This window comes from Microcaecilia unicolor, chromosome 12 (genome assembly GCF_901765095.1).
Source record: "Microcaecilia unicolor chromosome 12, aMicUni1.1, whole genome shotgun sequence".
NCBI classification, from domain to species: domain Eukaryota; kingdom Metazoa; phylum Chordata; class Amphibia; order Gymnophiona; family Siphonopidae; genus Microcaecilia; species Microcaecilia unicolor.
The window spans coordinates 65,300,656-65,361,603 of NC_044042.1; the positions used below are offsets into that span (position 1 = coordinate 65,300,656).

General features: G+C 43.1%; 3 protein-coding genes across 8 annotated transcripts; 2 read left to right on the plus strand and 1 right to left on the minus strand.

Annotated features, from left to right (window-relative positions):
- The first annotated feature begins 9,595 nt into the window (after window positions 1-9,595).
- SCRN2 (secernin 2) lies at window positions 9,596-33,803 on the plus strand. 3 transcript variants are annotated; one of them, XR_003944024.1, is made up of 9 exons: window positions 9,596-9,756; window positions 12,146-12,320; window positions 12,611-12,792; window positions 12,869-13,068; window positions 13,594-13,809; window positions 13,937-14,102; window positions 21,479-21,659; window positions 31,968-32,293; window positions 32,459-32,470. XR_003944024.1 is itself a non-coding variant. In XM_030221551.1 (8 exons), the coding sequence occupies exons 1-8, from the start codon at window positions 9,734-9,736 to the stop codon at window positions 32,124-32,126; spliced, it is 1,302 nt and encodes a 433-aa protein (XP_030077411.1). In that variant the 5' UTR covers window positions 9,596-9,733; the 3' UTR covers window positions 32,127-33,803. The 3 variants fall into 3 exon arrangements, 2 of the variants coding, with proteins under 2 accessions (XP_030077411.1, XP_030077412.1); XM_030221551.1 differs by having other exon boundaries at window positions 31,968-33,803; XM_030221552.1 differs by having other exon boundaries at window positions 9,602-9,705; window positions 31,968-33,803.
- Window positions 33,804-34,978: 1,175 nt separating this feature from the next.
- LRRC46 (leucine rich repeat containing 46) lies at window positions 34,979-53,690 on the minus strand. Of its 4 annotated transcripts, XM_030221316.1 has the most exons (9): window positions 53,283-53,690; window positions 52,821-52,954; window positions 52,525-52,627; window positions 48,044-48,152; window positions 47,906-47,952; window positions 40,524-40,633; window positions 39,934-40,003; window positions 38,652-38,809; window positions 34,979-35,639 (listed from the first exon to the last, which is right to left on the minus strand). In XM_030221316.1, exons 3-9 carry the CDS (start codon window positions 52,623-52,625, stop codon window positions 35,182-35,184), a joined length of 1,053 nt encoding a protein of 350 aa, XP_030077176.1. In that variant the 5' UTR covers window positions 52,626-52,627; window positions 52,821-52,954; window positions 53,283-53,690; the 3' UTR covers window positions 34,979-35,181. The 4 variants fall into 4 exon arrangements, with proteins under 4 accessions (XP_030077176.1, XP_030077175.1, XP_030077177.1 ...); XM_030221315.1 differs by lacking the exon at window positions 52,821-52,954; XM_030221317.1 differs by lacking the exon at window positions 52,821-52,954 and having other exon boundaries at window positions 53,612-53,673.
- A 73-nt stretch (window positions 53,691-53,763) lies between these two features.
- On the plus strand, window positions 53,764-60,625 carry MRPL10 (mitochondrial ribosomal protein L10). The gene is made up of 5 exons (XM_030221543.1): window positions 53,764-53,837; window positions 56,514-56,680; window positions 58,304-58,468; window positions 59,841-59,985; window positions 60,080-60,625. The coding sequence occupies exons 1-5, from the start codon at window positions 53,798-53,800 to the stop codon at window positions 60,304-60,306; spliced, it is 744 nt and encodes a 247-aa protein (XP_030077403.1). The 5' UTR covers window positions 53,764-53,797; the 3' UTR covers window positions 60,307-60,625.
- Window positions 60,626-60,948: the final 323 nt, after the last annotated feature.

Below are 60,948 nucleotides of genomic sequence, written 5' to 3' on the forward strand. Positions count from 1 at the left end.
AAAGATGTCCAGCTAGTACAAAAATATAGGTCAATTTCTCTCCTCAACACTGACTACAAACTATATGCAAAGATTCTGGTTAATAGAGTCAAGAAAATTATTGGTAATATCATATCCCCAAGTCAAGTAGGTTTCATGCCCAGTAGGCTCATCACAGATAATTCTAGACTGTTCTTTCACCTTTTAGATATTGCTAGGACACAAGATCACCCTGTCATTGCACTCTCGCTTGATGCAAAGAAGGCCTTTGACAGGGTAGAATGGTCTTATCTCTTTCATATTCTACAATGGTTTGGAGCTCATCTAGAATTCATTGACAAAATTTGAGTATTGTAAACCAATCCAACGGCACACATTTTGGCAAAGAATCATCTTTCTGATTACATACAGAGGCACCCATAAAGGATGCCCTCTGTCTCCATATTTATTTAATCTAGCTCTTGAACCTCTCTTAATAGCGATTAATTCCCAGGTACATATTACTGGTCTAAAGCACAAAAATACAGACTATAGAGTATCAGCATAAGCAGATGACATACTATTATATACTAGTAAAAAAGGCCCGTTTCCGAAACAAATGAAACGGGCGCTAGCATGTGGTTTTCTTAAAGTTTTTTTTTCTGTTTGATATAAAGGAATGTAAGTGTTTTTGAAAAAGATTTTTTTATTTTAAAGTTGTATTTGTATTTTAATTATTCTTAACATTTTTTACATTTCATTGTAAAGAATGTTTTTATAATGTTTGTTACAATCAGATAAAAGGTTTAGCTGTTGAGGTACATAAATCTGTTTAAGAAATGCATTAGAAAACAAACTATTTAAAAGATAACATACAGATGTTCATGTGTTAGTATTAGTTCTGTAAGTAACATGTGGACTTTTTAAAATGGTTTTGTTATGATTTTTTACATTTGTAACATTTCCTTGTAAACAATATTTTTTGTATAAATTTTGTTACAATAAGGGAAAAGGTGTCCTTGTTGAGGTCCGTCAATCACTTTTACAATTGCATCACAGGAGTTCTTTACTCTTGAAAAGGCAACATACAGTTGTCCATGTGTAAATACTGGTTCTGGAAGGTAAATTCCAACTTTGTCAAAAGTTTGTCCTTGTGACTTGTTAATAGTCATTGCAAAGGCCAGTTTGACAGGGAATTGTCTTCTACATAGTATAAACGGTAGGTCTGTGTTTGATGGTGCAAGGTCAATACGCGGTATGAAAACAGTATTGCCAGCACTTGATCCACTGAGTACTTGACTAATGATAAGGTTGTTTCTCAAGTCTTTGACTATTAGGCGAGTTCCATTATTTTCGGGGAATCCCCGAGGTCGGGAGATTGTCTGAGGATGGTTGGGCACATCCTCAGCCGGTTCGTTAAAGGGGGCAGAGTCATTTTGAAGAGGAATGCGGTAAGGGGAGTAGCGCCATAGTGTAGTGTGTTTTCAGGGAATCCCCGAGGTCGGGAGATTGTCTGAGGATGGTTGGGCACATCCTCAGCCGGTTCGTTAAAGGGGGCAGAGTCATTTTGAAGAGGAATGCGGTAAGGGGAGTAGCGCCGTAGTGTAGTGTGTTTTCGGGGAATCCCCGAGGTCGGGAGATTGTCTGAGGATGGTTGGTCACGTTCTCAGCCGGTTCGGTAAAGGAGCCAGAGGAGGGAGGGGGGGGGGGGGGGGTGTCGGTTTGTGTTGAACGGGGGTTTCTGGGTGTGCGGCTGGTGTTTTCCAGCCAGTGTTCAACAATTCGTAGGCAGGTAAGGAGTAGGGAAACACGCTCCGCGTGTTTCCCTACTGTTTTACGTGCTTCGGTCGCTTATTCGTTCTAGTTGGCTCTCGGGTAAGCCTACCAGTTGGGCGGCACCTTCTTCAGGGCTGGCACGTTCCAGATGGTGAGGGGCTGTTTTTGTCGTGCCTCGTGCAATGTACAAATTTTCACACATACCCGTAGGTTGCGGTGGTCGTCTGCTTTCCTTCCTGGACAGATAATCAGCCGTTCGGTCCTTTGTTCTCTTTTTTTTTTTTTTTTTTCTGATAATGAGTCGTTCTGTTGGTGGTGAGTGCTCCTCCCTTATTACCTTGTTGTTGTCTCTGATTGGTCCTAGTAACGTCGCGTTTCGTTGCTTGGTAACGTTGGTAGAGTTTGCTTTTTCTGATTGGTTCGTCATGCCTCTTATGTGTTTTACCATTGCTTGGCAACGTCTTTGATCCCTTCCTTCAGCTCACGTCATAACGTTTGACGTGAGGGCGGGGCAGGGGCGGGGCAGAGACGTGGTTGGCTGGCTGGCTTGCTGGCTTCACACCACGAACGCCACGAACGCCACGAACCCTTCAGGGAGTGTTTTAGTGACTTCAGAACGTTGTCCTCATTAGAACGTTCACGGTGCGTTTTATTATATTAGATATCCCGACCAACCTCGTCAGTCCCAGCACTCTTTTCACGAATTAACACACTTTCTAGGTTCTCTGGATACAAAGATAATCAATCCAAAACTGAAGTTCTTCCCCTAAATATTCATGCCAGATCTGATTTAATATAGCCATATGGTTTAGTATGGTTCCCCCCCAAAAAATCTAATATTTTTGAGCTCTATCACACTCTCTCAGAAACTATAACCTAAATTATGGTCTTTGCTTCTCAAACTCTTGTCTTCAGCTAATTTCTTGCAACTGATGCTCTTCTTTTATCATAGAGCTGTCTGGACACCATGAAAATTACATAGTGCTGGTTTAAATCCTTCCAATTTCTGTTGGTGCTGTCACACACACAAACTGGTACATTGGTTCATATGATCTACGAATGCTCATGAATTCAACCTTTCTGGAATGCTATCTGGAATATTACATGTAAAATCTTTAAGATCAACGTCCCTTTATCCTTGTCATTAATTATTTTTAAATCTCGCTCTCCCTCTCTTGACCTCCCTTGACAGTCAAAAACCCTCTTTAATAGATTGATCACAATAGCACAACAAGGGGGTTATTTATGAAAGCTTAGCTCGAGTTATCTGCAGCAGGGCCCATAGGAATAAAATGGGCCCTGCTGCAGATAACTCAAGCTAAGCTTTAGTAAACAGGGGGGCAAATGATATTAGCTAACTGGAAGAACTCCAGTCTACTAAGTGAACATTTTTGGTGGCAGTCAGTGTTACTATATTATAAATATGAGCTTGCAGCTGCAGATTTCATGGGATCAATTCTTAGAAAACATTCAACTTGGTTTCCACTCTCTGAGTATGTAATGTCCTTGAAAACACTTGATTAATTAGATATTATTTTTATCTCACTCTGTATTCAACTGTTTCGTTTATGTTAACCTGTATGCACATATTTGCCTCTTATTACAGCTTTAGGGCCCTGTTTATTTATTTTATTTATAGCATTTATACCCCGCTCTTTCCCACTCGATAGCAGGTTCAGTGTGGCTTACAATGTATGGGTAGTGTCACAGAGATAACACAATGTATGGGTACAGAGTATCATAGAGGTAATACAATATATGGGTAAAAAGTATCACAAAGATAATACAATTGTATAGAGAAGGATAGGATGAAGATAGGTGGGGGAGGGTTGAGGCATGTTTAATGTTAGTGGTGTGGATTTTGATCGTAAATTAAGTTGGGTCGTTTACTAAGGCACACTAGCGTTTGTAGCGTGCGCTAAATGCTAGAGACAACCATATATTCCTATGGGCGTCTTTATTGTTTAGCATGCGGTAAAAACACTAGTACACCCTTAGCGCACCAGTAAACAGGGCCTTTAATGTTTATTATTGTAAGATTTACAAAATTCAATCAAATTTCATGGAGAAGAAAAAAATGAGGCATTCAAACAGAGTTTGCCATCAGATGAAAAGTTATTAGAACAACAAACAGACAATGATTCCAACTTTGAGAAAGCCTTTTCTGTAACTAGACAACATGACAACGATAACAAAGAAGAAGATACAAGTGAAGAGTTAGACAGCACTATTTCTAATTCAGGTAATAAAGACAATGATAATGATAAAATATTCTTTGTTATAGGAAGTCATGCTTTTCAGAGAGAGATTCTCTTGATCAATACGTATAGACCCGGTCAGAAGACATCAGCAGCATTGCAGCCTGGCTTGATTTGAAGGAACTTTTTATCAGACTGAACACTCCTCTTCCTGCCAGTGCAGCTGCTGAGCACCTTTTTAGCTGTGCTGGATTAATAATGATTTACAAGAATACATGCACGAGTGACAATCATTTTCATAATTTAGTTTTACTTAAAGCAAAGTGGATTGAATTGTAGAGCAATAAAGTTGTTGGGATAAAAACATTAACAATAGTTGCATTCATTATAATTGCAGTACTTTTACTTTTTACTCAAAAATAAAAAAAATTTAAAGTGTGCACACTATTATTCTCTTTCGTTTGAACAGTTCATTTTATCTGGTATTCTTTTGACATTTACAAACACCAGGATAAGGATGAATAGTGATACCAACATGCTTTCCTGACACCAACTGGTACAATTAATTTGACCTTTAAAACCCCCCAAACAAAAACCCCATACATTTTAAGGAATGAAAAATTAGTTTCTGGGAATATCAGCACAGAGAAATATACTTACCTTATACTTTTAACTACAGTGTAGTAAATTTAAAACAAATCAGAGAAAATATTTCTTCACCCAATGCATAATTAAGCTCTGGAATTCATTGCCGGAGAACGTGGTGAAGGCGGTTAGCTTAGCAGAGTTTAAAAAAGGGGTTAGACGGTTTCCTAAAGGACAAGTCCATAAACCACTACTAAATGGACTTGGGAAAAATCCACAATTCCAGGAATAACATGTATAGAATGTTTGTACGTTTGGGAAGCTTGCCAGGTGCCCTTGGCCTGGATTGGTTGCTGTCATGGACAGGATGCTGGGCTCGATGGACCCTTGGTCTTTTCCAGAGTGGCATTACTTATCCACTGGGATGGGAACCTGCAAGAAGAAAGTGCGAAAGTTAATCAGGATAGAGACTAGTTTGTTGGTTAATTTCAAAGTAGCTGGAACCTACCTGTTTCTGTTTACAAGAGGGCTTCCAAGAACTGAGTTTCTGAAACAGAAGCTTGTAAAACACTTTAATATTTACTTAGCTGTGATTTTAAAACTTTTAAAAAAATTGTTCTGGCACTTTAAAGTTCCACTTGATCTGTGTTGGCACTTTTATGCCATGTTTTAAAGTATCTGTGTAATAAAGGTACTGTTGAATTTGCAAAAACCTACAGGATCTTTGCTTGCTTACTTTAATAAGTTGGTTTATATTTTAAATGCTTGAGGTGTTTCAAGTGATTAAAATCATTGACCTGAAATGGAATAGAATCAACTACTATATCCAATAAATGGGTTGAGGATAGGGTTACCATATGGCTCCAGAAAAAGGAGGACACATTGATCCAGTCTGGGTTTTGCTTCCATTGGAAGTAAAAACCCAGACTGGCTCAATCTGTCCTCCTTTTTCTGGAGCCATATGGTAACCCTAATTGAGGAAGAAGACTTCAGCTTACCAAAGAAATTACTATCCCCAAATTACATAAACAGCTCTAGTGCTTTTACGTTTTACTCAAAAATAAAACATTTTCATATTGCTTTGTAGATACCCCCACCTTGAAACAGTGAAAATGAAACGCTGGCCAGTGTTGGTCTGGTGATTACTTCAAGTGTACAGCGCTGCGTACGTCTAGCAGTGCTTTAGAAATGATAAGTAGTAGTGCAAAAAATCTTAGGAATACCACAGGCCACTTTTTGCCATGGTTTAGTAAAAGGACCTTTCAGTGGGAGGAAAAACCTCAAAGAGCTCCGGGCAGAATCACCCTCGGAGCTAAGAAACTTTTCATCATCTGCGGAAAGACCTCACCACCTCTTATATTTTTTGCAAACTACAATACTTTAAAACAAACTGTGTTGCACTCATACAGACTGTATTGCACTTATGTAGCCCTCTCTTGCCATCAGAGCCATCCCCAGACCAACACTGGCCAGCGTTTCGTTTTCACTGTTTCAAGGTGGGGGTATCTACAAAGCAATATAAAAGAAAGGACTTAAGATATGCATGCTCAAAAATTGTATAAATCCAATAGCTTACTCTTTTAATAGTGCTGAACAAAACCTAGCAGCAAGGAATTAGCTTCACACTACCTCAAAACAGGCTACTTTCCTATGAATAGAATGGCATCAGATGCTCCCCCTTTGGGAAGTGCCAATCACACCACAGAACATATTTAAAGGGACTGCTCAGAATGAGCAGTTAGAAAAAATGACACCACTCAATTTTAGCATCCAAACCTTGAGATTCTATCAAATTTAGTTGATAATTCTATTGTTGTTCACACTGTACCAGCCTCTTTGAGGCTTTTCCTTCCTCCTTATGAATGATTAAGATTTTTGCACTAGAGTTGTTTATGTAATTTGGGGATAGTAATTTTTGTTGTAAGCTGAAATGGTGAACGTAGAACATAAATGGTCATGTGGCCTATAAGGTCCGTTGCATGATGCAATATGATGTTCACCTCAGCATTTTGACATTGTTTATATACAAAATTCTTATATATATATATATATATATATATATATATATATATATATATATATATATATATATAAGAATTTTGTACGACTCTTGATTTTTTGCACATTGCCACTGTTTTCCTCCTTTTTTTCTGCTTCATTTATCTTATTAACCTGACAGGTGTGCTACCTAGCTCAGTATAATACAGTTGAAAAACCATTTAGTTTGTCACCAAATCATCCACTAGGTGGATACAAACAATTAATTTTATTTATTTATTTTATTTGTTACATTTGTATCCCACATTTTCCCACCTTTTCGCAGGCTCAATGTAGCTTACATATAACCGTTAACGGCGTTAGCCGATTCCAGTCTGAACAAATAAATGGTATGAATGAATACAAAGTGATATTGTGGTAGAATGAGGTACATGTATGGTAGGTACAATTGGGGGGAACTTAGAGAGGGAAAGGGGAAGAAGAGTCAGGTAATGTCCATTACGATCTTTGGTTACATTGTGTCACAAGTGTCCAGGTATTTTTATGTTGGGTCGGTGGGGTATGAATATCTGCATAAATATGACTGAAGAACAAGGCTAATTTTCAAAGCTTGGTTAGCCTGAAAACCAAGTGATATGCTCATGGCTGAGAACTGAGCAACACTGGCCTCTGTTATCTTTTCAATTCATCTCGGTCACCATTTGCTTCTCCACGGCCATCCCTGCACTGGGCCCTCAACATTTAGATTCTGTGGATTATCTGCAGTTTCCTCCCATAATATACCAGCTAGTGGTGTTCAGTCTTGCTTCTCTGTACCCAGAGTAAGAAGTGGCACACCAGGAATAGGTGAGCATTAAAATGGCACCAGTCTAGGTAAGAAACAGCAAGTGTTTAGATTTCAAACTGATTCTCCCAGGAATCATAGTAACATAGTAGATGACGGCAGAAAAAGACCTGCACGGTCCATCCAGTCTGCCCAACAAGACAACTCATGTGTGCTACTTTTGTGTATATAAATCTGCCCAGCACTAGCCCCGCCTCCCAACCACCGGCTCTGGCATAGACCGTATAAGTCTGCCCAGCAATATCCACGCCTCCCACCACCGGCTCTGGCACAGACCGTATAAGTCTGCCCAGCGCTATCCCTGCCTCCCAACCTCCAGTCCCGCCTCCCACCACTGGCTCTGGCACAGACCGTATAAGTCTGCTCCGCACTATCCCCGCCGCCCAACCTCCAGCCCCGCCTCCCACTACCGGCTCTGCTATCCAATCTCGGTTAAGCTCCTGAGGATCCTTTCCTTCTGAACAGGATTCCTTTATGTTTATCCCACGCATGTTTGAATTCCGTTACCGTTTTCCTCTCCACCACCTCCTGTGGGAGGGCATTCCAAGCATTCACCACTCTCTCCGTGAAGAAATACTTCCTGACATTTTTCTTGAGTCTGCCTTTACATAGGTTTGGAAAGTACAGCTCCTGAAAAAGGTGATGCAGAATCACAAGGTGACTTTTGGAGTAATTCAGTTCTGGACTGTTCTTCCTTGTAAAGATGAAAGAGATCAGACCTGCAGCATCAAGAGTAACCTATGAAAACACCTGTAATTTCTATTACAGATCTCCAATTCCTGACTCCCAAAATGGGAAAATAGTTTTGTCTTACGCTTTAGACTTCAACCTGCAGAATTAGTGCTGAAAATGCACCCCTTGGATTAGTGGGGGACCTGGTTTGGTCATGTAATGAGTCAGGCAGGTGAGCTCATGGGGCAGGGGAAGATCAAAGCACCCACACCATTACCAGTTCTGTGCTTGCCTCCACCTGAACAACCACAAACCAAAATGACATCAGCAGGGGTTAATGCAGAGCAAAGCAAGGCCAGCTCAACCTTACTTTCTGCTCTCATGCTACAGATCAGCCCCTCCCCCATTCCACTTCTGTGTATAGAGAGAAAGATACCCGAATGCTTAAGGAATGGGGATTTAAGTTTGTATTATGTGATTGAGAGTGAGAAAAAAGGTTTCAATTTGTTTTTGCATGAGCACTGGCTAAGAGTGCAGAGGGGTAGATCTCCTGGACTTTGTGATCTGGAACCAGTGCCAGGATGGATTTATGGGAAGCAAAAGGGTTTTGAGCTACAGGTGCAAAATCCAGTACAGCTCCTGGAAGGGCAAGAGGGATTAGAAGCAGCACGCTTCTAGTAGTGGAAGAGTGTCCTATAAGTCTGCTACTGGAACTTGGTGTTGGGATTCAGAACTGGCAGAGAGATTCCAAGTTATTCAGTTCCAGGCTGGAGATTAGACCAGTGCTAGGGACACCACAGGCCAGCTGCTCTTTCTTGGAACTCAGTGCTGGGGAGGGGGCCTTACATAAAAACATAAGTGTTGCCATACTGGGACAGACCGAAGGTCCATCAAGCCCAGCATCCTATTTCCAACAGTGGCCAAACCAGGTTACAAGTACCTGGCAAGATCCCAAAACAGCACAATACATTTTTGTGTTGCTTATCCTAGAAATAAGCAGTGGATTTTCCCCAAGTCCATCTTAATAATGGCTTATGGACTTTTCTTTTAGGAAGTTATTCAAACCTTTTTTTAAACCCCGCTAAGCTAACTGCTTTTATCACATTCTCTGGCAACAAATTCTATAGTTTAATTACAAGTTGAGTAAAGAAATATTTTCTCTGTTCATTTTAAATGTACTACTTTGTAGCTTCATTGTGTGCCCCTTAATCCTAGTATTTTTGGAAAGAGTAAACAAGCAATTTACCTCTATCCCTTTCACTACACTCATTATTTTATAGGCCTCTATCATATCTCCCCTCAGCTGTCTTTTCTCCAAGGTGAAGAGCCCTAGCCCTTTAGACTTTCCTCACAGCGAAGTTGTCCCATCCCCTTTATCATTTTTGTAACCCTTCTCTGCACCTTTTCTAATTCCACTATATCTCCTTCTCCAGATACTCAATCTTAAACCCCCCCACCCCTCCCATCCGTGAATGTGTTCCCAGGCATCGGCGATGTGGGGTCTTCCAGCCACAAGGTGGCGCAGCTTCCCTCTCTACTCTGGATTCTCCCCGGGTATTCGGCACCGGTAGGTGAGATGACGTAAGCCCCGGGCCAGGGAGGGATCGGTCTGACGCAGCACTTCTGTTCGCCAGAGCCTCTTACTGTAGAAGACACGTCACGCGGCTCTTTTTGGTACAGTGTGCAAGGGAGTATAGCGAAAATGCGAGGCAGCGAGTCAGTGAGGTGATTGACCTTTTTGCCCTAATACATGATGTTCAGCTCAGGTGTCTCTGTCACTTGATTGCGGGGCCCCAGTTCAAAGAAGCCACACTTCAGGCCCTTAGGGGCCACTTCTAACTTTCTCGGCGTTTGTATGGGATTTAAGGAAGGCACAGGGACGATGGAACTTAAGCTGAAGCGCGAGGAGGTCATGGGGTCATAAGAGCTGCCATGCTGGCTTGGACCCAACCAAAGGAGGTTTAATATAAACAGGAGATGAAGTGACGTCAGAACGCAGAAACCAATTAGGTCTGTCTAAGTTTCCCCTTCTCATCGCAGTTGTCATCCCCGTTCACTCAAAACAAAGCAAGCAAACCCATGAGCTGCTGCATTCAACTTATCGTTCTTTATTGTTGGTAGCATTTTAATCTCACTTATATTTTCAAACTTGCCAGCTTGTGCAGTGCAGCATACGGATGTACGCAGAGGATGTATAATAACGGAATAACTTTTCATAGGTAGAAAGTAGTAATTTGTTATAAATCTTAATCGGTGGTCAATTGAAGGAGCTGGTTACAGGGACACCCTAGCACGTGTTATATTCGTGCAGAGAATTTTTTCTCCTGGTAATGGGCCACTAAAACAGACATCATGGTATGAGAATCAAGTGCTCAACATTCAGAGTTTCTCTCTGTTTATGTATTTATGACTTCATATCTCACATTTAACATATATTAGGTTGAAACCAGGGAGCATTTGAAAGCTTTTTTTTTTCCCTGTGCATAGATCAAAAGAGAAGGATGGTTTTGGGGAACTGTTTTGAAGAATGCAGTGGTGTATTATAAAAATGCACTTAATATTGTTTATTACTATTATTTACTAATGGATGATATACAGTAGAAGTTAACCAAGTCAACTTCATGCTTTGTAATATAATTTTTAATATCATTTTCTCAGTTATTACCCAAATACAAATACAATTATATTGTTAATTATACGACTGTGTCCACCTCATGGTAGTTAGGATAACCTGGTCCTGCAGTTACCCAAGGCAGTCAGGTTTGTCAGGATATTGACAATGAATATTCATGAGAGAGTTTTGCATACAGTGGAGGCAGTGCTTGTTATGAAATTCTTTGAGTCCTACTGATCTGTACATTTGTTGTGTTATTTTCGTGGGTGGAAACAGACATGTTAAGTAGTAGTAGTAGTAGTAGTAGGTGGGCTTATAGGGAGGGAGAGGAGGGGAAGAGTTCTTGGGATATGTTCTCAGTAAAAGTTTTTATTGTGCCATGTTGGATGGTTTACAGTTTTTTCTTGTTCTGTATGAAGCTTATCAACCAACATGTTTTGCTTTTAATAAAGATGATTAAAAAATAAGTTTTGGATGTTACTGAATTCTATTATTCTGTATTTCCAGTTTTGGCACAGTATAAGCCATTACAAGAACAACATATAAGAAAACCAATGGACTGCATTAGGGGCTTACAGCCCATTTAGTTATGTTTCAACAAATGAGAGATCTGTTTGACAGAAAATATTTTTATTATTTTGATTTATAAACCACTTGTCCATGAAACATGCTCAAATAATAGAATAATCTATTTGTGTATCTAAAAGGTAAACTTCTACAAAACAGATGAAGATGTGATTCCATGTGCCCCAATGAAAGGAGAGTTTAATTCTACTTCCATTTAATTTCAATATATTCCATCATCTTTATAACACCAGGCTTCCCAAGGCAGATTTCATCATCATCTAAGATGAACCCATCAGGAAACAGGATATCCTCACTGAAATTTGGCCATCTGTATTGTATACAGTGTATTTATTTAGTTTTTAGTGTAGAAAAATGAGCATAAAGTACAGAGTTTAAAATTGCTGTTTTTACCAGCTATAATAATTTTTAAGCTGTTTTAGTGATATTCAATTGTTATTTCATGATATTTATATCTACATATGGGAAGCTTTCAAATAAATGAAAAAGCTGTCCAATAAGTAAAAAAAAACAAACAAACTTGTGTCCTCCACCTTTTAAGGCACTGCCTATCCAATTGAAACAGCTTTACACTTGTTACAGATGGACCAACAATTTAAAAAATGACAATGTGGATGCAGCAGCTCATAGGTTTGCTTGCTTTGTTTTGTGTGAACGGGGATGAGGGCTGCGCTGGAAAGGGGAAACTTAGATTGTCCTAATTGGCTTCCTTGCTTACAGTGGGACTAGATAGGCTCACTTCCACTCCTGTTTATTAAACCTCCTTGGACCCATGTTTCAAGGAGCCCCCCACCTCCTGTCTCTGACCCTGATTGGTCCTGTGGCAGATGATGGGAGTCTCCACCCTGTAGAGCCCCTGGGGTTAGTTGATCCCGGTATCCAATGATGGATTGGTGCTTCTTCTCTCTCAAATAGTATGGCTGATGGAGACCTCGCTGCACCCTGCTCATGTGACTGCTTTGTAGCTTTTCCTCCGGCTTCTGCATCCCAAGCTGTTATCTTTGGCAAGAATTCAGATCGGCCCCGAAATGAGGTGCAGGAAGTGGTGTATTTTCCTGCAGCTGTCCATCTGCCAGGTTCAAAAGTTAAGGTCAGTGCATTGTGGGGCTGCAATGTCACTGCCTCTTAGGGCTCAGTTTTTTTGGGTTTGTGTGTATCAGATTTTCTGCGTTTTGATTTGTTTCTTGTTTGGCTAGATAGTGTGTTTCTATGGATGCCTTTATTCTTTTGCTGTCTGTATCTACTGAGTGTAGCTCTCCATGGTATCTAACTTTCTGTATATTGCTGATGATGTCTTTAGGCTCTGCTGGTTTGTGACTGCAGTGCCAGTTGTGCATTTTGTGAATGAGTGTGCTTAATGTTTTCTTTTACTGCATTCAGTGTACCTACCTGGAACTGAATCAAGCTGAGGTAACCCATGCAGTGATCCTGAGCCGCCCAGCCTGGCTTTGGGGAGCAGAGATGGGAGCGAATGAGCATGGGGTTTGCATTGGGAATGAGGCTGTGTGGACAAAGGAGCCAATAACAGAGGGGGAAGCACTGTTGGGAATGGACTTGGTCAGGTGAGATGTCAGTCATTCTGTCTCTGTTGTTTGAGGAGAATGCTGCCTCTTTTCTGAAGTGTTCTTTCGGTTGTAGATTGGGTTTGGAGAGAGGTTTGTCAGCACGTGATGCCCTGTATACCATCACCCAGCTCCTGGAACAGTATGGACAAGGGGGTAGTTGCATGGAAGATCCTGCCTCTTTCACTTATCACAACACCTTTCTTCTGACAGACCGAAAGGAGGCTTGGGTGCTGGAAACTGCTGGATGCTATTGGGCAGCTCAGAGAATTCAAGGTGAGGCTGTTAGAAATCAGGGTGACTAGTCAGACCAAGATGCACTATTCTCACCCACAGCCAGAAAATAATTCTCAGTAAGGATTGTTGAAGGATCTAGATCCAGGTAGCAGCACCAAAGGGGTCATATGTTGGTGGAATGGTGCAGGGGTCATAACGCATTTACAGTTTCCTTTTTTTAACAGCATCCAGCTGTTGATACTGTGACCTGGTCATAACATGAAGCTTTCCCATTAACTAAGTAGCCTGTTACCAGAATTAGGAGAAGTATGGTATCAAACAAAACTTAGAAATCTCAGTAATCCCAGTAGGAGGTGCTGAAGGAAATGGTGACATGCTGTGAGTAGGAGCGGAATTCACTGCTGCTGTATTCACCTGAATTCACCTCTCCCAGCAGGAGGTGCTGTAAAGAGCAGTGGTGGTGGTGGTTGGATAGTTGAATGCATTCAGTGCACAATAATAGAGAAGTATCTAGAGGTGCAGAATTCTAGTCAAACATTAGTTCCTTTGTTTTGTTAATTACAGGTGGATCCAGAAACATCTCCAATCAGCTGAGTATTACCATCGATATCTCAGCTGAGCATCCTGAGCTACGAAAGCATGCTCAGTGTCAGGGCTGGTGGAGTGGAGAGGGAGACTTTAACTTTTCAGCTGCCTTTTCTCTAATCAAACAGCCAGTCCGTATGGAAGCAGCTAAGGCTCGGTATCGTGCAGGCAGAGAACTTCTAAAGAAAAATGAAGGTGAGCCTAGAAGTTGGCTCACGGTCTGCTCTGTGCATGACATGATCCAGAAGTTTGTCAGCAGATAGCTGGGTCTAACTTGTCTTGGCAGCTGACATGGTTCCTTTCTGTTTTGCTTCATTCTCAGGTCTTATCACCATAGAGACAATGATGGACATCCTGCGTAACAAAGAGAGTGGGATCTGTATGGATTCAGAAGGGTTCTGCACCACAGCCAGCATGGTGTCCCTTCTTCCTCAGGATCCCACTTTACCCTGTGTTCACTTTTTCACAGCCACACCAGACCCCTCCATGTTAGTACTGCTGTCCAGCTCTGACAGCTGACATCTGATAATATTTGTATATATGTATATATAATATGTATGTGTGTGTGTGTGTGTGTGTAAGCTAACGTACTGGGTATGTTTTAGGGTTGTTACCTCATCCTATTGTCAACCAAATATGTGGATCCAGACCTAGTTTTGCCCTGCTGCATGCAGAGATTTCTAGTGTTGATTTTCTCTAGGAATCAGCATGTGAGTAATTTTTTTAATGCTTCAATTTACATCTTGCGTAGTAAATTCATGTTCAAGGCAGAGTGCAACAACATAACCATTAATAATAAAACGACAGACAATAATATTAAAAACAGCCAGCCTGCCTACTTCTGCATCAACCAATACCAGCTTTCTCTCTGATCACTCTCATCCTCCCCAAACAGTGATGTCTTCAGATATCTCTGAAATTTAGAGTAATTGTCTTTCAGACAATTGAATTCCATAAGGCATTGCATCACTTAGGCTTGGCAATAGAGAATGACACAGGGACAAAGTTTGTCCCCTTCCTCACCCTGCTCCTGCAAACTCCAGTGCACTAGTTCCATCATTTTCAATAAAAGGCGTTTGCTCACATTTTGTATGAATGAGATGTTGTACTGTTGCGGGGACAGAGTGGGGATGAGGGTGTAGTTTGGGTTTGCGGTGGTGGGGTAGGGTGGGGTGGGGTAGTGGCCAAGTTTTGGTTTTAGTTACAAATGTAATAAATAGAAATAAAATATAGGAACGTTTTGGTGCTGAAACTGGCCCAAAATTTGTTTTCTGCCTGGTCTTTGATTTCGGCCAAAAGTCTACAGTCATGGTTTTGACCGAAACTCACCGTGTGTCTTTGGTGGAAGCTGAAAAGTTGTGCTTTGTCTTGTTTGTTTCTCTCAGTCCCTCCTTCTCTCTGAACAGGAGTTGCCTCTCCCCTCTGCTCACCTGTAGGTGCTCCCCTGAGGCCTCTCTTACAATCCCTAGTGGTTTAAGGGTGTAGTCTGTACAGGAGTGATCCCCAGTTGCTCCAGCCTATGCAAGCTGTGCTCTCAGAATGGCTGCCATGACCTCTAGTGGCAATCTCGTGAGACTGACACAAGAGGTCATAGCAACCATTTTGAGAGTAGAGCTGACATGGGTAAGAGCGACCGGGGGAGTGGGGGGGGGGATCTATCCTGCCCTAAATATACCAGTAGACCACCAGGGGCTGCAAAGTAGTGGGTGGGAGGGCTATTGTTTGCAGTCACATTTTACACACACACAGAGGAAGTAATGCGATTTTAAACATACACACTGGAAGTAATGCGATTATGATCTTGCATAGTAATTTATATGGTAAATAGTGCTCCAAATAAATGCTTTTGATACAAAAGTTTAGCAGGAATTTAAGTCTATAAATTTGAGTTGATAAGCTCCTTAGGAATTAGCCTCTCTGTTGAGATGCTTTCAGCTGTCACTCCAGACGTGGCGCAAAGCCAGCCATTGTAAAAACATTATGGCTTTTAGTTCAGTTTTCATGATATTCTTATGCACCTTATCTGTATCTATATTCTGAAATTCTTATTCTATTAATGTGAATGTCGTAACATTTTGTAAGCCACATTGAGCCTGCAAATGGGTGAGAAAATGTGGGATACAAGAGCAGCAAATAAATAAACTGAGGTCCATGTATGTGGAGGCTATTTCACTTGGAGGTAAAATATGGTCTTTATTTAAATTATTATGTATATTCTGGCTTGGATACTTTTTGGGGTGATTCTAAAGAATTTCCAGGCTTTGCTGGGTATGATTAAGATGCAGTATTAAAACTTGTGGCATTCAGAAGCTAGATTCTAAGAGAGAGGAACCTGCAGTGATTGTTTTCATGTACTGGTTCTGGTCAGCTTATAGCAGAGGTTCTCAGTCCAGTTCTCGGGACACACCCAGCCAGTCTGGATTTCCAGATATCCACTAATGAATATGGACGAGAGATTTGCATACATGCAAATGTATCTCCTACATATTAATTGTGGGTATCCTCAAAACTGACTGGCTGGGTGTGTCCCAAGGACTGGGTTAAGAACCCCCGGCTTATAGTGTTAGTAGGGAAATGATATTACAATGAAATGAAGTTTTTATATTAAAAAAATAATAATTTGAGAAATGTATTACTCTTAATTGTAATTTTTCAGAACATTTAGTCCTCGCATTCAGTGACATCAATGTGTTTTTTAACTTCTTGATTGTGTATCAGGCTGGTATAATGTTCACAGTGTAGTCTAGTGTCTGGACTCCTTTACCCTATTTTGTTTTTTAATTCCCAACATTTTTATTAATTACAGACTAATATGGAAGTAAACATTTTTACACCAAATACATCACATCAGAGTGTACTAGTGCACTCATGGGGAATCGTAGTATCATAGCAAGGTCAAAAAAAGGAAAAGAGAATTACCAAATCTAACATAGGAAAACTACAGTACCGCAACAGAGACAAATAAATGTATAAATCCACTACGTAAAACCTGTCTTTAACTCAGTAGAAGGAGGGCCTAGACCCTCCTTGGAAACTAAGGGCTCCTTTTACTAAGTGGCGGTATACAGGAAGCCCGGCGGTACTTCCCACCCCTAGCGCACCGCCATTTCCGGCGCTACAAAAATTTATTTTTGTATCACCAGAGTGTACCCAGCGGTCTACCTTAATGGGTGGCAGTAAGGGCTCCCCCGAAATGGTCGTGCGGCCAGTGCTTTACTTGCCACACGGCCATTTCCTCTAGGAAAGCGAGACTTCCCTTTTACCAGCTATGGTAAAAGGGGGGCCTTGGCACACATGAAAAACATGCACCGATGCCAGTGAAGGCCCCCTTTTGCCGCATTTTGGTAAAAGGGGCCCTAAGAAACTTTCCAAATCTAGTGGGTCCAAAAATGTATAAGAATTACCTCCACGTTACCAGGCACTTACAAGGAAGCTTTAGGAAAAAAGACCACCTAAAGCTGTAGATCTATATCATGCTTATTCTTAATCAGTTCTGTAATTAAATACAAAACGGGAAATATCTCAATACTATTTTCTCGTTATTTTTTTCGTTTTTATTTATACATTCTTGAATCCAAAAACAGGTTTCGGTTCAAAGTAGCTTACAATTTGCAGTTTGGTGAAATTACATTAATGATGAAAAGGACATTGTTAGCTTATATGGTTAGCTGTAGAATTTTTTGAAGAGGTAGGTTTTTAGTTCCTTTCTGAACTGAAGGTATTTGGTTATGCTTCTTTTGGCATTGAGTTCCACCATTTGGAGCCCAGGTAACTATATCCTGCTGTGTAGATGGTTTTGTACTTTAGGTTTCTGCAGTTGGTAGGTGGAGAAGTAGGTAATCTCTTGTTTCTGGGCTTGCATTTCTTGTGGATAGTTCAATCATATCTAGCATGTATTCAGGAGTGCAGTTTGGGTAAGCATAAAAAGCTGGTAATCATGATTTTTTTAAACACATTCCTGTCTCGGAGGATATTTAACTACATCTGAGTTGACTTGGGCACCTAAACGTGCCAGACTTGTTGAGATCTTCAATGCAAGCCCCCCCCCCCCCCCCCTCACAGCAGAAGGAAAGCCTTATGTCTATCCATATTACTAGGGAAGAGAAATGTTTTATTTCTTTCTTGCTATAGTAGTCTTTCCTTGTCAGATTCTGCCCCCTTCTTCCCTGGGTTGGTTTAGGACATCACAGTGATATCTAGTGATGCAGACACTGTGAATTCTGAATTCATGCGTCCAGCTGCCATTGGCCTGAAATGGCACTTGCAGCTAATACCAGAGCTCTTCTGGAGGATTCATGGCTATTGCTGCTTAAGAGAGTAAGAGAAGAGTTTGCACAAATCACAGGAACACAGAGTGCACAGGGCACACAGCACTGGGATAGCTGCTCCACTCCCACCCCTCCGGTTGAGGTGTCTGATCATTTCCAACCTAGCTGCAAGCCTCAAGAAAGGACCTCCTCCTCCTCCTTTGAAAGGAGTAAAGATAAACAGAAATCCTTTTCCCACAAGGCCGCTCTGCTGGCATGTTTCATTAAGGTACTTCATTTTGAACTTTCTTTTGTACCCAGAGGGTTCAAGTGCCTTGTAGCAGTTGTCACCAACCTTGCAGGAACAGACATTAGTCTATCCCTGTAGATTACTGACTTAAATCCAGTAATTCATAGTGTGTCCACTAGCCATCCGCATGCTTCAGCCTTTAGGGTTTTAGGGTTCAGCAAAAGAAAAATCCAAGCTTGTTCCCATGCAGACAATACAATTCATAGGAACATGCATTGATTCCAAAAAGGTGAGAGTTCTTTTTGCCAGATAACAAGAGTCAGTGCTGTAGTACAACTCAGCACTCAACTAAACCATGCACACTCAGTAACTGCCTACAGTGTTCTCCCACTCTTTGGTTGCAGGCAGCCATAGTTTAGTTCATGTGGTACTGTTAGCCATGTTGCACATGTGATGACAGAAAAAATCATTTTTGCTAGATATAGAGATGCATCCAAGTACAGCTAGGGAGCCCATATTCTCTTCCTGAGCACACAAGGGATATGGAACCAATAAAAATCTGCAGAACACATCACTGTTCTGGAACTCGGAGCAATTTTCAGTACCCTGAGAATTTTCAAAACCTGGTTACACAACAAAGTTGTACTTGTCAGGACAGCCAGTTTGCAATGTTCTACATCAACAAGCTGGGCAGCTCAGGGTACCTCCTCTTCTGTTGAGATGTGTCGAGAATATGATAACTCGCGTTCTTGATGGCAGCATCAAGACAGTCTATCAGAACAGGAAAACCAAATAGCAGATTTCTTAAGCCAGAAGTTGGATCTTCACAAATGGTTCCTCTACCTTTAAATCACACAGAACCTGTTAAATGTTGGGGAATTTCAGGGGGAATGGCAAGATGGCATGAACTTGGCTGTGTTTGGAAGCGTCTTACTTGCCTGCCGATTTTTCTCTTTCCTGTGATTATGCCTCACAGTAGATGTAAGGGGATGGTTAGAGTGGTTCCCTCGGCTACCAGAACCTCATCCCCGCATCAGCAGACGCTAGACTGCTTCCACGCCAATGCCCCCCCCCCTATAGCTTTCCAGAGGAAGAAGTACCCCGATGCTAACCCAAAGCGAAGGAGCACTTTCAGTTTTGAGGTTCGATGTCAGTGTCAGCAGCAGATGTAAGGCGGAAGTCACGCTTCTGGAGATCCCAGAGGAGTTGCTGTTGGCTCTGCTGGTGATATTGTCAGCGATGGGAAGCAGTCAGCAATGAGTGCTGGTGGTAAGGCTCCTTGGGCGGCTTCTCTGGAAAGTATTTTGGACACCACTGTGGCAATCTCAACACAAGAAGTTTCTACCTTTTGTAAGTAAATTTGATGAATTAGCAGAAAAATTGGATGAACTAGGAGTAAGTTTTCTTCTCAGATCTTATCTCTTAAAGAAGATGTTAAATCTTGGCAGGATACAACTGCAGCCATAATTAAGGACAAATAGTTATCCACAGGAAGACTGAATCTATTGAAAATTATTATAGATGATTAAACCTCCGTTTACTGAATTTCCCGAAGTTTCTTGGAATTACTCCTCTAGATGCTTTAAAAAAATCTCATTGAAGTGTTGAAGTTTTCTACAGAAGCTATACCTCTATTAAATAAGATGTATTACATTCCCTCAAGAATGATAGGAAAACATTAAGAGACTGGGTAAAAGGAACCCAAATTTCAGCTATGTCATGCAAGGTTCCGCGTTAGGAGTCACAGACCTAGAAAGGGATCTGGGAGTTAAAAACTTCTGCTCAGTGTGCTGTGGCGGCTAAGAAAGCGCACAGAATGTTGAGTATTATTAGGAAAGGGATGGAAAACAAATACGAGGACGTTATAATGCCGTTGTATCGCTCCATGGTGCAACCGCACCTAGAATATTGTGTCCAATTCTGGTCGCCGCATCTCAGAAAAGATATAAAGGCATTAGAGAAGGTGCAGAGAAGGGCAACGAAAATTATAATGGAACGACTTCCCTATGAGGAAAGGCTGAGAAGGTTAGGGCTCTTCAGCTTGGAGAAAAGAAGGCTGAAGGGTGATATGATAGAAGTCTACAAGATAATGAGTGGACAGATGTGAAGCGTTTGTTTACACTTTCAAACAACAACAAAACCAGAGGACACAAGATGATGCTAGAATATGGTAGATTTAAAACAAATAGGAGAAAGTTTTTCTTTACTCAGCGTGTAGTTAGAATCTGGAACTCGTTGCCGGAAAATGTAGTGACAGCGGCTGGCCTTATGGAATTTAAAGGGGGTTTGGACAGATTCCTGAGGGAAAAGTCCATTAAACATTATTAAGAATTAAGTTTTTTTTTTTTTTTTTTTTTTTTTTGGGGGGGGGGGGTTGCCGGGTTCTTGAAGCCTGGATTGGCCACTGTTGGAGACAGGATGCTGGGCTTGATGGACCCTTGGTCTTTTCCCAGTTTGGCGGTACTTATGACTGGTGCCCAAATTCAAGGAACTGAGGATATTAATAATAACTGTATTTGAATCATCTTTGAAAGAGCAACGCATTTGGTATTGTTTATTTTTGAGCAAGATTTGAACGCAATTATGAAATTGTACTTTCGGAACTCTCAAGCTTTGTTTTGAGGAAAAAAGATATGGGCTTATCCTGATGTAACAAGGCAAACTCAAGAATGTAGGAAGGTTTTCTTGGCATTGCGACAAGAAGCATTAACTATGGGTGCATCTTTCTTTTTGACATATCCATGCAAATATTTGATATGATACTTGGGTATAAAATATGTATTTTTCAACCAGAACAATTGAGAGCTTTTCTGGATTTAAAGAAGATTGTTACATGATGGGTCCAATATAGGTGAAAGTTGCATGGTTTGAATAGATAGGGTGGGAGAGGGGGGTCACATTAATGCTTTTACCTAAATATTTTCTTATTAATGATCTCCTTGTCTTTCTATTCTGCTCCCCCTCGCTTTTCTATTGGGGTCTAAGAAGGAATTAATGATTTTCTTGTTATGTTTTTGTTATTCAGTTGTAATGGTTGTCTTGTCAAGACTGATAGACCTCATACATCAAAGTCACCCAGTGAAAGTACTTTGGTAGGACTTGATGAGGGTAATTTATTCCTACCCCTTAAAGATTCACCAGCTTTGCTGCAGAATTTTATGTTGTAATGTCCATGGACCTCTTTAATGATGGATGAGTGTATGTGAGAACCGTATTGATGGGGGCGGGGTATGTGTGCTTGTCCAAGGGAGAGCTGTAGAGGTGGATGTATGCAATTGAGGGAATTTTAGAGATTGCTTATATAAATGGGGCTCTATGTCCATGTTTTCTGCAGAGACCTCACAGTTTTCTCCTCTTTCACCCACAGGTCTGTGTATAAACCCTTTATCTTTGTTCCCCATATAACACCTATTCCCATGGCAATGTCTCCTTGCTTTGGTGATCAGGACCCGGTAAAGAAAATTCCCCGTTTTCAAACCAAGGTTGAACGGAGACACCAACTATACAAAACACATCAAACTGCCATCCAGAACAAAAAATTCAGTCAGGTAATGTAGCTGCAGTTAGCATTGGGTAACACAGCCACAGCTGAAGTTGCTCCCCACACACAGGGTTTTGCTGCACTGAGCCCGAAATATGCCCATTTAGAAACTTTGAGCAGGGGAAAGAATTATTTTGTTATGCTGTAATAAGAGCACAGGTGCTTCTTTGCCCTTCTATCTGACTTTTTATATATGTATCATTTTTCATATTTCTCAGAGGACAAGCGAGCCATTAGTATTTTCATATGCAGGCGACTTTATCTGACTGAGCCCGGTGCAGACGCTGCCTACTGTATACAGACAGTAGAAAATTCTAGCAGCATCCCACCATGCATGTCCAATGTGCGAGTGTAGGTTCCTCAATCTGTTTTTAGCTGCACTACTGAAAGCACATATTTAACAGTTATTTTTTTCAGTGCCTTTCCGTGTGTTTTTTTCCTTAAATTTCTCTAATTTTCTTCATAGTTTTTATTTTCGTCCCTTTCCCTTTTATTTTATTAAGTTTTCTGGTTTTTCAAGTTTTCTGTCTTTTTTTGTGCAGCTCTTTAGGCATCATTTAGCCTGAGCATCAATGTTGATTTGAGCCTTGCTCCTTTTTGATGCTCAAGATGAGGAATTCTGTTTGGCTGTGATTCATTTCTCAATGTCTAGGAAGACCCCCCAGTGGCTTCAAAAGGTGTGCCCAGTGTAATCAGGTGATTTCTGCCACAGACATGCACAATTGGTGCATTGGGTGCCTTGGGTCTGACCATCAGCCAGATTCTTAGGGTATGATACATACCTGTAGCAGTTGTTCTCCGAGGACAGCAGGCTGATTGTTCTCACGACTGGGTTGACGTCCGCGGCAGCCCCCACCAACCGGAAGAAGCTTCGCGGGACGGTCGGCACGCAGGCCACGCCCACCGCGCATGCGCGGCCGCCTTCCCGCCCGTGCGCGACCGCTCCCGCCAGTTGAATGACAAGCAATAAAATATGAAACACACAACTCCAAAGGGGAGGAGGGAGGGTAGGTGAGAACAATCAGCCTGCTGTCCTCGGAGAACAACTGCTACAGGTATGTATCATACCCTTTCTCCGAGGACAAGCAGGCTGCTTGTTCTCACGACTGGGGTATCCCTAGCTCTCAGGCTCACTCAAAACAATAACCCAGGTCAATTGAACCTCGCAACGGCGAGGGTACAACAGAAATTGACCTACGAAGAACAACTAACTGAGAGTGCAGCCTGACCAGAATAAATTCGGGTCCTGGAGGGTGGAGTTGGATTTACACCCCAAACAGATTCTGCAACACCGACTGCCCGAACCGACTGTCGCGTCGGGTATCCTGCTGGAGGCAGTAATGTGATGTGAATGTGTGGACAGATGACCACGTCGCAGCCTTGCAAATCTCTTCAATAGTGGCTGACTTCAAGTGAGCCACCGACGCTGCCATGGCTCTGACACTATGAGCCGTGACATGACCCTCAAGAGCCAGCCCAGCCTGGGCGTAAGTGAAGGAAATGCAATCTGCTAGCCAATTGGAGATGGTGCGTTTCCCGACAGCGACCCCTAGCCTGTTAGGGTCGAAAGAAATAAACAATTGGGCGGACTGTCTGTTGGGCTGTGTCCGCTCCAAGTAGAAGGCCAATGCTCTCTTGCAGTCCAATGTGTGCAACTGACGTTCAGCAGGGCGGGTATGCGGCCTGGGGAAGAATGTTGGCAAGACAATTGACTGGTTAAGATGGAACTCCGACACCACCTTCGGCAGGAACTTTGGGTGAGTGCGGAGCACTACTCTGTTGTGATGAAATTTAGTATATGGAGCATGAGCTACTAGGGCTTGAAGCTCACTGACCCTACGAGCTGAAGTAACTGCCACCAAGAAAATGACCTTCCAGGTCAAGTACTTCAGATGGCAGGTATTCAGTGGCTCAAAAGGAGGTTTCATCAGCTGGGTGAGGACGACGTTGAGATCCCATGACACAGTAGGAGGCTTGATAGGGGGCTTTGACAAAAGCAAGCCTCTCATGAATCGAACGACTAAAGGCTCTCCAGAGATGGCTTTACCTTCCACACGATAATGGTAAGCACTAATCGCACTAAGGTGATTCCTTACTGAGTTGGTCTTGAGGCCAGACTCTGATAAGTGCAGAAGGTATTCAAGCAGGTTCTGTGCAGGGCAAGAACGAGGTTCTAGGGCCTTGCTCTCACACCAAACGACAAACCTCCTCCACTTGAAAAAGTAACTCTTTTTAGTGGAATCCTTCCTAGAGGCAAGCAAGACCCGGGAGACACCCTCAGACAGACCCAACGCAGCGAAGTCTACGCCCTCAACATCCAGGCCGTGAGAGCCAGGGATTGAAGGTTGGGGTGCAGCAACGCTCCGTCGTTCTGCGAAATGAGAGTCGGAAAGCACTCCAATCTCCACGGTTCTTCGGAGGACAACTCCAGAAGAAGAGGGAACCAGATCTGACGGGGCCAAAAGGGCGCTATCAGAATCATGGTGCCGCGGTCTTGCTTGAGCTTCAGTAAGGTCTTCCCCACCAAAGGTATGGGAGGATAAGCATACAGGAGGCCGGTCCCCCAATGAAGGAGAAAGGCATCTGACGCTAGCCTGCCGTGTGTCTGAAGTCTGGAACAGAACAGAGGCAGCTTGTGGTTGGTCTGAGAGGCGAAAAGGTCCACCGAGGGGGTGCCCCACTCTCGGAAGATCTTGCGTACCACTCTGGAATGGAGCAACCACTCGTGCGGTTGCATGACTCTGCTCAGTCTGTCGGCCAGACTGTTGTTTACGCCTGCCAGGTACGTGGCTTGGAGAAGCATGCCGAACCGACACGCCCAACGCCACATACCGACGGCTTCCTGACACAGGGGGCGAGATCCGGTGCCCCCCTGCTTGTTGACGTAATACATTGCAACCTGATTGTCTGTCCGAATTTGGATAATTTGGCAGGACAGCCGATCTCTGAAAGCCTTCAGTGCGTTCCAGATCGCTCGGAGCTCCAGGAGGTTGATCTGCAGATCCTTTTCCTGGAGGGACCACAGACCCTGGGTGTGAAGCCCATCGACATGGGCTCCCCACCCCAGGCGAGATGCATCCGTCGTCAGCACTTTCGTGGGCTGCGGAATTTGGAATGGACGTCCCAGGGTCAAATTGGTCCGTATGGTCCACCAGAGCAGTGAAGTGCGGCAACTGGTGGAGAGGCGGATGACATCCTCTAGATTCCCGGTGGCTTGGAACCACTGGGAAGCTAGGGTCCATTGAGCAGATCTCATGTGAAGACGAGCCATGGGAGTCACATGAACTGTGGAGGCCATATGACCCAGAAGTCTCAACATCTGCCGAGCTGTGATCTGCTGAGACGCTCTGGTCTGCGAAGCCAGGGCCAAGAGATTGGTGGCCCTCGCTTCGGGAAGGTAGGCCTGAGCCGTCTGGGAATTCAGCAGCGCTCCTATGAATTCCAGAGACTGAGTTGGCTGGAGATGGGACTTTGGGTAATTTATCACAAACCCCAGCAGCTCCAGAAGTTGAATAGTGCACTGCATGGACCGGAGGGCTCCCGCCTCCGAGGTGTTCTTGACCAGCCAATCGTCGAGATATGGGAACACGTGCACTCCCAGCTTGCGTAGGTAGGCCGCTACCACCACGAGGCACTTGGTAAACACTCGTGGGGCAGAGGCGAGCCCAAATGGCAGCACACAATACTGAAAGTGGCGTGCGCCCAGGCGGAATCTGAGATACTGTCTGTGAGCTGGCAGTATCGGTATGTGAGTATATGCGTCCTTTAAATCCAGGGAACATAGCCAATCGTTTTTCTGAATCATTGGCAGAAGGGTGCCCAAGGAAAGCATCCTGAACTTTTCTTTGACCAGGAATTTGTTCAGGCCTCTCAGGTCTAGGATGGGACGCATCCCCCCAGTTTTCTTTTCCACAAGGAAGTACCTGGAATAGAATCCCTGCCCTTCCTGCCCGGGTGGTACGGGCTCGACCGCATTGGCGCTGAGAAGGGCGGAGAGTTCCTCTGCAAGTACCCGCTTGTGATGGGAGCTGAAAGACTGAGCTCCCGGAGGACAATTTGGAGGCAGGGAGGCCAAATTCAGGGCGTATCCGTACCGCACTATTTGGAGAACCCACTGGTCGGAGGTTATGAGAGGCCACCTTTGGTGAAAGAATTTTAACCTCCCTCCGACCGGCAGGTCGTCCGGTACGGACACTTGTAGGGCGGCTATGTTCCCATGGATCCAGTCAAAAGCCCGTCCCCGGCTTTTGCTGTGGAGGCGCAGGGGGCTGCTTAGGCGCACGCTGTTGACGGGAACGAGCGCGCTGGGGCTGTCCCTGTGCCTGACGAGGCCTTCGGGCCGGCTGGTTGTACCTACGCTTCGCAAAAGAATAGGGTGCAGCCTGCCGAGCCCGGGAAAAACGCCCGCCCGCGGGGGCGGGTGCTGAAGGCGCCCGGTGGGAGAGCTTGTCGAGAGCGGTTTCCCGCTGATGCAGTTGGTCAACCATCTGCTCGACCTTCTCGCCAAAAATATTATCCCCCCGGCAAGGGACGTCAGCCAGTCTCTGCTGGGTGCGGTTGTCCAGGTCAGAGGCACGCAGCCATGAGAGCCTGCGCATCACTATACCTTGGGCCGCAGCACGAGATGCCACGTCACAGGTGTCAAAAATCCCCCTGGACAGGAACTTTCTGCACGCCTTCAGCTGCCTGACCACCTCCTGATAAGCTCCCGCCGGAGCAGTCCAGGCCTTATCGACCAGGTCCGCCAGCTGTTGCACATTGGTCCGCATGTGGATGCTCATATAGAGCAGGTAAGATTGGATGCGGGTCACGAGCATGGAGGATTGGTAGGCCTTCCTCCCAAATGAGTCCAGAGTGCGAGACTCCCGCCCCGGGGGCGCCGAGGCGGTATCCCTCGAACTCCGTGCCCTCTTGAGAGCAGAATCCACGACCGCTGAGTCATGGGGCAACTGGGGCCGCATGAGCTCTGGGTCAGAGTGGATCCTGTACTGGGACTCTGCTTTCTTGGGAATGGTGGGGTTAGTTAGTGGTCGCACCCAGTTCCGAAGCAGCGTCTCCTTCAGGACATTGTGCAGTGGTACCGTGGAGGACTCTCTAGGTGGTGATGGATAGTCGAGGACCTCGAGCATCTCGGCCCTCGGCTCTTCCACAGAGACCACGGGAAAGGGAATGCTTATAGACATATCCCGCACAAAGGAGGCAAAGGAGAGACTCTCAGGAGGTGAGAGCTTCCTCTCCGGTGACGGCGTGGGGTCCGAGGGAAGGCCCGTAGACTCCTCTGAGGAGAAATATCTCGGGTCCTCCTCTTCCCCCCACGAGTCCTCATCCTCGGTATCGGACATTAGCTCATGTAGCTGAATCCGGTACCGGGCCCGGCTCGACGTCGAGGCACCAAGGTCTCGGTGTCGTCGAGCGGTGGACTCCCGCGCCGGCGGGGACGGAGCTCCCTCCATCGACGTCGACGGGGACTCCACCTGCGTGGCGGTCGAGACCGGCACCGCAAGCGGCGGCGGTGTCGACAGCCCCGGCGCCGGGCTAGAGCTCGCCGGCGCCACAGTCATCGGCGCCGGGGGCGCAAGCACCCCCGACGCCGGCACAGCCTGGCGCATCAGCCCTTCCAGGATCCCCGGAAGGATGGCTCTGAGGCACTCGTCCAGGCCCGCTGCCGGGAAAGGCGGTGGGGCCGGTAAGGGTGTCGGTGCCAGAAGCTGCTGGGGGCCAGGAGACGGCACCGAGGTGCCGGAACCCCGACGCGTCGGTACCTCCACCACCGACGGAGATCTCTCCTCTCTGCGATGACGCTTCGGCGTCGACTCCTCTTCAGGGTGCACCGAGGGCTCCCGGTGACGGCGCTTCTTATCTTTTTTCCGGTGCACGTCACCGGCGCCGGAGGGCATGGAGGAGGAGGAGGTCGATCCCCCTCGGTCTCGAGGTACCGGGTCCGACAGGGTTCGGTCCCGTGGCTCACGAGTTGAGGGAGTGACCGGGGCCGACTGCCCACGCGGCCTCTCAACCCCACTCTCACCGGCGGACCGGCGGGCCGACGGGACCTGTTCTCCTGGGGTCGCTGCCATCGGTTGCCGATGTCTCGGGCATCGATACCGGTACCGAAGAACCGGCCTTCGATACCGATGCCGTCGAGGTCGACGTCGAGGGGCCGGCGCAAGTTCCAAAAAGACGGTCCCGCAGAACTTGCCTCGCAACCTGAGTCCGTTTCCGGAGACCGAGACACAAAGCGCACGACTTGAGATTGTGCTCCGGCCCGAGGCACTGGAGGCACCAAGCGTGGGTGTCGGTCTGCGAGATCGGCCGGCCGCAGCGACCACACTTTTTAAATCCACTCGGGACCTTCGAGGACATCGACGGAAAAATCGCGTCGGCGAAGTCAAAGTCGGCAATGGTGGCTAAAATCACACCACGAAAAAATCAACCGACCGAGCGGCCACTAGGCCGCAACGTGGCGTCCCCCGCTAGAAAGCGAGGGAAAAAGGGGAGCGCGTGCTCCACACGCGCAAAAAATTTCTTTTTTTTTTTTTTTTTTCTAAACAATACAAACAAAATCAGAGGAAACCGAACGGGAATCCACGACGATCCGCGTAAACGCGGTCGAAAATCCGGCGGCTGAACCGAGAGAGAGGCAAACGCACCACTCTCTCAGTCGCGGAAAAAAAGTAACTGGCGGGAGCGGTCGCGCACGGGCGGGAAGGCGGCCGCGCATGCGCGGTGGGCGTGGCCTGCGTGCCGACCGTCCTGCGAAGCTTCTTCCGGTTGGTGGGGGCTGCCGCGGACGTCAACCCAGTCGTGAGAACAAGCAGCCTGCTTGTCCTCGGAGAACTCTGTGTTTACAAAACAACGTATGACCACTTACATTTCCGGAAATCACTAAAAACCAATATGTTCAAAAAGGCCTACCCTACCAACCCAACCTAATTGCCCGGACTCTGCAACACAATGAACCTAAAGGCTGGACTCTGCAACACAATGAGCCCAAAGCACGAAATGGACATAACTCTTCCGCTCAATGACGACTTAACTGTGTTTGTTCCACTCCAATCTATAATACCCAACATTACTTTGTATTCTGTTTTTCTCACCGGATCTGTCTTTCTTACCGGACACTACTTTGTATTTGTTTTCTTAACGGAATCGGCAATCGTCTTTCCGGTAACATGTAAGCCACATTGAGCCTGCAAATAGGTGGGAAAATGTGGGATACAAATGTAACAAATAAATAAATAAATGCAGCTAAGGACACAGAGGGCTCATCAGGTCCAGCAGGAGAAACTTGATGGCTCCTTGGAAGGCCAGCACATTGGTACTGGAACCATTGACCTCGGTGGCTGCCCAAGCTTCATCTACCACTGGAAGTGCACTGGCATCGAGGAAATATTCACCTCTCTCGACATCAGGTGCTGATAGTATGCCCTGGGACTGGTCAGCATCGGACCCAACACCGCGGACGTGTATGGGTTCGATGTCCTCGTCAGCACCGAGGGACTGTGATGCTGACGTCGAGGAAAGCCAAAGAAGCACAGGCATTGGACCCCTTCAAAACATGGTGCGAGGATTGCTAGGGCATTGGCACTGCCAGTACCCGAGAAGTGTTGGCACCTAGAGGATAGCTGCCCCTCTTTTGTGGAGCCTTGCTGATGCCTACCCTCGATGAGTGAGTGGTACCGGCTAGAGAATGACACAGGGACGTCCCGACTAGCTTTGTCCCCGCCCCGTCCCCGCAAGCTCTGTCCCCCATTTGCAGAAGCCTCAAACTGGACAATGTTGCCACATTTAGACTGACTCTGGACAGAATTTCTGCATGAAGGAAGCCCTTCCCTCATTATTTAATACCTTCACTACATTCCATCTTCTTCTTTTGATATAAGCACAGGAAAAAAGATGTTAAAAGCTCCCAGGTCTCAACCTAATTAAATGATTTTTTTAAAAATTGTACTAATAAATAGTAAGTTTGATTGTTAAGTACCTGATACTCATGTCAGTTTTGGTGGCCCTTTGCTAGGTGAAAACATTTCTGCACGAATACAGGGAGTCCCTATAACCAGCCCCTCCAAATGACACAATGATTTACAATTTAGAACTAATTACTATAATGGATGAAAGCCAATGCTTCCTCTTTTTACATTTGTATGCTGCACAAGCCGGCAGGCTTGAAATTTCAAGTGAGATCAAATAAAAATGCTACCAACAATAAAGAACAACAATGTGGACAGAGCAGCTCATAGGTTTGCTTGCTTTGTTTGGGTGAACGGGGATGATAGCTGTGCGGAGAGGGAAGGGAGACTACTAAACTCATGGGCTTCAGCCGTCATGCCATCTCCAGTTCTCAATCTAACCTCCTCTGTCAGCTGTTTCCTACTCGCTCCTTTCCGGCTCCCTGCACTTCTGTCCTTCAATTTTTGAACCAGCGTTGGTAAGGTAAGTAAGCACACTGCCTTTCCTGCAGCCAGCTGGCAGCAGTTCACCAAGTAAGATAGTAATTCTGGGTTTAAAGAAAATTTTTTCAGTTCCCAATCAGTATACTGGAAATTCTTACAGAAACCAAAGAAAAAAATAAATCACAACCTAAACTAAATGTCTTATGAAACAAACTTATTGTGCAAAAAATATATACATGTGAATAAAAATTCAAATTGTGCTCAGTTTTTTTTTTTGTTTTACTGCGACTCGAAGACTCGAGATTTGTGAAAACACCATTGCCACCATCATAGCACTCCCTACCTCCACTCCACTATATGGTAGTATACCAGCTAGAACAGTCTATATATATAGCTTTACAAAACTTATGACCTGGTATCTACTTAACTTGTGTTGATTATAGCTGGTGCGTCGTTATCCAGTTGTCAGTGGGATACTGCTATGCAGGAACTGTGCGAGCCTCAAGTCGGAGTGAAACTTTTATACTTCAAATTTGTGATTTCATAAATACGATATCCATTATTCAATGTTTGTGGTTCCCGACATGGACCATGTTTCACCAATGTATTGGTGTCTTCAGGGGAACTAATGGATCAGCAACTGTAGGGAGGAACCTCTCCCATCTGAGGCTTTAACTCTTAAAATTTTCTTATTATTTATGGTTTTCCTGTTTTATCTTAGGTTTTGATTGCATATTTACATAGTCATTTTTTATTAATGTGTAATGTACATGTATATATGTGTGTTTTGTAGACTCCTGATGCAGGCCTAACAGCTGAAACACAACGTTTGTGTCGAGTCTTTTTTCATCAATAAACAACTGTTTCAAGAATCCAACCCTCCAGTCTTTGGTTTTCCATGGTCAAACATCCCACTTTCTCCTATATCTGTATTCTCTCGTGGGGCGTTCGAGTTCTCTGCTTTTTGCGGATTATCTGGGCAATGGTGTTTTCACATATCTCGAGTCTTCGAGTCGCAGTAAAACACCAAAAAAACCGAGCACAATTTGAATTTTTATTCACATATATATTTTTTTTGCACAATGTTTGTTTTATAAGACAAACATTAAGTTTAGGTTGTGATTTATTTTTTTCTTTGGTTTCTATAAGAATTTCCAGCAATTCACCAAGGCCAACTCCGTGACCTTCCTCCTGTCAAGTCCCGCCATCTCTACTGTTTTACGCTAAATATTACTAGCACATCATATTTAGGCACAGAACAGGCATGGATGTGTGCTTTTACTTTCTGTTTTGCTCTGACATGCATGCATGTCTGTTCCTTCCTGTTTAGTGTCTAGAATCCAACTCCACCTGCTTAGTCCTAGTTTTGTTCCGTTCAGGCTGCACCTCCACAACTAGATTGTATATAGTTTAAGTTTAATTGACTTCAAGGCCTCAACTTTTTAAGTCCCTATTGTCCTCGCATTTTTGTTTTCGGTGAGCCTGGTAGCTAGGGGTTCCCAGGTATGAGAATACTAATGGCCTGTTTGCCCTTGGAGAAAACAAAATAACTCACCTATAGCAGGTGTTCTCTGAGGACAGTAGGCCATGTATTCTTACTTACCCTCCCCTAGAAGTTGTATTCTTTCAAGTATATTATTCTACTGAGGAACCTGCACTCGTGCATCGGGTGAGAAGACACCTCCACATGCATAGTGGGAAACTGCTAGAATTTTATATTGTCTGTATACACTATGCAGCATCCACACCGGGCTCTGTTGGATGATGTCCCTCAGATGTGAGAATACTTGGCCTTCTATCCTCGGAGAACACATGCTACAGGTGAGTAACTTCACTATATGTTTTCCCAAAATCGATCTGAGGTCCCCTTGGGTACTAAGTAGCTGGTGAGTCTCTTTACTTAGATTTCTTCCTTCTTTACCTAGGAAGAGACTGAGAAGCTTCAGCAGATGATGCAAAATGTAGAGCGGCAGAGCCTACTGGCCATGAAGGATTTACTTGATAGAAGAATTACCATACACCCAGAAGAACTGTCTGATCTTTTCTTTGATTGTGTAGAGGCAGAGATGAAACTGTATAAATGAAAGCATCAGCTTGATTTTGGCAAGAGCATATAAAAGAATCTCACTAAGAACAGAAAAAACGGAACTAATCTGCATGTATGAAAGGGTATGTGATACAGTGGCAAATACAAGGATGAGATAGTGTGTGTGTGTGTGTGTAAGAGGGAAATGTTGAGACGTACATGTGTGTGAGGAGACATTGGGATGGTATATGTGTGTGCATGTGAAAGACAGTTCTATGTGTGACATAAAGTGAGATGATCTTTCAGAGAGAAAGAGTTATATAGATGTGTGAGTGAGAGAGGGTGAGCTGGAAGATGGGTGTGTGAGATACACATGGTGAGCTGGTGGAGGTGTGTGAAAGAAAAACATGTATATGAGATTAGAGAAGGATGTATGTTTGTGAGAGACAGCCAGCATAAGCTGGAGAGTGTGCATGACCAAGATAGGGTTAGATAAGCTATATGGAACAGAAAGACTGGATTAAAAACTCTGTAATCTTGGAGAAAAGAGAAGAAATAACAACCAAATGTTGTATCCTGACACCAGGTCAGAGATTTCATTTTACCAGAGACGGTACAGAATGTTGTCAGAATCTGGGAATTCTTTGCTGTTGTCGTTTGTGCAATTTATTGTACAACTTGCATTCTTTCAATAAAATTCTATTAATCGTTTGGTGAGTATGAGACACACATTGAGACAGGTGTGTCTCCCCACGGGGTTAGTGTTAGCGGGTGCAACCAGACTAATTACACCTTGGGGGATCATACCTGCCTGAAGCTAAAGAAGGTACAGTCTGCAGGTGGGCTTTGGGGTTCTCTGCCAAATTTTTGTACTGAGCCCTGGCTGGTCTAAGAAAAAGACATGAGATGGTGTCTGTGCAAGAAAGAAGGTGATACGGGTTAGGGTGTGTAAGTGTGAGACAAAAGCTGGTACAGGGTGTTTTAAGCAGTTTAGCTTTGCTGGCTTGCCATGTCAGTGGTACACCAGGCCAACCCTGAAGTGATTGGAAATCTACAATTTCTGTGGAGCCTTGCTGATAGATTCCTGACATGTATCAGTACTAGTCTTGGTCTAACCCCTTAATATATGGGATGGGCATGTGGTGCTGTGAAGTGCCGTTCTCCATCACCAGTTTCCAGATCTGCACCCTGCCTTTGGAACAACCTTTTTGAGCTGGTCATATTTAAATCCAAATTGCAAAAGATCTTTTGGACACTCTCACTATTCTTCAATATGTATACTATATCCACCACAAAATAATAGATTATTACAGACTTACTAAATTAAACATTACAAGTAATGCTGTCCTAAATTAAAAACACATATACTTTCAATGTTCTCTGAAGAAGATGTAAATCCTCTCACTATACATATACTTCCTCAACTCTTACGTATACAACACAAATACTTATGTATAAATGTCCATCAATATTTCAAGAAGAAGATTTTAAACACTTCTAAACAAACTGCATCGCGGAGAAAAATCACAATCCTCCTATGTTGCTAAGTCCATTAATCATCACGGGCAACATCATATTCACCACGGATCCTTAATAATGCAAATCCACAAGGCAACTGCAGTCCATAATGCAGCTATTACTATGAACTTCCTCTTGAAATATTGATGGACATTTATACATAAGTATTTGTGTTGTCTACGTAAGAGTTGAGGAAGTATATTAGTGGAGGAGTGGCCTAGTGGTTAGGGTGGTGGACTTTGGTCCTGAGGAACTGAGTTCAATTCCCGGCACAGGCAGCTCCTTGTGACTCTGGGCAAGTCACTTAACCCTCAATTGCCTGCTGCATTGAGCCTGCCATGAGTGGGAAAGCGCGGGGTACAAATGTAACAAAAAATAAAAAAAATATGTATAGTGAGAGGATTTACAACCTCTTCAGAGAACACAATGTATATGTGTTTTTAATTTAGGATAGCATTACTTGTAATGTTTAATTTAGTAAGTTTGTAATAAAAAAAAGTTTGTAATAATCTATTCTTTTGTGGTGGAGATAGCATACATATTTAAATCCACCCTGAAAACCTACATTTTTGAGGGAGCTTTAACTGTTAAATCCTGCCAGTACCTGATCAGAGCCTTTAATTCATAAATGTTCTGAAACCTTGTGTTTGGGTATCATCACTAGAATGTAAGCTTCACAGAGCAGGGACTGTCTCTTACATATCTTGTACAGTGTTGTGCACATCTGGTAGCATTGTAGGAATGCTACCTATTAGTAGAAAAGAAGTCTGAGCAGAGGTCAGCCTCACCAGGAATATACACTTCAGAAACTTTTTCTAAGAGCAGTTTAGCATGAATTAAGAAGAACGTCTCTGCCAGTTCCACTTTAGTTGAGTAAAGGTGAAAAAACTTACAGGCAAGCAAAAGAGTGGAAGAAATAGTGCCAAGAACTGCCAGACATCCAATATCTTAAAAAAAAACAAGTTTATTTGTCAATAAAAGTTATATACACCATGCAGACCCAACACGGATCGTGTTTCGGCAGTATGCCTTCCTCAGGGGTCACAACATGAATATAAAAAGTACGCTGTGCTGCTTTCTGTGTTATTTGCTGATATGTGGTTATTCTCCATACTGGTTTTTCATTCATGTTCTATTTCCTCCACTCTTCTGCTTGCCTGTTTGATTGTTGTGGAAGCACTCACCTGCCATTTTTGGTCTCAAAGAAACTTACAACCAGAACAAGGTCAGAAAATCTTAGTCCAAACCCAACCCAGAATAGTAAAGCATAAGTAACAGTTTTTATGGTCAGTTCCATAAAAACTGGTAAACAGCAAAAGTTCCTTATCATGTCATACATAACTCAATGGGCCATTTTTATCCGCAATCAGAATGCTCAGATCTGGGTTTTGATTTTTTTTTTTCGCTTTCAAATACAAGCTAATTAGAGGAAGAAAGCAGTAGGTGCTGAGATGATGAGAAGACAGCTGCAAGTTCTTGATGAGAGGAGGATGACTGGAAAAGTGGTACCAGACCTGTGACAGGAGGGGCAGGTGATAAGTCTGTGAACATGAAGGAGTGGTACAGGCAGTCTCGGGTTCCCTGCCAGGGAACATTCACTTCTTTAGTCCTGGGTCTGCTGTTTTACTTGAGATGATGTTCTTAACAGGCTGAGGTAGAATTTTCCCTGGCATGACTTTCTTGGACAGTGGGATCTCCCTTCTCATTGTGTGGGCCTTCTCACTTGTTCTTCTCACAGGTTCAGGGTCTGAGGTGCATTCAGGAGCCACAGACGATTCAGACTTGGGTTTGTTTGGGATCCCAAGAACTTTTATTTTGCAGAACTTTATTCCTACAGCTCCTTGCACACCGCTCATACCTGGATTTGGAACTGGAAGGTCTTTCTTGGGCCTTTGATGCTGTTCAGGATTTGGATGCAGAGAGGACAGTGAGGTATTTCTAGGCTGCAGCAGGTCAGACAACTCCTCCATCCGGGCCTCGTGCTCCTTCTGTGCATCTCTCCTCCTCCTTGCGGAACGATCCCACATCACCTGGTGCAAAAACTCAAAAAACCCTGTAAGGAGAAAAGATGTAAAATGAATCTGGGAGCCTTGTGAGGAGTGCTGACAGGTAAGCACTGACTTTAGGGCTTTAGGAGCAACCAGCATTACACCTGCTGTGCACTTATTACTCAGACCCCTATTTCAGGGTTGCAGGGGAGAAGCTCAGGAGCAATGTCGGTGAAGAATACCTGAAATGCCCAACCAGCAATAAATATTACAGTGGACTTCAAAACAGCATGGGTTGAACACGTAGTAGCAAAACCTGCAAGGAATGGCAGTTATACCCCAGAACAGAAAGATGGTGTTGGGAGTAACTTGCATGGAAGAGATGGCCCACCAGTGATTTCTGGAACTACAATATACCACCAATCACTATCAGTTCTAAGCAGTTTATTAAGGAAGTAGTTACAATGCACTGTATCTTGGTTTACATTTTTATGTGGCAGTGGCATAGCCATGGGTGGGCCAGGGCCCACTTACTTAGGGCTTAGGCCCACCCAACAGTAGCACAAGTTTAGCGGTAGCTGGTGGGGATCCCAAGCTCCATCAGCTGAAGACTTCCGCCTAATGGTGGTAAAAACTCTACTCTCAACGATACCGGAACCTGCGCATGCTCAGTTTTCAGCACATGCCTTTGCAGACTGCCAAGGTGGAAAGAAGCGTTTTCCTGCCAGCTTAGATATTCTTTGAGTGGTGGAGGGGGGAGAGAACACTTGTGCCCACCCACTTCTTGCCTAGGCCCACCCACAATCTGTTGTCTGGCTACGCCCCTGTTATGTGGTAAAGTATTTACAACTACTTCAAGATACTGAAGCTAGACTAGTTATTGGTTCTAAACAGTGAGATAGTGACACCTATTAAAAATGTCAGTAACAATGTATCACATTCAGATCTTGTTCATTGCCACTTGTTGAAAAATACTCAGTACTTGACCGATTGCTTGTTCCTTATCCTATGCAGGTTTTGCTTTTCACAGCAGAATCTTCTGAGGCTATAATTCATTTGGTAGGTATGCACTAGTCTTCTGTCATATTTCAGGCACCTTTCATTTGGAACTCTTTTTGTATAGATCTTTAGCTATTTAGGAAAGTACTAAAGTTGTGATTATTTTTTCTGGACAAGGTTTGCTTGCTTCCAGGCATGGATGGACAGACTGGATAAACCATATGGTCATGATCTGCCTTCGCTTTTTCTGTTTCTATTGTATTATTTTTAGGTAAATTTTTGTTTTAGAAATTGTCTTATTTTGTGTAGTATTTGAGAATAGTGTTAGAATTAATTTTATGTATTAGAGTCGATGTATTTATTATTTTATTGTAAATCACTGTATATCAAAGAAATAAAAATATTAATTGGATTGGGTGACAAATTACAACCTATACTTTTATGTATTAGAATTGATGTATTTTAGGGCTGTTCATTGAACAAAAGGTTTAATGACACAATTAACTGTGATTAGAATTTTTTAATCACATGGTTAAATCGCATAAAGTGTCCCACCTCACATTTTCACCTGTATCGTGCAAAATATAGACTGCAGATGTCAATTCTCAAAACTGGCATATTGTACTTCAGTTACTAAACTGAAAATAAAATAATTCTTACCTTTGTTGCCCAGTGATTTTATTTTTCTAATCATCTTATTCCCTGTCTCTGGTACTGTTCCTCTGTCTGTGCTCTGAACTCAGGGCCTCCTCTCTCCTCACTATTTCTTTTCTCTCCTCCTCTCTTCTTCACTTCTCCCCTATAACATCTTTCACATTCATCTTTCTGCTATTTTTCTTCCTCCTTAGAGGAGAGAGCAGCATGATGCAATGAATTGAGTTAAAATTATAAGTGGGAGTTAAAAAGTTTAACACGATTAATCGTGTTGAATGAACAGCCCTAATGTATTTTTTATTTTATCAAAAAAATAAAATGTAATTGGACTGGATGACAAGTTACAATCTATAAGGTACAATCTTGTATCTATAAGAAAGCATTGTGGATAGTGTCAGCTACAACCTAAAAACACATGGCACTATTTTAACTAGGTTAGTGGAGGGACACTGGAGAGGGGCCTAGGTGGTGTGCATTCAAATTCTCATATGGTGCCCATCAACCCAAAGTGAACAATGCATTGCTGGGCCAAGTGGAAGGTCTTTATATGCCATCAATTAAAATAGTTGATTACTAGAAATTATTTGTCTTGTTTGTGTGCCTAAACTAAAGAGGTTCATAGAGTAGAGTAGTGACTGCCTATGTATGTACAGACATACAGTGCTATGTATGTCTAGTATCCAGTGTACCTGAATGTAACTCACCTTGAGCTACTACTGAAAGGTATGAGCAAATCAAAAATAAAATAGTAGTGCTATAGCACAGCATAAGAGTAGGTATAAAGAAGAGGCTGACCAAAACCAGGTTCTTCAGTTTCTGAAGAAACAATCTTGTGGCCAAAATCCGCTACTTGGTTTTGGCTGAAACAGAAAGCAAAACAGGCTTAGGCCACTAGACCACCTGGGCGGGGCTAACAGGTGCAGGAGCAATCCTTAGTTGCTTCTGCCTCTGCTGCTTTCACTGTCAAAATGGTTGCCAAGACCTTCAGCTGCAGTCTGACCAGCCATTTTGATGGCGATGGCAGGGGTAGGAGTGACTGGAGATCACTTCTGCTTCGATTAGACCACCTGAGTTTTAGAGGGGGGAGGGGTGGGACACAGCCCAGAATTTTGGTTTAAGCTGAAAATGAAATGATGCCAAGTACGGATTTGGGGCCAGTTTTGGTACCGAAACTGAAATGTGGTCAGCCTGTAAAGAGAGGACATACTAAGCTTTTCATTGTTTTTCTCTTTGGAAAATTGCAGTGAGACACAAGGACATGACACTATGAGTGGGTGAAATGTGAACCAGGAAAACAGCTATTGTTTAATGTAGTTTTAATTCTAATAAAACTCTAAAAGTAAAGTACAATCATAAATCAAGCATAATAATAGTGCAAACATATAATCCAGTGCCTAAAAAATGCAACTATAAGGCAATTGTACCTTTGTCTTTATTTAATGGTATAGAGGCTTCTGTAAAGTCATGGTCATCGCTATCAGAGTTGCCATCGCTCTTGACAGTCTGCTCTTCACTCCCTTTGCCTGGAACAGGCTGCCCATCTAATTCTTGGAGGAGGGGCAGGGTCTCCACCATCTGCTCCCTAAAAGAAAGGAATGTGTTATACAGAACATCCACATAGAAGAGACAGAAGTATAGCTTATGTTTGGGGGGTTAGTTTATGCTTCTCTTTTCTTTCCCAAAAGACTTTACAAAGCTGACACTTATTTCTGAGCCAAAACAGCAATCTCTGTTTCTCCAAGTGCTCAGTGTTTCTTTCGCACACATGCTGCAGGTGTGACTCAGAGGCCAATGCTCAAAGCCACACGCAGATGGGTCCACAATTCAACAGTAATGCAAAAAAACTAGCTCAGCAATGCTTGAAGAAATACACATTTAAATTTTATGTGTGATTAATTTATGCTATTAAACAGGAAGTGGAAAGAGGAATGTGGCTGACACATGCACAGAAAGGTTTAGTGGTAAGGGTGGCTCTTGTGTGCATGTGCAGACAAAACCAGAAGCACCTCACAAATATTACTAGCACATCATATTTTGGCACAGAACAGGCATGGATGTGTGCTTTTACTTTCTGTTTTGCTCTGACACACATGCATGTCTGTTTCTTCCTGTCAGTCTTTAAAACTTGCAGGAGCCTCCTACTTGTTAAAGAAGACAAAACTGACAGTTCAGTGTGACAAATTGGGGCAACCTTCTATGTTGCTCCTGACCTGGCAAAAACTTTTCATTCTTATAGGCCATCATTTCCTTCTGTGCATTGAAAAGGAAAGGGGAAAGGGAAATGGGACTTGATATACCGCCTTTCTGAGGTTTTTGCAACTACATTCAAAGTGGTTTACATATATTCAGGTACTTATTTTGTACCAGGGGCAATGGAGGGTTAAGTGACTTGCCCAGAGTCACAAGGAGCTGCAATACTTATTGATCTCATTACATTTTATTTATTTATTTGTTACATTTGTATCCCACATTTTCCCACCTATTTGCAGGCTCAATGTGGCTTCCATAGTACTGTTAGGCATTATAATAATAATAATAATTTGTCTTTACTGCACATGTTAACACCAGCCATTGAGCCCTCTGAGCATTTGGTGCATAATAATGTGTGGGCAAACCTGGTGTTAACTGAATGTTAACGCTGGTGGTAGTTTTGAGCATCGGCCCTTCTGTGTCTGCACACTGTAGTTCTATCTAGGGGTCCTTCACCTGTAACCTTTGTGCTTTGTGCACCCATTTCCTGTTAGATGAAGGATCAGGAGGCTTGGAGGCAGTTCATCTGCACAAAAAACAAAAATTGGTAAAGGTCAGTCAGCAATTATCTCATCAGAGAAAGCCCAGGCTGTGGGCTTCTCAGAAACAGGATAACTTCCCAACTGTCACATATCTCTGAGGAACTCTCGCCAGCAGGATAAAACCTCTTCTAACATGGAAATCCCTGAGGAGTCCTCACATACAGGACAAACTCCCATAAACCACACAAGATTCCCAAGGATCCTCATATACAGAGTGGACCACCAGCTATCACACAGATTCCAACGAGGCCCTCACATTTATTGATTGGGATTTATTAACTGCCTTTATGAAGGGATTCGCCCAGGGTGGTGTACATAAGGTACAGTTTAACATATAGGATGGATGCCCATCTATCATATACTCCTGAAGGTCTCTCATATATAGGCTAGATTCCCATTTATCACAAAGATCCCCAAGTGGCCCTCGCTTATAGGACGGATCCCCATGCAACACTGAGATCTCTGGGCTCTTACTGATAATATGGCCCTTTTAAGAATTGGTACCTGGTTCTAGTCTCTCAATCTGGTTATAAGACAGGTCCAGGAATTGCAGGCGCTGTAAGGATGTCAGGTTCTCCACATTACTGATTGCATTTCTAGCAAGAGTAAGAAAACTGAAACCAAGAAGGAGAAGTTAGATCTTACCTGCTAATTTTCTTTCCTTGGGTCCCTCCAGACCAGACCACATATGTGTGTTTTTGCTCTCATTTATTTATTTGGATTATTTACCACCTTTTTGAAGTAATTCACTCAAGGCAGTGTACAGTAAGAATAGATCAAACATGAGCAGTAGGCAATTAGAGCAGTCAAAATATTCAAACAACAATACAAAGTATGGCATGGTATACTGCTTGCAATGACAACACAATATGTACTAGAACATTATAATTGGTAGTGAGGGGTAAGGCAAAGTTGTAACATATAGATGGGCAAGAAAGTACGAAGAATCAGAAAGTAAGGTGATTGATTTGAAGAAAGTTGCACGTGAGGTCAGAGAGATGGTTAAATATTATCTCTGCTAGGGTAGGAGTGGATAAACATGTCCCGCTGCAGTATGTGCAGCCCGAGTCGATCCTTATGTGTGTGAGTGACACTAACAAGTTAGTTACTTCTTCCATTAAAGGCTTAGTTGAAGAGCCAAGCTTTCACCTGCTTCCCGAAGTAGAGGTAGTCTTGTGTTAAGCAGAGCCTTTCAGGCAATGCATTCCAGAGTGCGGGGGCTACTCCAGAGAAGGCTCGCTTGTGGGTATCACATCATGTAATGTCTTTTGGAGAGGGTGTAGTTACTACTACTACTACTACTATTTAACATTTCTAAAGCGCTACCAGGGTTGCGCAGCACTGTACAAATAACAAAGAAGGACAGTCCCTGCTCAAAGGAGCTTACAATCTAAAGGACAAAAAGTGCAGTCAATCAGGATTGAGGCAGTCTAGATTTCCTGGATAGAGGTACAATGGTTAGGTGCCGAAAGCGACATTGAAGAGGTGGGCTTTGAGCAAGGATTTGAAGATGGGTAGGGAGGGGGCTTGGCGTATGGGCTCAGGGAGTTTATTCCAAGCATAGGGTGAGGCAAGGCAGAAAGTTAGCAGCAGATGGAGACCAAGAACTACTGGTTTAATGATATCACCCTGTATAGGGTCCTGTGCAGTTCACAACCAGCCAATATTTCTGTAACAAAGCAATATAGCATCGTATCTCCTCACCAAACAAGAGGGCAAAGAAACAACTGATAACTGTGCCATAAAACCGTTCCTCAAGAACCAACAAATTAATCCCGCAGCCTAGCGGGATAGACCCTTCTAGCTCCCCAATATGAAGCAGTTTGCTTTTCCTTGCAATGCTTACAGGCTACAGGAGGGTTCAGGACTGCTCTGGAGGGACTTGAGGAAAAACAAACGGGCGAGATCTAATTCCTCCTTTTTGTCCTTTCAGACCAGTCCAGATGCATGAGAAGTACCAATGCAGTATCTACTGAGGGAGGGACCTAGAGAACCCTGCTTCAATATGCTTGCCCCAAAAGCTGCGCCCTGCCAAGCCTACACATCCAGTCTGTGAGTGGCAAACAATTCAGAGACAACGAGGTGGCCCTCAATTATCCAGTGGCAGAACCAGGCTATTCTATACCCAAAAGGAAACCTGTGTCATAGTCAAGTCAGAGCTTTAGGCACAGCCCGCCCCTGAACAATGTAGGTCAAAAGCCATGGTCTCTTCAATCTGGCAGGCCATCGTCACTTTCAATGCTGCCTCAAACAGGTGATGTAACTACCAGAACTCCTTGGCTCTCTTCATGTAACATTGCAAGGCCCACTGTATATTCAACCAATGAAGCCTTCTTGCAGCCTCACAATCTCAAGTCTCCCAAAAAACTGGAAGAGATATTGACTAATTAACCTGAAATGGGGACACTGCTTTTGGCAAAAAGAGAGAACCAGACAAATAACAGCCTTTCCTCTGTTATCACCGGGAAGGGCTTTGACAAGAAAGGGCGTGTAATTCCCAAGATCCTTCTGGCTCAACGTATCACCATGAGTAATTCTGGGGCCAATATTCAGACCACGGGAGTTAGACTGGCTAACTCCTGCAGTCGGCGCTGAGCCCAGATATTCAATACCAGGCTATTTCCAGTGACTGGCATTGAATATCTGGTTTATTTTTGGCCAGTTTAAACATAACTGGCTAAGTCGATATTCAGACTTAGCCGGTTATCTTTAAAAGCAGCCAAAGATATCCCAAGTTTTCACCTGGCAAAATATGGGCTGCTAAACCGGCTTTAAAAATAGGTGGATAGCTGGTTATACTGGGCAATATAACCGGTTAGCTGCTAACTGGGGATATTCAGTGGGGGATAGCCAGTTATCCCTCCGATAAATATCAGCGGACAGCTGGTTAAGCGCTATTTAACCAGTCAGCAGCTGTTCTGGCCAGTTAAATAGCGCAGAATAAGACAGTCTTCAGTGTTATGTCCTTAAGGGATGCCTCCCAAACAGGCTCAAAGAGTGCTTCACCAATGACAAGAGAACAAGGCTTAGGTCCCATGGGGGCACCACCAGATGCTTCATACTTTCAAAATCTGACAAGCATCTGGGTGAGCTGCCAAGAGATCACCCAGCACCAAACCTCTAACACACAGTGGCCACTCTCTGCTCTCAAAGAGAGCTCAAGGCCAAACTCTTGTCCAGGCCATCCTAGAGAAAATCTAAAATGTCTGACAGTGGAGCCCGACAGGGACTAATACTACAGTCCTGGTACTGTGTCTCAAATGTCCCCACACTCTTGACAAATGACAGAGAAGTTGACCTCCTTCGAATACCACAGAGTCAATATTACCTGACTGGTATATGTGTTATGTTGTAGCAGACTTATCACCCGCTAACTCCCTCAATTTGATATTCAAGGCGAGATATGATAAACAATTAAAAAATCAAGAAATTATAAAAATTTCAAGTAAAAATAACAATATAAACAAAAACTATGTCACTAATAAAATTAATCAGATCTTATTAAACTGAAACAAAGCTTTATGAAAAGAATAACATTTCACTAAATGTAATTTTAAAGGAAGAATATTCCATAAACAACCTATCAAAAACAAAATAGAATGAGAAAATAAAGCCTTGAATCTAACAAATCTAATCAATGGAAAAACCAAAGATAGTTGATTGCAACTCCTAGGAGTCACAGTAGAACTTAGAATTTTCAATAGATAGGACAAACCCTCCGAGCTATTGTCTTCCAAACTTTTAACACCTTAAAACGGATCCTAGCCTGTACCGGCAGCCAATGCAACCCCTCCAACAGAGGAGTCACATGGTCACCGCAAGACTTGCAAAAAATAAGTCTAGCAGCTGAATTTTGGATCGAATTTTATGAATCAGTCTAGAAGTTATACCTAAAAATAAAGAATTGCAATAGTCAAGTAAAGCTAAAGTCGAAAGTTGCACAATAATTCTAAAATGATCCCTCAGAAAATAGAAATTCAAAAGGCGAAGTTGCTTCATCTTAAAATAGACTTTCCTAACCAAACTATTAATCTGAGGTTCCATAGTTAAAGAGAAATCCAATAATATCCCTAAAACCTTTGATACCCTTTCAATATTTAATTGAATTCCATTACTGAGTTGAATAGACTGTGGAAGTTAAGAGTAATCCATAAAATTCTAGGCTTGTCAGCATTTAATTTGAGGTGTACAAAGGCAAACCAATCTCTGATCCTCCTAATACAATAATCAATGGCAGAAGAAACAAAACCTATATCACGACTGATAGGAATCAACACAAAAATATCATCAGCGTAGGATAACATAAGCACGCCCAAATCCACGCGAGCTCATGTATAAATTATCCTCTCTTGCTCTCTTAAAAGCCAGGCTTTATGACAAAATGGAGGAGTGTGGTAGCCGTGTTAGTCCACTCTTAAGGTTATCAATAGAAATCAAACAAAATAAAACATGGAAAAGAAAATAAGATGATACCTTTTTTATTGGACATAACTTAATACATTTCTTGATTAGCTTATAATAATAATAATAATTCCGGAATCTACATAAGGCATTCTTGAATATTGGCAGTTGTGAACCAAATTAGGCTGTCAGTATTTTTGTAAACTACAATGAAACAACAAATTGAACATGTAACTCCATCACGTCACCCAGTATGATTATATCATCACTCATCAGCTGCTGCAATAACACAGATTGCAAAAATTTTGACAGAAAGCAAGAATCCCATACGATATTCACAAAACTGCCAAACTAAACTAGAACCAACATTTGAAGGGTGGCGTTTGCTTAAGAAGAACAAAGGGCGGTAGTCTAACACAGCAAGCCAGAGAGGCTGAGCTTGTCTCCAAACATGATGATCTCTTAGACATCACTTATGCCAATGCTCTCAGAATGATGACAATTGCTGAAGACAAGGCATTCTTGCTGGCTCAATGGGAAAAGAAAGCAAGAGGATCAATGGCTGGTATCGGTGCATCATTAGCTGTAAAAGAGAAGCAGAATACTGCAAGACATCATCGAATGGAAGATTTGTAAAGAAGAGAAACTGAAACAGAGGTACTGATATCAAGTAGTAACTCTGGTGATGAGAATTCAGGCAGTACAATGGCCTCAAGATTTGGATTTTGGCTGAAAATACTTGTGCATTTTTTTGTCCAAAACCAAAACTGTTCCTCTCCCCCCCCCCCCCCCAAGAAGAGGGTGGGTCCTCCTGGAACAGTCAGTCATCTGACCCCAACCCATCTGCCCTCCCACTGCTCGAAGGACATCCCGGGGCTTACCTTTAAATGACCTTGTGGTCTAGTGGCATCTTCTGAGCAACAGCGATCCCTAGTCGCTCTTGCCCCTACAGGTTCCTCAGCAAAAATGGCTGCCAGGACTTCCCGTGGCAGCCTTGTGAGGTTACCATGTGAAGTCCTGGCAGACATTTTGGCTGAGGTACCTGCGGGGGCAAGAGCAACTGGGGATAGCTCTTGTCCAGAAGAAGCCACAAGACCACCAGGCTGTTTAAAGCAAAGGTAGATTTGGGGAGGGCCTTGGGGGGGGGGGGGGGGGAGGGGTATTTTCCTGTTGTCTCACCTTTGCTGGTCTGGGGCCTATACAAGCCTGAGCCATTCTTGTATAACTAATATGGATTCTACAGCCTGTGGCCTGAGTACATCTGAAACCATCAAAAACCAGCTTTCTACAAAAAAAAAAAAAAACTGCTTGGCATACCCATGATGACTTCATTCAAGGACATGCTGTTCACTGCAAACTAGCCTCCAGTTATCTCCTGGGAAGAGTGGAGGAGCTTACCTCACAGAGGACAGATGGCTCCAGGGGTATGAGAATTAAGAGGGAGGTTTGCTACCATCTGCCTCGTCTGATAAGAGTTTCTTTGCTAATTACAAGGTCTCTCTTCATGACCATGAATTCTGATGGACAGTATTACACAGTTTGTGATTGGTCCATAGGTATCATCTGACCCAAAAACATGCCAGTGTTTGACTGAAGAAGAAGAGGAGAAGAACAGAAGACCTGATGGTAGATAGATGGCTCTGAGAGGAGAGAGAGACTGATAGTCTAAACACCAGTGAACTGAATCCCTTGTAATAAGCTGACAAGGTCAGTTCCGCAGCAACACTGAGGCCTTACCGTACTGTAATCAGTGTACAGAGAAAAGACCTTGGATTTTATTCCTGGACTGAGACTGACTCACAGAAACGTCTGTTAGAGTCAAAGCTTCTGTTAAGAGTCAACGGTGGAATCCGATTCTTCATTCACTGTAAGTCTGCAATATGGACTGCGAGGTAAGAGAACAGGATTACTACCTACAGTCAGAGTTTGGTTAGTCTAGGCTTTTATCTGTAAAAGACTGGTTCATCTCTGGATTTGTGGTCCATAGTGAATTACTAGCTGCTAAGTGTCTATTTTGCACAATATATATTTGTTGAAACCTCTCAGAGTTATTTAGCTGATCAGATTTCTTTATATATATCTAGCTTGGTGCTAATCTATATTTTTGGTAGTGCAAGTTTATTTTTGTATTTTATAATAAATAATCATTTATTCCATTTGTGGCATTGTTCTTTTCGTTGGTACAGCTTGTCAGCTGAGCCTAAGGGCAATTAGGTACTGTCATATCCCTGAGCAAACGAGTCCAGAATAATTGCTTTTGTGTGATTATCTGGATATAGAAGTACCTACAGCTGGGAGGGTGAAGGGGTTGTATGGTCAGCCCTCTTTTGGGATGGTGGGGTGGAATGGGAAATGTTGCAGCAGCAGCTAGCCCAGGAGGACCTGCGAGGTACTGGTTTCAGTTTTGGCCAAATGCAAGTGGTGAATTTCTGCATCGTCTGGAACCAAAACCACCAGTTTCGTTTGGCTTCTATAACTGACATTGGCAGAACTTCACTAATTTTGTTGCTTTTCTACAGCATTGCTGCATTATAGATTTGTATATGGCAAAATGTTTGAATATGTTGCATAATTGATACAGAACTGATTTATGAAACAAACTTATGTTTATGAATTTTTATTAATAAATTTGTTATTTTCATCAGAAATGACTGAGCTGCCTCTAGATAGTGATTTAACTGAATTACCAAAATCTGTATTAAAGGGCAGGTAAATCAGGAACTGCACAATGTAATCTTTTGGGGGTTGTAAAACTGTTCTTTTTGTGAAACGAGGTGGAACAGTTCTTGGGGACTTTTGAAAATCGGCATTTTCACTCTAGTGCATATCTCTGTGTCTGTATTCTGTCTCTCAATGTATATTTGGGTGTGTATATGTGTGTCTGTATGTATCTGTGACTGGCAGAGTAGAAGAGAGAGTTTGAAAGGAGCAATTCCCCAACTGCTGTGTTTCACTCAATTGGGGGGGGGGGGGGGGGGGGGGAGCAATGTGATATGGGTAAAACTAAACCATTTGGAAACAACAGTAATGAAACTCATTCCTAAGCCAAAGCATTCAGAGTATGATGTCAATTTCACTGTATCAGAGAGTCTATGATGCAGAAACTGGAACTGCTTCTCACACAAAAATGCACTGGGCCATTTTTCGGGAGAGCTTACTTCTGTGGAATGCCCAGTACAATCTAGTCTATTTTTGAACTTGATGTATCTTTTCACTAGTTTTACCCCCAAGCTAAATTTGGTCCCATTCAGTTAAATCTTTGGAAGGTTATTTTGCCCCCAGACATTGAGAAAAATTCTCAATCTCTTATATATAATTTATTTACAGTGACTGGATGTTGGAGGAGCAAATACAGCTACCCAGATCTATATACAGATGGACAAGAAGATGGTGCTATCTGAGAGAAGGACATTAGCATAAAATAGCATGTTGTCTCACATGACCTTTCAGGATGAAGGCAAGGATTAATACTAAACACAAATTACCATAAGTTAGAAAGGACATCCAGGTGCTCAATCTTCTCAATTTCATTCTGAAACAAATTTGGAAGAAGCAGGTGAGAGCAGCAGGATAGCAGGAGACTTCTCTGAAACAGAGCAGATGTAAGAACTGATGGACGGCACCTGCTGTAGGTAGAGGCTGTGGATCATTCGTACAACCTTCAGATTCCCAATACTAGTAATCTTCTCTCTGTCCAATCGAACAGTCTGCAGCGAGCTCAGTGCCTGCAAGCTACCCAGAGAGTACATGAACGCATTACATGTGGAACTTGGGCCTCCAGGTAACTTGTATGCAGAATAGCAACCTGATTGGCTGGTTGTGTTCCACTGCAATATAATTTCTTATAACTCAACAGGAGACCCTCATCCTATCTCAGTGCACGGAAGACAAGATTCTACTATACTCTTGGTGCTGAGCTATGCCTTCTATGTGCTAATTCCTGGGATGGGTTCATCTGTAAATTATTTGCCACTAACTAGGCTGGCCTAATACAGTATTAATATAGTATCCTAATAAAATCTTATTGATTTTATTATAAACCACTCAGATATTCCTTTATGGGCGGTATATCAAATAAATATGAACTTAATGTTAGTATGTTAGTGCACTATAACACCAAGTAGGTATCACAGGTCCCATTGCATAAAGTATAATCTCAGCTTAAAACAAAACCATGTGGACACCAATTTAACCTTTGAAGACTCCCTCAATTTTACTATTTAATTCTTCACTCTTCAATTTCTTAAATTGGCAATTTTTTAATTTTTGAATATTATGAAAGGGAGGAAAAAAGCCTCAGCAGTCACAGGTTAATGCTGTGGAAACTGGGCACTGTTCGTTTCACCCAGTCACTCTCAACGTGAGAACCACAGCTTCCTATTGACTCAGACCAATCATCGGCAAAAACCTCCCAGCAGTCTTTTTCATTTATTTTTCAATTTCTTCACAATTCATGCAGCAAACATACGATGAACTCGTGTATCTAATGTCCAATCACACAGCAAAAAAAAAAAGCACTTAACTTAAACGTGCTCCATCTTCAACCTGATCCCAGCAGGGACCCGTTTCAACATCACAGGCTTCTTCAGGGGAAACTGTTAGTCTTATAAGCTGCGTGAAAAAGAAAACTGGTTAAATAAATTCACCTCATAACCCCACTAAGGCCCATACTCACTTTGCTGTTGAAACTTCATGTTTACAGGCAAAAATCCTTCATACAAAATGGCGTTGATGTTCAAAAACGCACCAGCAATGACATCACCGAGTGACGTAAAATCAAAATGGCTTCACTTTATTAACACAATCACATGAACACTGTCCATTGAATCCTATCATTTAATCCCCCCCCCCCCCCCCGGTTCCATAGAATGCAAGTGGTAAATCCAATGTTGTTCACATCGTAGCAATAAATTGTCCCAATCACCGCCTCTAGCGCTGGGAGAAATCTGATCTATCACATGACATTCAAAATCATTAAATTGATGTTGATGTACCGTATTATGTGCCACCAAAGGAGCTCCCATTCTTATGTGTAGTAAACTGTGACGGTGTTCATTCATGTGGATATTCAAGCTATGCTTAGTTTTTCCAATATATACTTTATTTTTTGCATATCCTTTCACACTACGGTGGCAATTTTATGAAGGGATTTCTGCATGTAAAGTGTGTTTTTCACATGGGAAATGGTAAAAAAAAAACACCATCATTAAAGTAATGTACTTAATAAACGTAAACTGCTTTAGTTGTACCACAGAAAGGAGGTATATCAAATCCATGACCTTTAATATGGGGCTTACCTTTCTGCGGTCTGTGCATAGGCGTTCCCAATGCTATAATTTGGACATAGTGGGGTGAAGTTGTGACAGATGTGAACACAGTATAGGATACATGCCCACATTTACACCTTCTTTGGTGCTCCGCTACTGGGGGGCATTGTACGAGCCTGTTTATAAAGACACATGTGCTCGATATAAAATGACCTGCCCCCCCAATACCAATTCCAGACTCCAGCTTGAGGTAAGTGCCCTTCACTTCTAAAATAACCTTGTGCTATAATTTGGTCTCTTTAGAACTAAGGGAAGGGAAAGGGAACTGAGACTTGATATACCATCTTTCTGAGGTTTTTGTAACTACATTCAAAGCAGTTTACATATATTCAGGTACTTATTTTGTACCAGGGGCAATGGAGGGTTAAGTGACTTGCCCAGAGTCACAAGGAGCTGCAGTGGGATTCTATATATAGTGCTGAAAGTTGGGCAGTGAAAAGGTCTACACTGAGCCCCTGTTCTATAAAGGGTGCCCGACCTTTCTAGAATACTGAGTGTAAGTCTGGTGTGCAAAGTTAGGCGTGGATTGGAACTATTTTATATACTTTTGGGAACGCCCATGACTCCTGTGGCCACACCCCCTTTTGGGTTGTGCACAGGAAAAGTTAGGCACCAAGTTATAGAATAGCACTCAGGGGAGATCTATGCACAACTTCAATCAAGTGCCAAATGGTGCTAATTAAGTGGCCAATACCCACTTCCTTGTTAAGTTGCGTAGGGATCTTGGATCTGTGTACAAATTCCGGCACCTAACTTTTGACGCTATATATAGAACGAGATTGGGTGGCAGAGCTGGTGGGGGGAGGCGGGGCTGGTGGTTGGGAGGTGGGCCTTGTTCTGGGCAGACTTCTACAGTCTGTGCCCTGAAAATGGCAGAAACAAATCAAGGTCAGGTATACACATAAAGTAGCACATATGAGTTGGGCAGACTAGATGGACCGTGCAGGTCTTTTTCTGCCGTCATCTACTATGTTACTATCTATATATATAAAAGGCACCACCAACGTTCTATGAAGCCTCCAGCCGGAAGTGTGAAGCGCCAGAGATATTCGGTTTCCCCATGAGTGAAGGAAAATAGCACAGCACGAAATCCCTCTCTCTGTAACAGTGAAGGACTCAGAGGGGGAGGGGAGAGAGATGCCCTCACTCTCTCTGTAACACAAACACAGAATAGCAGGAAACTTAACACTGAAGGACTGCACTCGAAGGGGGGAGGGGGAGGGAGAGAGGGCAGAGGGCAGGGACACACACTCCCACATGCACACTCTGAAGAAAACCTTGCTAGCCCCCATTTCATTTGCATCAGAAATGGGGCTTTTTTACTAGTGTTACTATGACACTGGAGCAAATAGATGACCCCTCGAGATCTGCAATTTGTATGATTCTTCAAAACATAAATCCTGCCATCTGCTGGATTTTGAAAGGAAGTGCATTCCTTTGTGACCGTACAAGTGTGGCACTGGCTACACTTGAAATGTCCCCTCGGTTGATCCACTTGCCGTGTCATCTGTAGTAACACTGCTGGACTCAGCAACTCCTTTAGGTTCTGTCCCCTGGAAAAAGCAACACCCAAAAAATGATCCTCAAAGACTGGAACAACTGGGATATTATGAAGTCACATCCAGTCTTTGAGGATCATACAAATTGCAGATCTCCAGGGGTCATCTATTTGCTCCAGTGTCTTTGCAATAAAGTATATATTGGAAAAACTAAGCATAGCTTGAATACATGACTGAACAACTCACAGTTTACTACACATAAGAATGGGAGCTCCTTTGGTGGCACATAATACGGTACATCAACATTAATTTAATGATTTTGAATGTCATGGGATAGATCAGATTTCTCCCAGCACTAGAGGTGGTGACTGTGACAATTTATTGCTATGATGTGAACAATGTTGGACTTACCGCTTGCATTCTATGGAAATGAGGGGTTTAAATGATAGGATTCAATGGACAGTGTTCATGTGATTGTGTTAATAAAGTGAAGCCATTTTGATTTTATGTCACTCGGTGATGTCACTGCCGGTGTCTTTTTGAACATCAGTGCCATTTTGTATGAAGGATTATTGCCTGTAAACATGAAGTTTCAACAGCAAGATAAGTATGTGCCTTAGTGGGATTGTGAGATGAATTTATTTAACCTATTTTATTATTCACACGATTTTCTTTTTCACGCAGCATATGAGACTAACGGTTTCCCCTGAAGAAGCCTGTGAAGTTGAAATGGGTCCACATTGGGATCAGGTTTAAGTGTTTTTTTTGCGGTGTGATTGGACATTAGATACACGGGTTTATCATATGTTTGCTGCAAGAATTGTGAAGAAATTGAAAAATAAATGAAAAAGACTACTGGGAGGTTTTTGCCGATGATTGGTCTGAGTCAACAGGAAGCTATGGTTCTCATGTTGAGAGTGACTGGGTGAAACGAACAGTGCCCAGTTTCCACAGCATTAACCTGTGACTGCTGAGGCTTTTTTCCTCCCTTTCATAATAATCAAAAATTAAAAAATTGCAAATTGAGAAATTGAGGCGTGAAGAATTAAATAGTTAAATTGAGGGAGTCTTCAAAGGTTAAATTGGTGCCCACATGGTTTTGTTTTAAGCTGAGCTTTTTGGTGGAACTGTTCAGAGTTTTTTGTGTTTTATAAAATATAACCCACAATGCATACCATGTGCCAACATATTTAGAATGCATTATTACAAGATGGATAGTTCACATAGTTTTGCAGAGAGCTAAGATAAATCATTTCCTATCACAGTAACACAACTCACAGGCTTTCGTGGCTCTGACTCTCTAAATGGATGTCCAAGTTGCGTTTGGCTATGAGGGAGGGTGAGATGGTTCTGGTGCTTCCTTGGGGCTTCTTCTGCATACCTGAAAACAACAGACAAAGGACAAAAGTATCCTCACTGGAGATTCTCCAGAGGTCAATGGCTGTCTTCATCACAGTGCTTTTTTTTTTTTTTTTGAGGGCACCTGTTATTCCAGCAAACTTCCCAACTTCTGCAGGTAATAAATACAGTTTAAAGTTTTAATACAAGGTTAGGGCTGTTTCAGGAAAACTCACCATGAAGACAGGGTTGGCTCTAGAATCTTCCTGTGCAGTGTCTCTCCTGCCACTGCTGTGAGGTTTGGGTGCTGCTGTGAAAACAGGGTGGCTCTGGCCTGGGCTGTGGTGGTAGGGTGTCCCTGCAGTTCTTGCTGTAGGGGTTGGGATGTTGTCACTCTTATTCTGAGGTTGAGTATCTCTAGCATGCATGTTATGTAGTAGCACTATCCCTAGCACCCTTGCTATGATGACAGTGTGGAAGCCTTGCAATGAGACAGGGTGTCTCTGACTTAAGAGCCAGGGGTGCTTGAGCACCCGCAATATTGAGCAAACCTCCTTGAGTGTGTCCAGGAAGGGCAATTTCCATCGGGTTTAGCACATCCAATCATTTTGAAAAGTTGGCTCCTATGGTCTCTGGCGCCCTAGCTGTGTGAGATTAAGGTGCTTAAGTTAGGCTGTCTCTTTGGTTAGGCCACTTACCTTCTGTAGGTGAGGGTGATCGGACTCGAAAGGTTTGCGATAATTAGTATTTCTAAAGTTCCTTCTAGAGCTGAAGCAAGAATCACTAGTCTCTCTGATCTGACCTTTATTGATACGTGATTGGCTCCAGTACGGTTGATTGCTGCTATATGATTGACTGCCGCACGGTCGATTGCAGAGAGCGTCCCTGTTGCTAGGAAACGGGCAGATCCAAATCTGCCCTGCGTAGGAGGGAGGAAGCGAAGGACTCTTCATTGAAGAGTGCCGGAGTTTTACTAACTCCAATAAGTGCTGTTTTAACGCTTGCAGGCCCTGAACCTTCACCGTACCGACGTTGGTCTGTTTCTTAGGACACACGGTTGCCGCATCGCGGGGCCGCCTTTCCTAAATCGTTGCCAGGCAGGACACTGATGATGAGCACTACCGCTTTAAAGCGGCTCGAGGCCCCCCGCCTCTGACGTCACCAACCACGTGCCGTTGCTGGCACGCCCCTTCCGCTCTATTCTTTTTCCAAGATGGCGGCGTGCATGGGACGGTGGAGTGCTGGCAGGCTGGGTGAGGACTGAGCTCTATAAAACTTTTCATTAAAGGGACAGCGGCTTACATGCGGTTTCTCCTACACGTGTATATCTATCTATCAATCATATAGCAGAATGGTAAAAAATGATTGCAGTTTTTTTTAATATACTGTTACCGGCTAAATTAGGTCCTGATATCAGTGCTGGGCTGTGTGTGGGCACCAGCATTGAATATCCAGGGCTTAGCGGATATGTGTTGGCCCCAGGAACTCATGTGGTAGTAGCAGTATTCAGCTGGGAGGGACCCATATAAGATACTCGGTAATTTTCTCCCCCTAACAGCAGAGTCCCCTCCTGGCACCCTTGCCTCGAGAATAGATGATCCCATCTCCACTTGTAGACACGCCCCCATCCAACCTACCAGTGATCTTGGAGTGGCAAGGGTCAAAAATGAGTGGTTTTCATGACTGCCTGGTCTATCCCAATAGACTACACATATATGGAAAGGTGACCTCTAGCAGTAGTATCCTGTGACACCTGCCAGAGGTTGTGGTGAGCATTTTACAGATGGAGCTGCTAGGAACAGGAACAAGTGGGGCTTGTTCTTGCCTGGCCTACCCCGCCAAGCCAGCAATTAGATTGAGGTAGTTCTAGGGCAATGGAATGGGGAGTCTACTGTTGAGGGGGTCAGTTGTTGAGGAGGTGCTAGGAGAAGGGGGTTGGGAAAGGGTCAGAATGTCGAGTAGGGGTGTCAGATCTTGAGGGGAATGGACCTTATTGTCGGGGGGGGGGGGGGATTGGACCTTGTTAGCAGGGGAGGGGGGATTAACTCCAGGCCCCCTACCCAGTAGTTATGCAGGTTCTGGCCAATATTCAGTTCCACAAACAAAATAATATCTGCTTTGCTTGCACTGGTAAAAAGCTTTTCATTTCAATCTTTTCGTTCAAATCTTTTGTTTAAATGGAGGAAAGACTTCAGTTTTCACAGCTCTACTAATATAGCATAGCTGCTTTTTGTTACATCATAAGTCAAAACCTCCTACTGTCCTTTAATACTTTTTGAAATTTTTGTGCTTATTTGTACAAGTCTAAGTTATATCACAAATCACTAACTTAGCTTTCATGAAGCAGCTTAACTGCATGGCAAACGCTCTACGGAGCCCCTCCGTTTCACTGCACATTTCTTCCTCAAGAGCTGCCAGCACACTGATAGTGCTTGAAACAATTTTTCCTTCTTAGTAGTCAGAGTTTTGCTTGCTCAAAACCTGTAAGAAGATAGCGCAGTGCTGTCATCTACGTAGCTAACCAGGCAAAGATAGGACTGCTCTTTATGCGTGCCTAGATGCCTGGTTAGTTTTGCAGGCACCAGCATATTTCCCAGCTCCTCTCCAACTCCACCTACAGAATGCCTCACTCCTGCCTGATTTTTAGATGGCCATCTAGTGCCATTATTCAGCCAACCCGCTGGCCCCAATTTAAGCAGGCAGGAGCCTTTCCTGTCTGCTTATATCACTTTGAGTATCTGGTCCAATAATTTTGCCAGTATTTTGTTTTCTTACATATTTCTTTTCCACTGCCAAGCACATTTCGGCACTGGCAAACTGGTCTATGTTGTATAGGCGCCATCCTCCAACAATGAACAGACCAGAAGCTGTTCATTGCTCTGCATTTTGCCACAGTGGATGCTCTTTATCTAGCAAAAGTAGGACTCTATGATTGTCTTTGCATATGTTATCTTTCTAAATCTTGACATTCCAAACACAGGCTGGATTACAGGCTCCAAGAACAGGAGAAGCAGAAATGGGTAAAAGCTGGATCCAACTGATCCAATACAGTGCACCTTAAAAGATCTAGAGAATCTGGATTTTAGTCATCTTAGTAGAGCCAGATAGAGTTACCGGACCTGCAGCATCTGAGAGAGCTAGAGGATCTGTATTTTGCCCATCTTAGTAGAACCAGATCCGATGCATTTCATATTAAAGGAACTGCCTTTTAAGATGGGTAAAAGCCAGATCCTGTGGATCCCCTGGCAGTTATGGGTTTGGCAGCTCCTTTAATATGGAATGCAACAGATCCAGAGGATCTGGCACTACTAGAATGCATAAAAGCTAGATCTTCTGGAAGCTATAGGTCCAGCAGCTCTTTCTAGCTCTACTAAGATGGATAAAAGCCTGTTCTAGATTTTTTAAAGTGGAATGTATCAGATCCGGTTTTTACCTATTTCCATAACCAGATATTTGGATTCTCCATTTGATGTTTTCTTTTTGTTGGAATTCCATATCAGCTGTACCCAGATGTGATGGTTACCAGTGAGTTGGAGGCTGTTCTTTGCTTCCTGACAACTTAAGGATGTGCCTAGGAGGTTTACAGGCATGGGTCTCACTAAGCATTCATGATAGTGGAAAGGGTCCCAAATTAGGCTTCAGTGGGTTTCTAGCAGAAATCCCTCTATCTAGTAGTAGTAGTAGTAGTATCTCACAGGATCTCTGAGAAGTTCAATTACTTTGTTCATCTAGTTTCTTCTGAGACATCACTATATGACAGGTTAAGCTTAGGACTGAGTTTTGGTGCTAGAAAATTAGATGTTACTCTGAAATGTATGGAGAAAAAGTGAATTTCTAGTTGGAGTAACTAAGGCTCACTGTCCCTGTTTAGCTTTTTGAAACTATCAGGGATTCAGATTATGGTCTTTTCTTTTGTTGTTTTGTCTTAGGCTGGCTTCCTACTCTGCAGAGTATTCGACATGCTAAAGCTGTCACTCGTCATCGCAAGGCCATGCACTTTGAGCGTCAGAAAATAATGGCTGCAACAAAGTACATTGCACCAAAACCTGCTGTTCCAGAAAGGTGTATTGTTCCCAGAATGCGAGCCAAAGATGAGGTATGGCCCAGGGGGTCAATATATGTTCTGCTTTTCTTCAGTATTTATTTAAGGCCATTAGAAAGTGTTACCAGAAAATTTGATCTACAATTTTATGTATATGCAGATGACATTAAAGTTTTTGTATTCTTTGGAACAGAAAACAGTGCTACTGGGAGGTGGCGTAGGATCTGGCTAGGAGCATTTCCAGATGAAGTGTACTAGGCTGCGTTTGGTTGCTATTCTTATAAAAACTCAGGCTAAGAAAACCAAAAGGAATCTTTATTTCTCACTGCAACAGCACAATAAATACTATTGGCTCTTGGCATTAGTAGTTTTATAGAACAGAGTCTAACAATAGGAAGGAAAGTTTTATTCCTCACTGTCATACAAAGGTCACAGAACAGAAAGGAAGAAAGAGTGAATGAAAGATTCTTAGTTGTAAAAAATTAGTTCTTACAAGGGGGGGGGGGAGGACACCCCCCTGGAAATAGGCTGTGGCAAGGATATGAAACTCTCCTGCCAGCCGGACTATTTCAGAGTCTCTCTTTAGATGAGCAGTTACATATATACCTTGCAAAGAATTGGGAAGTGGACCAATGACACCAGGAAGCTGTGACTATGGTAGTATATGATGAACAAACTGTAATGTAGACTCGACACAGTACTGTGTTTCGGCCACAGGCCTGCCTCAGGAGTCTTTGATGGTCTTGATATGGATAAATAATCTCAATATAAGCTGGTCTTGAAAAAGACCTTTACGGTCTAAACACAGAGTGAAAAGCAGAACGTATCTTCTTGCTTGCGTTTTGACTCCGTGGAATTTTGTGTTCATCCGTTTAGGTGGATTGCCTACCCTGTCACATATATACCATTCCCATTACAAAGGACCACCTTATATATCACCCAATCAGCAATTCTGCAAGTACTTAGGAGACCTGTGATAGGGCCCTTAGTGTCCTTGCCACACCTCTGTTCAGTAACAAACAGTTGGGATGTCATGACAGTAGGGGATCTTGTCAGTTTGTTTGTAACAAGACAGTTGGTTAGGATGTCATGGTAATGGTCTTGTGAATTTGTGGTCAGCCAGAAATTCCTGTCTTGCAACTATGAGTCAACTCACAGAAACACAAACAGAAATAAGCAGACCCAAAAGAAAAGGCCAGAAAATTCCAGAATAGATTGACTTTTGGATTGAATGGGGAATATTGGGGATGGAAGGCTTGGTTATGGAGGACATATGGTGGTGACAAAAATAGTATTCCATAGTGTGGCTACTATACATTTCCCGATTAAACAAGTAAAGATTCTGTCATACCTTAAGAAATGAGGTTCAGATATTGCAGTATTAGAAAAGACACATCTTTCAGGCCTTGAGCATAGGAAACTGAAGAGGGTATTGGGTAGGGGAAGGGCACCTTACAATGGCAGGCAGGAGGGCATAGTGATATTAGAGAGGAAGTGGCTAAACCTAGGTTCTATTTGTGGTAATGCTAGGAGAGTTACCGGGGGAAAAATCATAATATGTAATTTGTAAGCCCCAGGTATATACAATGATTGGTTATTTTCACAGTAGGATTAGTGGATCAGTATAATGGGTATCAATTGATATGTTACTACTAATCCTGTGCTGTTATTTCACAGGAGACTGGGCTGGACAGACTGAAAAAGAAACAGTTGGAAAAGGTGTTAACTGAGAATAAAATGATTGCGGTGTTTCAGAAAAATCCAGTGTCTTCAGAGGAGCTGCTTTTATTGCGCCACCGACTCTTGAAGCACAGCATCCACCTCAAGTTCTTCCCTAACCGGGTGAGAGCTGAGCCAGACATCCCCTGCATCATCTACGTCACATTTGGGAAGTCCTGATCCTCTTCTCTTGTGAATTAGATGGCTGTTTTTGAGCATGTCTGTGTAAATTGATAAAGGAGCATGAAGCAAAGAGATCATCTATAAATTCCTCCTTACCATCAGACCTAAAGAGAGCAATCATTAGCCCTGTCCTGATGAAGTCCGCATTGAGTTTAAATTCTTGAAACAGCTTTGGGCTGGTTCTCAGCCCAGTTTTAGGACACACCCAGCCAGCTGAGTTTTCAGAATATCCACAAAAAACGTGCATGAGTTAGATTTGCATACAAGAGAGGCAGTCCATGTAAATCTTTCTCATGCATATTCATCGTAGATGTCTTGAAAGCCTGACTGTGTCCCGAGGTCTGGGTTGGGAATCCCTGGTTTTGAGTAAAGTTTTGAAAAAGATGTTTCATATAGCTTTTTAGCTGGTTTAACTATTAGTCGGGATATTGATAGAGTAGCAGTGACTGATGAGGTGAAACAGATGGTCAATAGAGGGAGTTGCTTTTTTCTGATTCTTTTACATCTCTCTGCAGCCTTTGACATGGCTGATCACTGGATTTTGTTGCAAAGGGCTTGTTGATATCGATCTGGAGAAGACTGTCATTCTTTGGTTTAAAACTTCTAATAGACTGCTATCAACAGCTCATTAGAACAGCAGCTTTGCATTGTGGAGTCCCTGATTTACCTGCCGTTTAAATGCAGATTTTGGTAATTCAGTTAAATCACTAATATGTTAAATTAGACCATACCTCTTACTCTGATCATGATTATGCCTTTTGCAGCATAGTGTAAGCCACATTGAGCCTGCAAATAGGTGGGAAAATGTGGGGTACAAATGCAGCAAATAAATAAGGTGCGTTAACAGATTAAGTAGCGCGTGCTAAAAAGCTAAGAAGCCCATTTTATTCCCATGAGCTTTTAATATTTGGTACATGCTAATTGTTAGCGCACCTTAGTAAAAGGAGCCCTAAAGGAGTGTTTCCAATCCAGCTCATCCTGGCTGACCCTGAACAAGCTAAAGCTAAATATGACCAAAAGCAGAGGTACTTTGGGGAAGTAGCATAAACTCGTTGAAAATTGACCCCTTTGCATTTTATATCAATTAATGTACTTCGCCTAGTGCTTGTTTGGAAAGATGATGAAAAGTGCCCAACCACAGGTAACCGTCTGCACTTTAGATGTATTGAACAGGTGTAAAATCTCTCCTAGACCTGATTTGGATATTCACAAGCCCCCCCCCCCCCCCCCCCCCCAGTCTGTGTATAGAGCCCTTGGTTTCCCATATTGACCTGTGTGATAGCTGTGGTTGATCTACACCTTCCTTTTTCAGATTGTGAGAGAGCGCTTTTCTGGCTCCAAATACCAGAATCTGCTCCCTCTTTTCTTTGGCCACAACCTACTAGTGGTCAGTCAAGAAGTGAAGGCGAAGGAGATGCTACAGGTGCTGAGACGCACACCACACATCCATCTGCTTGGTGAGGAGAACGCAACACCCCAGGTCATTCAACCTGCTTTTGAATTGCTTTTCTTCTCTTTTTAAAAAAAGTTTTATTTTCTTGTGCTTTTCAGGGGCTTGTATTGAAAACACCATCTTTAGTAAACAAGGAGTCGTCAACCTTGCTAAAGTGCCTTCCATGGCAGCCATTCATATGGAGGTGGTGAGTAGTCTCACTCTGATGCTTTCTGAGACCTGCTCACTGATGACGAAGAGCCCTGTATATGTGACAGCTTTACTGGAGCAGTATGTGAAAGAGCAAAGTGAAAAGGCTGTGGAGAGACCTGCTAAGGCCTGCTAGCCAACAAACTTTCTGACTCCTACTGAAATTACATATAACACCTTGGAGAGAAATCTGGGCAAACACAGTGTAAAAGATTTGTTGGACTAATAAACAAACTCTGTGCCCTTGTCTTCAACTCCCCAGCACACCCCAGGCTTTCCTTAATACTCAGATAAAAATTATTTCAGCTGTAGATTTGTACTCATAGCTTATGTATGGTTATATAGGAATGTGCCTGGGTTGTGAGATTGGTGGACCATAAATGATTGCCATAAATGAAAAATGACTCCATAATGGACAGAATAGAAATCATTAAAACTTGATTTTCTCACTTCGATTTGTGCTTCTGTGGGGTCCCAGTTATTCCAGTCCAAACTGCAAGGATCTTCCCCAGTTGCCAGCTGTAGAGTGTGACCACTTGAATATTGCTCCTTATTCGGAAGAATTTTTGTCAGTGTCCCTTATTTGTATTCTGCCACCTTAAGCTGATGACTATTTACAAGATCCCCACCTAAGACTTGATGTACCAAGTGATGGAGATAATTATGTAAAGGACATTTTGAGTCTAAACCCTATTATAAAGATTACACTGTGGAATCCCTGATCTACTGCCTCTATAAGTGTAGAAATGGTAATTCAGTTAAAACACTAAGGCAGGCT

Bases quoted from the DNA above. Each gene is read 5' to 3' on its own strand.
- SCRN2 (XM_030221551.1), top strand. From the start codon at position 9,734: ATGCGAGGCAGCGAGTCAGTGAG. The intron at 12,321-12,610 runs GTCAGTGCATTG...TACTGCATTCAG, and splicing joins TGCCAGGTTCAAAAGTTAAG to TGTACCTACCTGGAACTGAA. The intron at 13,810-13,936 runs GTGAGCCTAGAA...CTTCATTCTCAG, and splicing joins ACTTCTAAAGAAAAATGAAG to GTCTTATCACCATAGAGACA.
- LRRC46 (XM_030221315.1), bottom strand. From the start codon at position 52,625: ATGCAGAAGAAGCCCCAAGGAAGCACCAGAACCATCTCACCCTCCCTC. The intron at 40,004-40,523 runs GTACCAATTCTT...TTTTTTGTGCAG, and splicing joins GATTGAGAGACTAGAACCAG to ATGAACTGCCTCCAAGCCTC. The intron at 38,810-39,933 runs GTGAAGGACCCC...CCTTTCTTTTAG, and splicing joins ACAAAGCACAAAGGTTACAG to GGAGCAGATGGTGGAGACCC.
- MRPL10 (XM_030221543.1), top strand. From the start codon at position 53,798: ATGGCGGCGTGCATGGGACGGTGGAGTGCTGGCAGGCTGG. The intron at 53,838-56,513 runs GTGAGGACTGAG...GTTTTGTCTTAG, and splicing joins GTGGAGTGCTGGCAGGCTGG to GCTGGCTTCCTACTCTGCAG. The intron at 58,469-59,840 runs GTGAGAGCTGAG...TTCCTTTTTCAG, and splicing joins TCAAGTTCTTCCCTAACCGG to ATTGTGAGAGAGCGCTTTTC.